Source organism: Sardina pilchardus, chromosome 2 (genome assembly GCF_963854185.1).
Source record: "Sardina pilchardus chromosome 2, fSarPil1.1, whole genome shotgun sequence".
In the NCBI taxonomy this organism is placed as follows: domain Eukaryota; kingdom Metazoa; phylum Chordata; class Actinopteri; order Clupeiformes; family Clupeidae; genus Sardina; species Sardina pilchardus.
In genome coordinates, this window is record NC_084995.1 from 23789302 (window position 1) to 23851060 (window position 61759).

A 61759-nucleotide genomic window follows, 5' to 3' on the forward strand; every position below is an offset into this window, starting at 1 on the left:
AGTAAGTGTTAACTTCCTGAAATCACATCTGCCCTACCCTTTGCATATTGTAAAATTTGGTTCAACAATATGTTTTATCGCAACTTGTTTCTGACAATCTGTCAATGTCACAAACGATCTGACTACAGACACTAGTTTCTACACAGACCTGTGGATATCAGAGCGCACTAATGTCCTTGTGTCCTCATTGTGTGCAGCCCCATCGTGTCCAAGGAATAGCCACTTCACTGACTGCATGCCTGCCTGCCAGCCCACCTGTAAGCACCTGCACGGCTCTCCGAACTGCGACACAAATGAGCCATGTGTGGGGGGCTGTGTGTGCAATGATGGCTTTGTGCTCAAGGACAGAGTGTGCGTGCCCATCCGAAAGTGTGGCTGCCAGGATAACAAAGGACAGAACCATTATGTAAGTCACAAATTAGTGATAATGATCCACAATGTGTGTTTGTGTCTGTGTGTGTGTGTGTGTATGTGTGTGTGTGTGTGTGGATAAAACACTCACAAGGGGACAATGATGAAAAATATTGTACAACACATTTTGTTCCATTAGTTGTGATTCCTTTGCCAGCTTAAAGTTTTATCAAACATTATTATTTTGATAACTAAATTGATGCTAAGGAGTCACAGTAAAGTTTGTATTCTGCTGTCATTCCAGTTCGATGAGGTCTGGTACACAGATCACTGTGAGTTGAAGTGTGAGTGTGAGGAGGATGATGGTGAAGGACACATTGAGTGTGACGATGATGAGTGTGACGGAGATGACATCTGTTATATGGATGGAGAGGGAGAGTACACGTGCAAGTCCTCAGGTAACCACTAGAGAGCAAGCACTGATAGAATTCTGATTAGAAGTTGCACACATACACTGACCCTTTGTCATCCTGTTTGGATAAACGTCTGCTGTAAACACATGTATTCAATACATTTTTGCGGACACTTGTATTTTAGTTTTTTCAGAGTACACGTTGGCTGAAGCCTGTAGAATCTTTACACACACAAATACCATGTTCTCAAAACAACTGTTTGCCATCTTTTCTGACAGACTTCAGTGAGTGCACCATTGAGGAGGACCCCGAGTACAGAACGTTTGATGACATGAAGCATGACTTTGAGGGGACCCACTCCTACGTCCTGGTCCAATCAATTGGTCTGCCAAAGAACCTCCCAGACATCTATGTCGAGGGCATCAACCGGATAAAGAATGATCAGGACTGGGACAGCAGCGAGGAAGACCACCGTGATGACCGTGACGACAGCAGTGAAGAGGATGACAGCCATGACCATGGAGACAGTGGCTTCCCAAGGGAACTAAAGATCAGAGTCTACAACCACACCGTGGAGTTTAAGAAGAACAGGAAACTCTACGTAAGTTATGCAACATTGGACTGTGCCTTTGGAATGTTCTCAGTAGAGCATTGTTTTCTCTTGACATATCTTTCACACCATCGACATGTTTTCTAGTGCAGAGCAGTTATTAGGTCACAATGTTCTTGGCAAGTAATATGATTGTTTTAATCATATTTCCATTTCAGGTCTTTGTCGGGCATGTTACAGTTCTTCCGTGTGTGTGAGATAAGAAGTGTTAGAATATGATTTTCTGTGCAATTACTGCTTATCTGGTGCATTGGCCTTCAGTCAACTCTCAGGCAGCTGTCAATAAAATATGGTACTCTGAACTTTTCTTCACCAGGTGTTACCATCTAAATATCTTGCTACAGCACACGCTCAACTAAACTTAAAAATGCCCCGCAGACACACAAATGTTACAGGGTAATTCATTAAGTACCTTTAAATAGGCATCTAGATTCTATTCCAATGGAAAAGCAAAGGAAGCATGCTGCCCTCTGCTGGTCTTTCTGTGTAAATGTCATTTTATACTGTATGTACTGTACATCACTATACACGAATGATACTAATGCTGTGTGATTAGCACATACGACTGTGATATGTGAAGTTAGACATCTCTCTCTCTCTGTCCTGTGCAGGTGGATGGTGTAAGATCTCATCCACCAGTATCACCAACCACAGGTCTCAAGGTCCTCCAGCGATCCTCTCGCATCTACCTTAAAACAGACTTCGGGTTCTCTGTCGAGTTTAATGGAATTGGCAAAACTGGTAATTAAGATCGCAACATTCATATTGTCTATCAACTAATAACGTTATGAGTAATAAAGAAACCTTTCTTTAGTTTCCAACAGTTATGCCTTCAAGGGTTAATTGCAAAACCACTAATACATTATTTTAGGTTTTCCCAAAAATGTCATCCACTGTCCTTTCTTCAGTCTTCCACAGAACAACTATTTTACGCTCTTGAGCTCATTCAGCATGGACAGAACCGATTGATTGTTTGTTTTGTGCTGTCATTGTAATGCTGCAGAGATCATCCTGCCACACACATACAAGAGGAGAGTGGGAGGACTGTGTGGAAACTTCGACGGCAGGAAGAAGAACGACATGATGAAGCCAGACGGTAGCCAGGCCAAACGAGTTAAGGAGTTTGGAGAGAGCTGGAGAGTGACGGAGGAGAGGCTGAATATAAGATGGAGGTAAACGGGGCAAACATACAGTACATACACACACACCTGCTGCACATGTGTACACACCTGTATGCACACCTGACACATTAAGGCCAGCGCCCACCGGACACGTACAGTACACTGCCCACTAGAAACGTCTGCCACGCGGCAGCCACACAGGGTTAGAAAACCTGCGCGTCAAGCCCAAACCGCTAAACGCTGCTGTGTCAGGTGGGCGCCGGCCTTTATTCAGACTTGCAACAGATGCTGAAACTTTAATTTATGCTTTCAATTCTATAATCATTAGTAGGCTAATGTACTAAAAACCTTTAAGAAATACAGATATTTTAATGCATGACTGTATTGATATCAGGTTTCATATAATGGATGTGTAAAACATCTTAACTGGTAGCATTGGAAAGCAAAATCCAATCCATCAGACTGTTAATCATTTGTTATCATATGTTAATCATTTGTTATCATATGTTAGAGTCATGCTCCTGTCATGTTCCTTCATAGCGACCTGAGGAGAGTAGAGATGTGAGGCCATTTTGTGATCCTTTTAGTCTCTGATCATATGTTTTTTTTTTTTATCCAGGCGATCAGCCAGGCGTGGTTTGTCCCGACCCTGAGAGAACATCTACACGGCAATGGCAAAGATTTTATACTTTGTTTTCCTTTTACACAAAAAAAGATATATAACTTAAGCGTGTCACATATACACTAGTGCTTTCATTTAAAGATCCAGTTTATTTTTGTTTGTAATATTTCCTTTTAGTATTTCTGTATGTTCCATAGTCTATTGTACATTAGTCATTATATACCACATTATATAGCTACATTATGTCAGATATGTTGTGTATATTATATACAGGTAATATCATCAAATAAAGTGATCACATTTCTTTTACATTTCTACTGTTTCTCAAATGTCTGCATTACTGTTATGTGGACTATTTGTTCAAGCAAAACAACCATCCTTTGTCTGCCTGTGGCAAACATTCCAGAAAGGCATTGTTTGCTGTAGAAAATCATTACACAATAAGGAACTGTGAAAACCCCACTGCAATGTGGTCCAACATATAATATTTGACAAGACAGACAAGGTTGAGGTATGCGGTATACTTACTCACACACTTAACCCCTTGTCTCCTGTTCCAAGTGCAGATAAAAGGGTGATAGCCATCTGTAGACTGCTGATAATCTGGGCTCCTCTCCACATGTTTATCTCCAACATGCTTTCCATAGGCGAAGGTCATCCAGTGATGAACACCTCAGTCAGACACAATCCAACTTTAAAACCTTAAAACTAGTTGCAGTGACTTTAACACATGTGATTTGCAATCTCTTTTTTTTCCCAATCTTATGTTGTGTGTGTTTTGGCAAGGAAAATTACCTGATCCTGATGAATGTTCTTTGATGTATTTATGTGTTTGATGTATTGATTTCACAGTGATAGTTCACAGGAGTACTTAGCTACAGGAATCTTGTCTTGCTGGTAGAGTTATGTGGCCTGGCCATGCCTAGACTTCCTATCAGGAAGATACTAGTCTGGAACATGATATTTCCAGTGTTGCCATCGGTTGGCAGACTACTTCCAAAATCAACAATGAGGGGATTATGAGATTATGGTAAACAGCTATGGTATGCAGTGGGAGGAATGCAGAAATGTATTCACAGCAAAGCTAGGCCCACTTACATTGCTGCTGTTTATTGTCAGTTTGTAAAGTTTAGACGAAGTAAAGTAACGTTAGGACTCTCTAATGTTATTGGTTTGGCTGAAACAATGATTTCAAAGTTGAACGCCCTTGCTATCTTGTATACAAATCCCAATCATAAGTGACCTCTTTTCAATCGTGAATGAGTTTGGTTTTCCAGGCTAAACATTAGGCCTATGTGAATAGCTATGGTAAAACAAGGACAGAAATTGGTGCTTGTGACGTGTGCTCTATAATATGATGTCCTTAGCATTGATAAAGGGTCTCTAAGATTTAAGTATGCCAGTCTAGACAATGCTACAGTACATACATTTCCAAATAGATTCAGTAGAGAATTTTAATGAATATCTCTCCATTGATAAAAAAAAAAAAACTTTTAGTAGGCTATATCGGTCTAAACTACAGTAATCCATGTTTGGGAAACAGATGCGTCAAGTTTTGGTCGTGCGACCACCCAAACTGCTTATGTATACATAAGTGGCACACATACATTCATGTTACATGGTTATCTCATTTATTTATTTTTTTTACTTAAACGGTTGTTCGTCGCATGGACACAAATGGCACATCAAGAAAACACTAGAATGTAATTACAGCACATGTTGCCTTTCTAACTCAAAATAACTTCTGGACAACAACTGGCCTTCCTTCCTTTTCCAATGCACGTCAAAGGCATTAACACAGTATTAATGCTGTGAGAAAACACACGATAGCTCAGGAAACAGATAGGACAGTGTGTTCAGCATTCTATTATATCTCTGCATGTTATCAAGTCTTCAGTGTGGTGCAATCTCACACTGGTCATTGATTTGAAACAAATAGCAGCGATGTTGTTCTTCTGCAGACATCTCAGAGATCTCAGGAAACAGGAGAAAGAGGTGTGATAGAAACTTAAAATGACAACAGGAAATTTGATACTAAAATGAGAAAAATTTAAAAAGTGAGTATTGAATAAACAAAGTTGGGCTACTCACGCAATCAATAAAGCTAATAACAATAAAATCACAAGTTTTGTGTTTTTATGTGAAAATATTTGCATTAACGTGTTTTGGCAAGATTGCCTCACTGTCCATAATAATGCATTTCTACAGTAAATGCTGTTTTTTGTGTTCAAAATACTGCATTTCCTGCATAATAACGGCAAATAATTCCTCCAAAACTGGTTTTGATACTCAGAGAACTTACATTTGTCATTGCCACTTAATGGGTCATTAGTTACAGTAGTAGACAATTTCTACGGCAAAGTCTGGTCTTTAGATGCCATCTACCATGCCTTATGTGATGCCAGTTTTGGGTTGGTGTTTGTGTGTGTTTGGCACAGACAGGAACAGAGACATGGACCTAATGACATTTTCTCAGTAACCAGGACTTATTCTTGATAGTCTTCAGCTCTCACCTTCTTTGGCCTATTTTCTGCTCAAAATGGGGCTTAGATGTCAAAGGTGTGGAGATTATCAGTGTCAAACAATACATGACAAAATTATAAAGATGGACCCAATTTACCTTCTGTACTTAAAAACTGGCAAAAAAAAAAAAAAAATCCAGCAAGAGAAATTTGAGACAGAGCACAAGACTATGGTGCATAGTCACTCCGGTCTTGGTTTGGGAACAAACATCGACTTTGTTATTTTTCTGCAAACATCAGGATCTCTGGAAATAGGCCAAAATAGGTGTGATAGAAACATAAGATGACAGCAGGAAATACAAATGGTGTTAAAACAATGAGACACTCTCTTTACTAACACATCTACATGATCTCACCACGGTTTCTGTGTAAGATGAAGACCTGCGCAGTGTGTGTGTCTGTTCTACTGATGCTGCTCATCCGACTAACTGCACAACAGATCACAGGTAAACACTGCACAACTGCTGTGTGACCATGGCATGTGTGCTCTCATTCAATAACCTACTCAATATTATAACTTGAAGATATTTGCTTTGATTTGCATTGAGCTCAATGAGCATCAAACAGGCTAATAGGCTAAAGGGGGGTACACACTTGTGTATTGTGATTGCATATATCTCAACCGATTTTTTTATCTGTGAGAGAACCAACACATGACGATAAAAGATATTTCTCAGCTGCCTTTCGGAATACCCCACACAATACAGGATTTCAGCCGCAAATATTGAACATGGTTAATATTTATGATTATCGGCGCTGAACGCTGTCCGCCGTGTGATAAAGGCTGTTGTCGGGATATTTTAACTCTCAACACACCACACACTACAAGAGAATCTCATCAGATAATCTTAAGAGCTAAAGATAATCGACCATTTTCTGTCTTTGGTCGGAAGGGGGAAAATCGGGGCAAAATCAGTCCGATTATCTTTATGTGTGCACCCCTCTTTACTGGAAAAAACACCATGGCAATCTCTAGCTTTGGTGAAGGGTATGTGATGATGTGGGGCTATTTTAATTCCAAAGGCCAAGGGAACTTTATCAGGATGCATAGTAACCTGGATCCATGAAATAGCTGGCCTTTAAAAATAAAAACATATAAAAACAAATCCTCCTGCTCCTATGGGAATTTAACATAAGGGTCAAATACTTATGCCCCCCTGTATTTAAGGAAGAAGATTTATTTATTTAAATAAATTTATTTATTTTAATATATTCTTCAATCACAAAGAAAATTGGCGTCCTTAAAAGTTGGATTTTCTCTTTTTTCAGATCAATTGTCAAAAGATGATTTTATAGTCCTCTTTTTTAGTCAACTTTAGCATGGGGTCAAATACTTAGTCCCCCCACTGTATGACGCCTGTATATGAAGGAAAACATGCATCTATTTGCGATACATTATTCATTCACAAAGAAAATTGGCGTCCTTAAAAGTTGGATATTTCCTCATTTTTTTAATTTAAGGTATTAAGATCAATTTCCAAAAGATAATTTTCTATCCCTCTTTATAGTCAACTTTAGCATGTGTTCCAATACTTATGGGGGGCACTGTATCTATATGTATTTAGATAGATATATTTATTTTCTGTGTGTGTGTGTGTGTGTGTGTGTATATATATATATATATATATATATATATATATATATATATATATACACACACACACAGTATGTATTGTATATATACAAGAATAAGAAGAACAATCCTTAGCCATTTCAACATCAGAGTATTCAACAGCATTGATAGGGTCATAGGCAAAATACACAAACTGTAGCAACACCGCACAGGTGGTAAAGGTGAAATCACTATTCTGCAGTTTTTCAGCTTTATTTTTCTTTCCTTTCTGTTATTTAGTGAGTTGCTCCTCTCCAACAACACTATGCTGTGTGGGATCGAATAGCTCATGTTCCCGTGGACGTGGATGCTTCTGTGATGAGGCTTGTCTTCGTCTTCGAGACTGCTGTTCAGATTACATTCAAACCTGTAGATCATCCCGTAAGAATCCACCAGACCAAATAAAAAATATAAATATATATACAGTATATTAACTGTCTAGAGAGATAACAACAACAACTCTCTTTAAGGTAGCAAAATCCCCTGTACAATCTTAGTGACACTGTCTCTGATATCTGTGTTTTGAAACGTTTATTTCACAATAATTCTTCAAATAGAGATAACATCAACCCCTGAAAAGCTAACTACTACACTCACAACAGAAGACAGCACCTCAACAACTTCTCCACTTACCAGCAGTCAGTCGACTAGGAAACCCTCGACTACTACACAGAAGCTGACAGGTAACTAGAAATAGCGAAGTTCCCTGTACTTTGCCCGGAAAATGTTAAAATTCCCACTTTCCATGTCTGGAATAGACTTCTCAAAATTCCATGATATTCCAGAAAATCCATGACCTGTGTGAACCTCGTTGAGCATTTTCACAATAATTCTTCATATAGAGATAACATCAACCCCTGAAAAGCCAACTACTGCACTCACAACTGAAGACACCACCTCACCAACTTACCCACTTAACAAAATTCAGTCACCAACATCCAACTCAAACAGTCAAACAACTCAGAAACCCTCGAATTCTACACAGAAACAGACAGGTAACTGGAATTAGTGACGTGCCTGTGCAATAATAGTGGCATTGTCTCTGAAATCTGCCTGTGTTTTTTCAATGTTTATCTTAAAATAATTCTTCATATAGAGATAACATCAACCCCTGAAGAACCAACTACTGCACTCACAACTGAAGACAGTACCTCAACAACTTCCCCACTTACCAGCAGTCAGTCACCAACATTCAGCTCAAACAGTGAAACGACTCAAGAGCCATCGACTACTACACTGAAGCAGACAGGTAACTTGAATTAGCAAAGTCCTTTGTACAAGTTTATGTCTCTGAAATCTGCCCGTGTTTTTTTCAATGTTTATCTTACAAGAATTCTTCATATAGAGATAACATCAACCCCTGAACAGCCAACTACTGCACTCACAACTGAAGTCAGTACCTCTACAACTTCCCCACTTACCAGCAGTCAGTCACCAACATTCAGCTCAAACAGTAGCCTAGAAATCTAGACGCCCCTAAATGTAATTTGGCTGGCGGGGCAGTCTAGGCACGATCCATTGAGCCAGGGAGCTGAGAACCCCCAGCACCAGCGCCCCAATCACAGCGTGTATAAAGTCGGTGGGTGGGCTTAACATAATGGTTACTGACATGCGACCAGAAGTTGCGACGGTAACGCATCCTGTTATTTGAAAACAAGAAGATGATTCGTTTAGCGTTATCCTATTGCGTGGAGAGGGAAGGTTACGTATCCTGCTACTTGAAAACAAGAAGATGATTCGTTTAGCGTTATCCTATTGCGGGGAGGGAATTTGAAAGACAACTGTTTATCCCACCACTCCGATTGAGCCCTGTCTACGGTGAGTGTCCACATCTTGATGTGGGTCTGGCTCGTCAGGCTACTCAAACAGTGAAATGACTAGGAAACCGTTGACTATAAGCAGAAGCAGAAAGGTAGCTGAAATTAGCAAAGTCCCTTGAACAATAGTGGCATTGTATCTGAAATCTGCCCGTTATGAAATGTTTATTTCACAATAATTCTTCAAATAGAGATAACATCAACCCCTGAAGAACCAACTACTGCACTCACAACTGAATACAGTACCTCAACAACTTCCCCACTTACCAGCAGACAATCACCAACATCCAGCTCAAACAGTGAAACGACTCAAGAGCCATCGACTACTACACTGAAACAGACAGGTAACTTGAATTAGCAAATTAAGTCCTTTTTACAAGTTTATGTCTCTGAAATCTACCTGTGTTTTTTTCAATGTTCATCTTACATTAATTCTTTATATAGAAATATCATCAACCCCTGAACAGTCAACTACTGCACTCACAACTGAAGACAGTACCTCAACAACTTCCCCACTTACCAGCAGACAATCACCAACATCCAGCTCAAACAGTGAAAGGACTCAAGACCAATCGACTACTACACTGAAGCAGACAGGTAACTTGAATTAGCAAAGTCCTTTGTGCAAGTTTATGTCTCTGAAATTTGCCTGTGTTTTTTCAATGTTTATCTTAAAATAATTCTTCATAGAGATAACATCAACCCCTGAAGAACCAACACTCACAACTGAAGACAGTACATCAACAACTTCCCCACTTACCAGCAGTCAGTCACCAACATTCAGCTCAAACAGTGAAACGACTCAAGAACCATCGACTACTACACTGAAGCAGACAGGTAACTTGAATTAGCACAGTCCCTTGAACAATCTGAGTGGCATTGCATCTGAAATCTGCCTGTTATTAAATGTTTATTTCACAATAATTCTTCAAATAGAGATAACATCAACCCCTGAAGAACCAACTACTGCACTCACAACTGAAGACAGTACCTCAACAACTTCCCCACTTACCAGCAGACAATCACCAACATCCAGCTCAAACAGTGAAACGACTCAAGAGCCATCGACTACTACACTGAAGCAGACAGGTAACTTGAATTAGCAAAGTCCTTTTTACAAGTTTATGTCTCTGAAATCTGCCTGTGTTTTTTCAATGTTTATCTTACAATAATTATTCATATAGAGATAACATCAACCCCTGAAGAACCAACTACTGCACTCACAACTGAAGACAGTACCTCTACAACTTCCCCACTTACCAGCAGTCAGTCACCAACATTCAGCTCAAACAGTGAAATGACTAGGAAACCCTTGACAACTACGCAGAAGCAGACAGGTAGCTGAAATTAGCAAAGTCCCTTGAACAATCTTAGTGGCATTGTATCTGAAATCTGCCCGTTATGAAATGTTTATTTCACAATAATTCTTCAAATAGAGATAACATCAACCCCTGAAGAACCAACTACTGCACTCACAACTGAAGACAGTACCTCAACAACTTCCCCACTTACCAGCAGACAATCACCAACATCCAGCTCAAACAGTGAAAGGACTCAAGAGCCATCGACTACTACACTGAAGCAGACAGGTAACTTGAATTAGCAAAGTCCTTTGTGCAAGTTTATGTCTCTGAAATTTGCCTGTGTTTTTTCAATGTTTATCTTAAAATAATTCTTCATATAGAGATAACATCAACCCCTGAAGAACCAACTACTGCACTCACAACTGAATACAGTACCTCAACAACTTCCCCACTTACCAGCAGACAATCACCAACATCCAGCTCAAACAGTGAAACGACTCAAGAGCCATCGACTACTACACTGAAACAGACAGGTAACTTGAATTAGCAAATTAAGTCCTTTTTACAAGTTTATGTCTCTGAAATCTACCTGTGTTTTTTTCAATGTTCATCTTACATTAATTCTTTATATAGAAATATCATCAACCCCTGAACAGTCAACTACTGCACTCACAACTGAAGACAGTACCTCAACAACTTCCCCACTTACCAGCAGACAATCACCAACATCCAGCTCAAACAGTGAAAGGACTCAAGACCAATCGACTACTACACTGAAGCAGACAGGTAACTTGAATTAGCAAAGTCCTTTGTGCAAGTTTATGTCTCTGAAATTTGCCTGTGTTTTTTCAATGTTTATCTTAAAATAATTCTTCATAGAGATAACATCAACCCCTGAAGAACCAACACTCACAACTGAAGACAGTACATCAACAACTTCCCCACTTACCAGCAGTCAGTCACCAACATTCAGCTCAAACAGTGAAACGACTCAAGAACCATCGACTACTACACTGAAGCAGACAGGTAACTTGAATTAGCACAGTCCCTTGAACAATCTGAGTGGCATTGCATCTGAAATCTGCCTGTTATTAAATGTTTATTTCACAATAATTCTTCAAATAGAGATAACATCAACCCCTGAAGAACCAACTACTGCACTCACAACTGAAGACAGTACCTCAACAACTTCCCCACTTACCAGCAGACAATCACCAACATCCAGCTCAAACAGTGAAACGACTCAAGAGCCATCGACTACTACACTGAAGCAGACAGGTAACTTGAATTAGCAAAGTCCTTTTTACAAGTTTATGTCTCTGAAATCTGCCTGTGTTTTTTCAATGTTTATCTTACAATAATTATTCATATAGAGATAACATCAACCCCTGAAGAACCAACTACTGCACTCACAACTGAAGACAGTACCTCTACAACTTCCCCACTTACCAGCAGTCAGTCACCAACATTCAGCTCAAACAGTGAAATGACTAGGAAACCCTTGACAACTACGCAGAAGCAGACAGGTAGCTGAAATTAGCAAAGTCCCTTGAACAATCTTAGTGGCATTGTATCTGAAATCTGCCCGTTATGAAATGTTTATTTCACAATAATTCTTCAAATAGAGATAACATCAACCCCTGAAGAACCAACTACTGCACTCACAACTGAAGACAGTACCTCAACAACTTCCCCACTTACCAGCAGACAATCACCAACATCCAGCTCAAACAGTGAAAGGACTCAAGAGCCATCGACTACTACACTGAAGCAGACAGGTAACTTGAATTAGCAAGGTCCTTTGTGCAAGTTTATGTCTCTGAAATTTGCCTGTGTTTTTTCAATGTTTATCTTAAAATAATTCTTCATATAGAGATAACATCAACCCCTGAAGAACCAACTACTGCACTCACAACTGAATACAGTACCTCAACAACTTCCCCACTTACCAGCAGACAATCACCAACATCCAGCTCAAACAGTGAAACGACTCAAGAGCCATCGACTACTACACTGAAACAGACAGGTAACTTGAATTAGCAAATTAAGTCCTTTTTACAAGTTTATGTCTCTGAAATCTACCTGTGTTTTTTTCAATGTTCATCTTACATTAATTCTTTATATAGAAATATCATCAACCCCTGAACAGTCAACTACTGCACTCACAACTGAAGACAGTACCTCAACAACTTCCCCACTTACCAGCAGACAATCACCAACATCCAGCTCAAACAGTGAAAGGACTCAAGACCAATCGACTACTACACTGAAGCAGACAGGTAACTTGAATTAGCAAAGTCCTTTGTGCAAGTTTATGTCTCTGAAATTTGCCTGTGTTTTTTCAATGTTTATCTTAAAATAATTCTTCATAGAGATAACATCAACCCCTGAAGAACCAACACTCACAACTGAAGACAGTACATCAACAACTTCCCCACTTACCAGCAGTCAGTCACCAACATTCAGCTCAAACAGTGAAACGACTCAAGAACCATCGACTACTACACTGAAGCAGACAGGTAACTTGAATTAGCACAGTCCCTTGAACAATCTGAGTGGCATTGCATCTGAAATCTGCCTGTTATTAAATGTTTATTTCACAATAATTCTTCAAATAGAGATAACATCAACCCCTGAAGAACCAACTACTGCACTCACAACTGAAGACAGTACCTCAACAACTTCCCCACTTACCAGCAGACAATCACCAACATCCAGCTCAAACAGTGAAACGACTCAAGAGCCATCGACTACTACACTGAAGCAGACAGGTAACTTGAATTAGCAAAGTCCTTTTTACAAGTTTATGTCTCTGAAATCTGCCTGTGTTTTTTCAATGTTTATCTTACAATAATTATTCATATAGAGATAACATCAACCCCTGAAGAACCAACTACTGCACTCACAACTGAAGACAGTACCTCTACAACTTCCCCACTTACCAGCAGTCAGTCACCAACATTCAGCTCAAACAGTGAAATGACTAGGAAACCCTTGACAACTACGCAGAAGCAGACAGGTAGCTGAAATTAGCAAAGTCCCTTGAACAATCTTAGTGGCATTGTATCTGAAATCTGCCCGTTATGAAATGTTTATTTCACAATAATTCTTCAAATAGAGATAACATCAACCCCTGAAGAACCAACTACTGCACTCACAACTGAAGACAGTACCTCAACAACTTCCCCACTTACCAGCAGACAATCACCAACATCCAGCTCAAACAGTGAAAGGACTCAAGAGCCATCGACTACTACACTGAAGCAGACAGGTAACTTGAATTAGCAAAGTCCTTTGTGCAAGTTTATGTCTCTGAAATTTGCCTGTGTTTTTTCAATGTTTATCTTAAAATAATTCTTCATATAGAGATAACATCAACCCCTGAAGAACCAACTACTGCACTCACAACTAAAGACAGTACCTCAACAACTTCCCCACTTACCAGCAGTCAGTCACCAACATTCAGCTCAAACAGTGAAACGACTCAAGAGCCATCGACTACTATACTGAAGCAGACAGGTAACTTGAATTAGCAAAGTCCCTTGAACAATCTTAGTGGCATTGTATCTGAAATCTGCTTGTTATGAAATGTTTACTTCACAATAATTCTTCAAATAGAGATAACATCAACCCCTGAAAAGCCAACTGTGCTCACAACTGAAGACACCACCTCACCAACTTACCCACTTACCAGCAGACAATCACCAACATCCAGCTCAAACAGTGAAACGACTCAAGAGCCATCGACTACTACACAGAAGCAGACAGGTACCTGGAATTAGCGACGTGCCCTGTACAATCATAGTGGCATTGTCTCTGAAATCTGCCTCTGTTTTTTAAATGTTCATCTTACAATAATTCTTTGTATAGAGATAACATCAACCCCTGAACAATCAACTACTGCACTCACAACTGAAGACAGTACCTCAACAACTTCCCCACTTACCAGCAGACAATCACAGACATCCAGCTCAAACAGTGAAACGACTCAAGAGCCATCGACTACTACACTGAAGCAGACAGGTAACTTGAATTAGCAAAGTCCTTTGTACAAGTTTATGTCTCTGAAATCTGCCTGTGGTTTTTCAATGTTTATCTTACAATAATTATTCATATAGAGATAACATCAACCCCTGAAGAACCAACTACTGCACTCACAACTGAAGACAATACCTCTACAACTTCCCCACTTACCAGCAGTCAGTCACCAACATTCAGCTCAAACAGTGAAATGACTTGGAAACCCTTGACAACTACGCAGAAGCAGACAGGTAGCTGAAATTAGCAAAGTCCCTTGAACAATCTTAGTGGCATTGCATCTTAAATCTGCCTGTTATGAAATGTTTATTTCACAATAATTCTTCAAATAGAGCTCCACAGTCCCGCCCCTCCTCCGAGAGAGGTGCTTGTCCGGAAGAAAATTTCTCATTCATTTCTCCCATTGACTTCTGGAAAAATCCGGATATAAAGAGTTTTAGACCATGCCTTAGGCTAACCAGCTACGATGTGACTCATAAGCATATAACTTGTAATTTCGAGTGAAAAAATGAACAGAAAATGTAAAAAAAGCGAAAGGTACGAGACTGTGTACATATCTTAAATTCCTAGTTAGAGAACTCAAATCCCATGATGCTTTGCAAACGTACACACATTTCCAATATTTGCAGCCTAACGATAGTTTAACATGGTTCCATATTAATCTGAGAAAAGAAGATGATTACTTCCTACCGTTTCCATTGAGTAAATTCAACCTTCAAGATGAGAAAACTGTTCTTTTTCGGAAGACCACACATTGGTCCCATAGACAGTAAAAGATATGGACAGAGCTATCACGTAGACGGCAGCAGAGATCGAGGAAGCAAATTTCAACGTTTTTTTAGGTCTTCTATTTCCGTCATAGGTCTCCTGCGCAGGCTCAGGTGTCGTACATGTGACGTAGGCACGTAGTCTGACCGAGTCTGACCTATGGCGACACTTAACTCTCTATGGACGCATGCGCATTCTCACGTTAGCATTGATTTCGGAAAAAGTTTATTACTCTGCCGATAAAACAGTTACGAGATTGTGACGCCAATTTCACAATGTAGTATGCACTCCGACAATAGAAAATGTTCATATAAAGGCTTAAAACGCTTCAGCTGTAACGTTATTTGATGTCAAAGTGGCGCTTACGCCCCATAGGATTCAATGGAATGGCCAGCTAGCCACGGTCTACTTTTTAGCATGGCGGCCGCCATACTGTCTACACCAGGGCTCTTCAATTAGCGGCCCGCGGGCCGGATCCGGCCCCCGAGATACTTTGTAGTGGCCCTTGAAGTGTTAGCTGATGTTATTATGAGCAAATCCTTATGATCGGTAGAGACGTAAATAGCTGGTGGAAAACACGATAATGGAGGTGCAGTGATAGGCTACACTGCGAGTAGCGCCTATAAATAATGCTCTGTGAGGTGCGTTGCCGTTGTAGGCTACTTTGTTACTGGATATTATACAAAGAGGTGCCTTGCTTCGTTTTTACGCAGCGTCACCAACATGTTGACGTGCGCCAAATCCAAGCTGTTTTCCTCAAAGCATGAAGCATTTTTTGGTGCATGAAATCTCACCGGTAGTGTGCCTCTCCAGTCCAAGCAGATCCTCGCGAAAACATTCGTCACTCGTAATGTAGCTATTGGAGCAAATAGGAGTCGGTTTAAAAGTTTAACTTTGGTGGCATCAGTTCTGTTGCATGCTCTCACTCGCTCTGAAGTCCTGCAGCCACTGCACCTCAGCCAATTGTACGTAACGTTTTGACCGAGTTGAACATAATATAAGTTCCATCTTAGCTTAGTTTCAACGTAAATTGCCACTACGTTGGAGTATTATAAGCTACTAACATTTTAACGGGTTGCACCACGCAAATAGTTTCAGCGTGAAACTAATACACATCCATCGCCTTGATGTCAAGTCCACTGTAAGTAATTGATTTGTGAACACGTTCATCCAATTTAAATGGTGGGAACGTTAAATGTATGTTGAGAAGAGTTACATATGCGACCGATTACGCACATTTAATACATTTAAATACTGTTTGAAACCTGTTTGTGCCCATTGGAAATTGTATGGACCTAGCAGTTACTGCGCAAAGCTCAGATTCCATTGCTGTTAATGTTATCACAGATTTCATATTAGCCATAGCAATGCAGATCCAGTGTCACCTTCCCAATGCCTACCACTGTGGTAGTCTGGGCCTGTGGCAGAAATATTCCCAAAACACAAATACAACAAAATAACCACAAAATAATTATGCTTTTACAAAATGCAACATATTAGCAATATAGATTCAGTGTCACCTTCCCAATGTTGCCTTGTGGTAGTCTGGGCCTGTGGCAGAAATATTCCCAAAACACAAATAACCACCAAAAAATTATATTATCAGAGAATGTCTAGTAAGGGACGGGCTCTGATATTAAGCATTTACAAAATGCAACATTTGAACACCCATATTGGTGCTGTTTCTAGTTTATTGTATCTACATTTGTACGTAATTACTCATATTTCAAGCAGTATTTCTCCGGCCCCTCAGTTGTGATACTTTTCATGAACTGGCCCCTATTACAAACTAATTGAATAGCCCTGGTCTACACTCTCAGAACGTTCGCTGCCCCCTTGATTGGTCCTGACAGCCCTGCAGCCATTTTTAGTTTTGAAGTTCCAGCAAGACGCTAGCCGGACGATAGGCGCGGGAAAAGTTGAGTACAGTTTGTTTGGGATTGCCATGGCAACGGCGATCTCTACCAATCAAAGGCTCTGCTTTCACCAGTTTTACACGGTAGGGTGTTGGGTAGTGTAGTACTCTCTCATTAAATCGTGAATAAAACATTGTTTTCTCAAAAACAAGGTTGATGCCCCGTTAACTTTTGACATCTATATGAGCCGGTATAATCGCTTAGTCACATCGTAGCTGGTTTTAAGTCTACCATGGACGGTTACGATTTTATGGCTTACTCCAGTTGTCAATGGAGAAATTGTACTGGATTTTTACTTCCGGACAAGGCTGTGGGCGGGACTGTGGAGCTCTATAGAGATAACATCAACCCCTGAAAAGCCAACTACTGTGCTCACAACTGAAGACACCACCTCACCAACTTACCCACTTACCAACATTCAGTTACCAACATCCAACTCAAACAGTGAAACAACACAGAAACCCTCGAATTCTACACAGAAACAGACAGGTAACTGGAATTAACGACGTGCCCTGTACAATAGTGGCATTGTCTCTGATATCTGCCTGTGTTTTTTAAATGTTTTATCTTACAATAATTCTTCATATAGAGATAACATCAACCTCTGCCAGAGCCCATTTAGGGAGAGTGGGTTCACTCCCTATTAACTCCATTGTAACGGCATTTTGCCTGCAATCTGTTACAGTTCAGCTAGGGGCGACCACGAGTAAGTGCAAAGCACTGGGGGTTTATGGGGCTAAACAGCTAAATTGGTCCGTTTCACCTGATTGTCATTGAAAAATGTAAAGGTATACTATGCAGGATTGGCGATTTCATCGCCGGTTTCGCTTTCATTTTCGCTCGTTCTTTTCATTTTCGCTCGTTTTATGCTTGCATATTTCTCTGCAGAGCTTCCCCTACAGCTTTAGCGTGTATATTTGACAAAACTCCTCAATCGGTCAGTCTGCCATGCCTTTTCATGAGACTTTACATGACACTTCCTGGAGTAGAGCATGGGTGCGTGCCCGGTGTCTCCTGAAGTTGCAAGTGTGGTTTTACAGACCACTAGAGCGGCCAGAAAAAACACTGTTCGACCGGTAATGACTCATTTAATCATATATAACAGTATGGAACGAATTGATTAACTGAAAAACGTTGCATAGTATACCTTTAAGATTGGATTTTAGTTTCTACAAGCTCAATATTGTAGGTTGAAAATTGAATGAACAAGTACTTATGGCCCTTTGGTTTCTTACAGGCTGGGTCGTTGTTGCCCACAACACACTACCATCCTGCTAATGAATAAGTCATTGACACGTTTGAAAGGCTTTTTAGAACAATTGAGTAGCTTAAAAAATCTAATACAGCCATGGCTAGAGGCGCCTTATAGGGTTTCTCAATAGTGAACCCAGGCTTACTTTATGTAGAGGTATTTGTGTCCTTGTGCATTTGTGTGTGTGTGCCAGTGTTTGTGTGTGGCCATTTGCGTATTTGTGTGTGCTGGTGTGAATACGTGACAAAACGCAACGCATTTTGGGAATCGGCGGCCCAAAACTAAAGTAGTTTTACTGACGTGCGGGAACAACGCAGTGCAGTTGACGAAATGCCGTTTACCTGCTGTGTTATAAAATTCAATAGAGTAACATGAAGCTTATCTTTTATCGTTTTCCAGCGTGGAAAAATAATAGTACACGCCATGTTTCAGAGGTGACAAAAAGGCGAGGAATGGCATGGATAGCAGCAGTAAGGAAGCGCAAGATTACATTCTGTTTTTCACACTATTTTTTCACGCTTAGTTTTCATTATTATCATGCCAGATCATAGACCCAGAACACTAGCAGAGACGGTTTATAAAGTGAGACAGGTCATATGAGGGTAAATTCCGGTTACCCTGTGACGTAGTGCCACTCCCATTTAGGAGGCAAACGGGAGAAATAAACCTTATCTCGGATTATGACCATTCCCTTAGCCCTACATTCAGCAATGCAAGTAACGAACCCATATTCTACAAGGCACACGTCTTTCTAACATTCCCACATTGAAATCGTATTTTCCAGCGTGATCAATACATAGCAAAGTAACTTTGTTCACGACCTGTCCCTCCTGACCTGACCTGTCTCCGCTAATTGCGCAGGCCTCCTGTTATCAACGGCACACTGCTTCTGCTGCTTCTACACTGGTATAAACCGATTACTCGTCACTGATCACGCCCAGATAGGAGGCGGAAGTGGGCACCATTTCATTCCTTTGAAAACCCCCTTTATGACTCATCTTCCTTACTATACGATCTTTGACACTAGTTTACATGGGCTGGCATCAGGCGAGCCAAACCTACCCATAATTCTTTGTGTTTTGATGACGTTGGTCCGGCCAATTCATAGTCAACGCCATATTGAACACTGGAGCTCGGATCCAGCGCCTCTCGGCTCTGACCATGCGCCAAGTTCCAATGCTGGAAATGACACATGGACCATCGATTTTTATTGGGCATTCTATATAAAGAGAATTGTCCTCCAGTCCAGAGGGTGGCGATAATGCACACACCTTGCTTGCCACGTAACAACAAGAAGAAAAGGGAAGAAAATATTAGTTTATCAAAATACCCGTCAGTGTGAACCAGGGGGTCAGGGTTTGATTGATTAGCTTCGCCGATTAGCAAGGCACTTCCTCGTCGCCATTTTCCAGAAATGCATCATGTCCGGTGCCGTCTTCCCATAGTTTTCCTCATGCTGATTGGTGGCTGTTCCACTCTCAGCTCATGCACAAGCTTAGTGTGGGCACGAGCTCTCCTTCTGTACCTTACGTCAATCAGTAACCTGGCACTTAATTGGCTAAGTAAAACGGCACCGGAAACAAGCCCCTCGAAACGCCATGTTGAAGCCTGAAAAAATCGTTCAATTTTGGCAATTTTCACTAGCCTAGCATTCCCATTGAAATGATGGGGGCAGGACTTGTTCACTTTCTCCAGTTCTTATAATACCTCCATGGTGTGAACGTAGCCTGAAAACATGGTAAGACATTTATTTGTTAACGATAAAGGCCAGCATTACGCACCGCTTAAGGCGGCCGCCAACTGAACCTCCAGTGCTGCGTCTCCCTCTGCATTTAAGATGATCGCCCTCTTTTGATTGTGTCAAGAAAGGAAAGGACTCATGATAATTGTGGTCATGTCATGTCAAAGGTCACATGGGGCAGTTGGTTTTGGCGTGATCAAAGGCTGGGGTCATGACTAAAGCAAATGATGAAATATTTCTGCCACAGTGTGTTTGCATGTGTGACTCTGTTACCCCTTCTCCACCAACTTTGAGCTGGTCCAGAAGTAAGAACCAGTTACATCAGGTTTTAAGAGCGGGATTTCATTGGTGTTTCGAAAAGTCACTGATATTAGCTAGCAGCACAAAAGCAGCGTAGCCATAACCATAACAACGGGTGCTAATCAGAGTTAATGTTGGCTAACACATGCTAGTTTTAACTCTCGACATTTGAGCTTAATTGTGCTCATAGTTAATCATAATAAGTTTCTCCACCACTACGTCTCCATTTCTAGAGCAAACGTTTCAACTATGTTAGCCATGGTGGACAAAATTAATAAGTTACTTGCTACAGTATTACCATTAAACAGTAACATTTTATGATATATGCTTGCTGGTCTTCTTAATGGTAATACCCAGTGCGCAGTGGGAAATGGGCAGCCATGTAATCTACGCTTGTATCGAATGTACCATCATGGCAGTTGTGTGGTCGATTAGGCTGTGGGTTATTTTCAGAATTTGGTTCTTCCATCCAATTTGTACTGGGGAAATCATGTTCAATTTGGCAGAAGTTACGGAGGGCACAGCTATCACGAGGGGTGCAAATTTATAATGGAAGTCACTTCTTTTTAGTAACACTCTCCATCTGGACTTCAAGATGCCAAAAGACATCTCTACACCCACTCGGACTGAACTTAGATAAACGTTGAAAGACTCCTGCTCTGGAGTTAAATTTGGTGATAATATAACCTTTCATAAGCCAATTAAAGAGGGGGTGTATGCAGGGTCCCCAACGATTTGGAGGGGAATCTCCTCTCCTTCGATGTTCTTCACTCCTGAAAGAAGAGAAACAGTGAAATTCAAGTGGATCTAGTAACCATGTTAGTGAATTGCTAAACATTTACAAACAGAATAAGAAACTAATTGAGATTGATACTCACCCTTGGTAGCAGATGAGCCCTCTGGAAAAGGTCTGACTGTCGCAAGATATTAGCATCGTGAGCACTCCCTGGCATCTTGCAACTTATGCTCCTAAAACTAAAAAAACAGTTTTTATGTTGGATGAGCAGTTTTGAGCTACAGGTTCTGTATGTAAAGGTGGACTATGAAATCTTGCATGTTTTTTTTTTTAGCATGACAAGAGTTCACTTACCAACATCTGTCGACCACAACAGCCTGGAGTACATAGGATGGTCAGCCTTTTCTGTTGACAAAATCCCTGTACCCATTTGATGGAGGGAGGACAGGGATGTGGGTGCCATCTATCAATCCCATTATTTGGGGAATGCCATGGGCTGCTTGAAAACGTCTTGACATTTCTTCAGTTTCCTCCTCGGTCGGCATTTTTATAAGCTGTTTTATTGGCCCCTTCAGCATATGCCTTTGCAGAACATGTACACAAATTTTTAGACAGAACACTTGTGTACGCCAAACTGATTTGCTACAAGTCGGTAATCCGCGCAGCTCCCAAGACGGTACAAGACTATGGCGACGCACATCTGTAGTTGTATTGCTTCTCTTACGGTGACCTCATCCGGAGCCATGAAACTCTCTGTTAATCCACATAATTTAACAAATGAGTGGCGCTATAGCCTGAAATTTACTTTCCACTTGGCGTCAGTGAATTCTTGCAGGATGTTAAGGATTATTAAGGATGTCAGCGTCTTGCTGTCGCCTTCTCCTCCGCATCGCCCCCAGCAACACTAATGCATTATTTTGTTTGTACATGAAAAGTAAAACAGACAAAACTATAATGTTTTGGATCTCCATTCTTTTTTTTACGGTTAAAAAACGGACAGAAATTCTATTCCGATTAGGAATTCTACGGCGCATGTAAACACCTATTCGGAATGGAATGTGATCCATGTAAACAGAAGACAAGAACATTTTATTCGGAATAGTTTATTCAGAATAGAAAAAAGTTAACGTATGTAAACGGGGCTATTGTCATCTAAGGGCAAGAGCAAAACTTTGTGCAGGTCAAGTCCACTGAAAGACACTGGCATTTGGTGGCATCGTTGTAGTTTCCATCTTTACAGTAGAGGTGGATGATGTCTCTAACTTCTTTAGGTGCTGGTGCAATGTGAAACACCACAGGTTCAATGCACCCATCTTCTCTGAGCCTCCATCCTCTACCAACTGGGTTTCACAGAGGAGGTTTGGCCAGGTGGCTGTGAAGCTACACTGCTGTTTGGTACAAGGCTCTCAGCACATGTTGCTGGAAGGCATCTTCTGTCGATTTGCTGCTGACAAATCTGTGGTAGATGCTAGTGGGTACCTCAGCTCATCCAGGTTGGTGCAAGGATGCCCATCCACCTTTTTCTTTTGGCTATACAGGAGGAGGACATACCTTCTTGCTCACAAAGATGGGTCTTAAGTCTTGTGAGGGCAGTGGCCTTTCCAATTCTGTACAAACTGCTTGTGGGGTGACAACCCGTGAAGGCGTGACATGCAGGTAAACACTCATAAAGCTCTGCTCCAAGCTTCTGAGCGATCAAACACATAGGGACGAATCTTTCCATGCAGAGTGCATAAACACTGCTGAGGATAAAAACATCCCTTTGCTTGAATAGTACAGAAGCAAACCTAGTACATCTGTATCATCACATTTAACAATTAGATGAGAATGTGACTGTGCAAGGTGTATTGCATGTAGTACCAGCCTCATGACAGCCTCCTCCTGGTCACTGTAAAGTCAATGCCTGACTTGAGAACCCTCCTGATCATTTTCAAAGCCACCTGCCAAAATGACAGTGTTCCCTGAAGATATTGTCGTTTACCAGTAGGCTACTGGCGATGTACAGTAGGTGCTGACAAAGTTACATAGAGCAGCTTTGTTTCCGCTGATCCCGAGGTATTTTCTGTAGTTTGGAACACTTGTTTGTCTTGTGACTATAATGGCTGGTTTGAATGGTGCCTCTTCTTTGTCTTTCAAGGACATTGAGCAAGTGTTGGTCATATCTATCAAATGCTAGCTGTCGCCTTCATACCCTCAATGTTACAATCTTTTTCCAAAAACACTCGAATGTTCGAAAGGCTGAATAATTGAGACTCTGTAGAAGAGACATGCCATCGATGATTTATGCTAATGTTTCTTCAACATTTGGAAGCTACTGTGTCTCTCCAACAACAGCCTTGAGTTTCTTGACCAGGTCAGCTTTTGTTGTCTTCCTCACGCTTCCATCGTCATAAAAAAGAGAGGGCGGGATGACAGCTGTGAGTTCGTGAGACATTACTCCATGGACCATGGAGTCTCCATGGACACCTCTCTTTGATCGGAGACAACTGATAACAGTTGGGTCATAAACCTCAATTCCATGACCATAATCTTCGAAAGAGCACATCTGAGTCCATGTGAACCTTTATGCTAACTCCAACTGATGTATTCATATCCTTGAAGGTAGCACACTGTTTTTTTCTAAGACATTGTTCAATAAAGATGGCATTCTGCTTCACACCATCTTGGAAGTTTGGGAGCTCTTTTGCAACTTTCTCAGATGCAACCTGACGACTTGCAATATTGATCGGTTCCTCTGGAATGCTATCAAGATCAAAAGGGTTCTGCCTCTGCTTCACAGCTGCCATTATCTTCTGTATGTCTTTCGTCTCTGTCCATTCTGGATGCTCCATGCTCCTTGTGTGCTGTGTCCTTTCAGGCTCTGATCATCAGTGCCACAAAGCTCTTTCATAGCATCCACACTAGTGATGCGCGGGTTAAGGATTTTTTAACCCCGCACCAACCCAACCCATCGTGACAGCCAATCCGCCCCGCCCGACCCGCGAAATTACGCTCTGATTTTTAACCCAACCCGACCCAGCCGGCGAAAATGGGAGAGAAAAGAAAACAAAGATACGATGGGTCTACGTCATGAATTTCCATAGAAAACCACATGGAAACCTAATAACGAGGAATTTGCTCACCTTGTACTGCTGTTTGATTGTCCCAAACATTTATATGATGCATAGGCTAGCCTACTTTAGGCATTCACAGAATCTCAATCATGGAACGGCAAAATGCTCCAAACATGTTTATTCTTGAAATACAGAGGATACAACAACTCAACATTTTAAACGTGTAAACTTAGGCTATATCCCCTCTTCTCCCTTGCTCACCCTCTCCACCTCACTCACTCACTCACTCACTCACTCACTCACTCACTCACTCACTCACTCACTCACTCACTCACACACACACACACACACACACACACACACACACACAGGAGTGCACGCACGCACGCATGATAAAGCCAGAGAACATCTAGACCACCATAATATAGCATAGGAAAAACTGTTAAGTTGGTTGGCTATTGAACACAAGCTACTCGCATTTTCTCCGCAATTGGGGCGTTTAAGACCGAAAAGAAACACACAATAACATGGTGCTACATAATACGTCATTTGCGAGCCTATAGCTATACAAAATGTTAGGCTACCTTCCCACTAGGATGTAGGCCTATTTCTGCCCGCACTGTGTAAAAACAAAATGGAATCAACAGTGTCGGGGTTTAAGCCATTACGACGTGCTTCCAGGACACGACCAGCCGAGCTGAAGGCGCACTCACTAGATGCGCTGGTTGCTGGACAGGACAGGAGGCGTAGCTCTAGCTCGCAGCTTGCTGCTGTATAACTTATAACTTATAACTGTATAACTGATGACAGAGAGAGCGGGGAAGAGAGGGTGACAATTCCACTTTATCATTACACAAAAGACAAGCCAATGAACGGATACACATAACTATAAAAGCTGGAATAATTGTGATTTTGCCATTTTGACCCAACCCGCCCGCTACCCGCATTTTCCATCGAAAAAACAACCCGCCCCACGGGCTAGCCCGCGGGACCCATGGGTTCTGGGCCAGCCCGCGCATCACTAATCCACACATACCGTGGTTACATTCTTGTCATCTGTCTTGTGAGAGCTCCTTTGCATAATGTGAAGCCAACAACAACACCCTGACTCCTGCCTTCTCAACTACTGCTTTTCTTCAGTGCCTGATCAGTAGCCACACAGTTGAAGCTTCGATGCTCAGACTGGAGAACAACAAACCCACTTTGATTACCTCAACGCAGGATTTAATGTGCTCCACAAGCAATTGGATTGGCATACTTTGTCCACATGTCTTGCAACAAGACTTAGGCATTCTTTGGAACTCTTCCGCATCTGGGGGAAGAGGAGACATCTCTAGCCTCTCCTGCAGCGGGACGATGTGTAGGACATGTTTTCCGTTGTTTGTGCTAGTTTTGAGCATTTTGGCTGAATAGCCACTAGAGCCTTGGGGCAAAACACAGAGGGTTTTCTGCCCACTCCCACCTACAGTTGGCATAGAAAGGATAACCGTCAGACAATTATTCTGATGACAAACAATAAAAAAATAATAATTTACACCAACGTACCAGCAGTCGATACAAACATGATTGTGTCTACTGCCTGGTGTAGAGTCAGATTTTCTACAGTATTTACTTTGCGGCATTTCTGTCGGGTCATCAGTCCAGATTTTGCTTTTTTTTTCAGGTCATAGACCACGGAAGCATTCTTAACACTCAAATGAATCTTTGTTACTAGACGCACCTGACGCTTTGTATAACATCCATCCTCCAAATAGACCCCTCATTTTGGGGTACCCTTCCAGAAGAACACTAGTTATCTGTGGAGACATTGAGATGATCTTACACTTTATATGCGGTTACATTTAAGAAAATGACACATTTTACACATATTCTATACCCTAAATATGGTTTGTTGTGACAAGCCTGAAGAAGACCCTGATTTCCCCTCATTGAAATGCTTCCGTCCTGCACCTGGCCTCAGAGAGAAGTGATGTGCATACATCTACTGTGTTCAAGATTTTGTTTTTGATGAGATTGCTTAAAAATATAATGTCCTTCACAGTGGGCATTTAAGACCTACAAAAGTGCTTTTACTGACTTTCAGTTAATTTTGAAAGGGCCACAATAAGCAATTAGTGCAACCCCAAATGAATAAAATGTGAATAAAAACAAAATGCTACAATTATCAAAACATTCAAACCATACTTAAGATGCTTAATTGTGCAAAGATAACATCAGCTGTTAAAAGAGCAAAAGTATTGTTTTGAGGGAACTGTGTCCTCATTTGAAGTTTAGAAATAACAGCCTTATAGCAATGTTGATAATGAATCCTTTAATTAAAAATAATCCTGCATCCAGGAATTAAAATGTAATGGTGTCTTCCTTGGGTCATTTCAGACCTTTCCTGAAAATTTCATGGAAATCCATCCATACATTTCTGAGTTATCTTGCTAACAAACAGACAGACAAACTAACAGACAGGACAGACAGACAAACGCCGGTCCCCGATGAAAACATAACCTCCTTGGCGGAGGTAATTATATTGACTGCTAACACGAATATACATGATAAAAATGATTTATTACAAGGACAAGTTTTTATTACAAGCTCAAAACTTTGTTACAGACACAAAAAACATGTTTTTACAAGGACAAAATTATTTTTCATGTACGCATTTTTTTTTTTTAACGAGTACAAACCATTTCTACATTTCTATAATCTACAGGCATACAAAATTATTTCATGTACCGTATTTTCCGGAGTATAAGTCGCACCAGTCAAAAAAAGCATGAAGAGGAAAATGCCATATATAAGTCGCACCTGACTATAAGTCGCATTTATTCAGAAATGTATTCACAAAATCCAAGACTAAGAACAGACAGAGGCTGTGACTAGACACAGAGGCCAAAAAGATTTATATTAATGATAAGAAGGTGTGAATGGCCGCCCATCTGTAGCTGTAGACAGTAATGTTTACTCCTCTTTCTTTTTGGATTATTCCAAAACATGTTAAATTTCATATATGAGTCGCACCTGACTATAAGTCGCAGGGCCAGCCAAACTATGAAAAAAAGTGTGACTTATAGTCTGGAAAATACGGTACAGAATGTTTTTTTACGAGTACAAAACATTTCTACGAGTACAAACTATAATCTACAGGCATACAAACGTTTTTTCAGTAATTTCAGTCCATAGAGGAGTTGCAGCTTTATTTAATTAACCGCTGCTAAAACTATACATAAGTATAGATTTGGTCGCTAGCTTTTTCACAGCTTCTACCCAGATAGCAAACTTCATTGATTTAAAGTTGAAAATTGGTCAGATTGGTTGATGTTTGGTTGAAGTTAAAAAGTCAACATCAATAGGGCTCGGGAACAAGCCTTGCATTCTAGGAATAGCCGCCATATTGGTAGCGCACCGAGCGTAATATCCATTCATTCAGATGCAGAAGACAAGAAGCAGAAATGTAGTATTAGCGATTCTTTTCCTCTTGCGATTATGGGTGGTGCTGTTACACCCCACTACACAGCAACAGACGACCAAGAAGGCAAAAACTAAGTAACAGGAACACACTAATATAGGCGGGAGTAAATCCATAGTAATCCATAGTAAACTTAGGAGTGAAGCTGCCAATATGGCTGCGCCCGCGAAGTTTTTTACGTCATGATCCCGAGCCCTATTCAATGTTTAAGTGTAATCATAATTTCAACGTTGAAAAACTGGCATTTCATCAACATTGTTTCAATGTCAATGTTCCGAAGGTATAGAGCTCCCCAGTCCCGCCCCTCCTCCGAGAGAGGTGCTAGTCCGGAAGTAAAATTCTCATTCATTTCTCCCATTGACTTCTGGAAAAATTCGGATATAAAGAGTTTTAGACCATGCCTTAGGCTAACCAGCTACGATGTGACTCATAAGCATATAACTTATAATTTCGAGTGAAAAAATGAACAGAAAATGTAAAAAAAGCGAAAGGTACAAGACTGTGTACATATCTTAAATTCCGAGATAGAGAACTCAAATCCCAGGATGCTTTGCAAACGTACACACATTTCCAACATTTGCAGCCTAAAGATAGTTTAACATGGTTCCATATTAATCTGAGAAAAGAAGATGATTACTTCCTACCGTTTCCATTGAGTAAATTCAACCTTCAAGATGAGAAAACCGTTATTTTTCGGAAGACCACACATCGGTCCTGATCAGCCCAGCAGCCATTTTAAGTTTTGAAGTTCCAGCGAGACGAAGCTGGACGATAGGCGCGGGAAAAGCTGAGTACAGTTTGTTTGGCATTGCCATGGCAACGGCGATCTCTACCAATCAAAGGCTCTGCTTTCACCAGTTTTACACGTTAGGGTGTCGGGTAGTGTAGTACTCTCTCGTTAAATCGTGAATAAAGCATTGTTTTCTCAAAACAAGGTTGATGCCCCCATTAACTTTTGACATCTATATGAGCAGGTATAATCGCTTAGTCACATCGTAGCTGGTTTTAAGTCTACCATGGACGGTTACGATGTTATGGCTTATTCTCCAATTGTCAATGGAGAAATTGTATTGGATTTTTACTTCCGGACTAGGCTGTGGGCGGGACTGGGGAGCTCTATGGGCCGAAGATTCTAGAATAGAGCTTTGGTACGCGCTTTAATCAACCATCCAATCAGCAAGCAGCAGATTTTATTTGAATTTTCTCCCGGAGGAGCTGGATCCTCTCGCTGCACTGCACACGTTAGAGAAGAAGAAATAGAGGTATCAGCACAACATTTGTAAAGGTAAGTTCGACATTTCTCATTTTTTATCGGTCACTATTGAGAAACTAAACTAGAAAAAGTTGTTAAATGGGTTATTGCAAGATGTAGTTCGACCGTGTTGGTGAAAGAACTGAATTTGTTGTTCGTTAGTGCTAACATCATTATGCTAGTGAGTTAGCAGCTAGATTAGCTATTATGTTAATATTCGTTTTTAGACTTGAATTTGGATTCACGGTTAAATTGTTATCGATACGTGGATGGTTAGTCTAGTGTTGGTTGGTTGGTTACCATTAGCAGGTAGCAGCTACATCCATTTTGAAGATTGGAGCACCAGAACTAACTGCTAACCGTTAGCTTATTAGCTTGCAGAGCTCCAGCCCTTGCCGTGACCCAGCTTTAGCTGCTAGCTGCTACCGAAGGAAGCTCTCGACACCTGGGACCGTTGATCCGCTGAGCTCGGTAGCGAGAGAGCTATGAATATTACCGACACACGTAAAAGAATGATCTGCATATGCGTTGGCGACTCTGGTCGTAGGTGTGACCCACTGTTTCACTGACTAATCAGAAAACTATCATCAAATATTGCCTTTCAAACAATTTCAAACCATTTACTCGTCAGCCAGCGCTTTTGCTGCCCAAACTTCTAAAACTTAGGCAATCATTTTTCACTGCTAGCAATGCAATCCTAGTGGGTCGTGGTGGGCTCGTCAGTCAGCTCTTCCCATATGGAAAATATAGAAAAAACTTATATGCCAGCAATGTGTTTTATATACAAAACTTGTATGATTTACTCTTGAAAGTGGCCCCTTTCTCGTTTTCCTCATACAACGTCATACAGTCCTTACAGCTTACAATGTTTTATATGTTTCAGGTTACACAGATTTAGCAAGGATCTGATAATGGTTTCACTGGCATATAAAAACCTGATAGATTAAGAGTAAATCATAAACGTTTTGTATATAAAACACATTGCTGGCATATAAGTTTTTCTATGTCTTTTCCGTATGGGTTTTGCTGCTCAAACCTAACAATTCTCATTTTGGTAGATTGTGGTCGTCTTAAATATCCATATAATGTCATGTCTCATGACAGGTCTCATTAACAGTGGTCTTCTGTCACCACTGTATCCCCAAATTATTGTTTCTATCTTTTTGTTGCATAGCTTTAGCTCACTTCATCATCCTAGGTATGCCACAGCTATCCCCCCCCCCCCTCCTCTCCATCTCTCCATCTCTCCATTTGAAACTCCAAATATATGCCTAAAGTGTCCCCTCTTCTTTCTCCTTATGCAGATGTCCTGGCTCTCAACAAAGGCACCAGGCAGGATTGTTTTTTCTCTTGCATTCCCATAAGCCTGACTTCCTGATGTCCACTACACTCTGTTCTCAATCTTCTCCAGTCTTTTGCAAACTGTGGTAAGTATCCCCAAATTCTTGTTTCTATCTTTTTGTTATATAACTTCTACATATCACCTCACTTCATCATCCTAGGTCTGCCACAGTGATATCTTTCTCCCTCTCTCTATTTGAAACTCCACATGTATGCCAAAAGTGTTCCCTCTTCTTTTTCCTTATGCAGATGTTCAGATGTCCTATAAGCCTGACTTCCTGATGTCCACTACACTCCGTTCTCAACCTTCTCCGGTATTCTGCAAACTGTGGTAAGTATCCCTTCATTTGTTGCACAACTTCATCAAACTTTATTCTTTCTAGCTCATTCCTTTTTTTTTTTTTTGAAAGACATCTCTGCCCGAGTACTTTTCCTTTTTATTTTACTTTGTTACTGCTCTTACTCCTCCCATCCGTTTGTCCATGGAAGTAATTATTTGACTTAGAAACTCTCTAAATCTCATTACTTGACACGTGTGTTTTCTGTGCTCTCTCCTTTTAATAATCAGAATGCCTCCTTGTGTTGGATTCATGATGTTCACCATACTGCACGGCCTACTTTTTTCTTCGCAAGCTATGGAAAGAAACTCTGTTCAGCTCATGAAACGGACTGTTCACATTTTTTGACATTTGTGGAGGAAGCAGGGTATCCTGGTAATTTTATTTTGCAGCTACTATGCTCTCGTCATAGATACCTTGCATCCTACCCAGTGAGTACATTATACGATTTTGATTTCCAGTATCTGATGGACATTTTGTCTCCCATGTTGAAATATGATTATTTTATCATATTTTCTCATTACAACCTACAATTTGTATATATAGGCCCAACAAAGAGAGAAATCTGAACTGACAAAGCTGCTCTATATGCATCACAGGTCGATATTGTTGACCTTCACAAATGACTTCAGTCAGTCAGTTTCAGTTGTACATTTAGATAATTCCAAACATTGATGTCAACACACTGCTGTTCTTGTACCTAATAATAACTTTGAGTTAGTCATGGCAAAATGTGTGCAAAATATGTGATGGTTGACTTCAGAGTAAACACTCATTTTTGACAAAACCCTTCACAACTTGTAGTAGAGTTGTTTGCATTAATTGAACAGGCCATCTTTGTTTTTTGTATGTGAAGGTCATTAACAAGGAATAAAATGATTGTTTTCATATTAAACACCTTTGTTATTCATTTTGCTTAGTAAGACTTGAGACAAATGTTAAGCCAACTTGAATTCATGGTTATTATGGCAATGGTATGTTTGGTGAACTGTGCTTTTTTAAATTCATTTTTACTGTTCAAAGTGCAGTTTGTTGCACTGTATTTATTACGGACATGTTATGCCAGCCGATACAACCAGATTGTATTTATCCGTATTCATAGAGTGCATGAGTGAGTGTCACGTTGTCCCGGTAACGCGATTTTCTGTTAACAAACGACCTGCATGTGGCATTTTCTATCGCCTCACCGTGTTGTTTATTTCAAAATTAAAATAAATGAATTTGAAACGGTAAAAATCACTACCATGTCGAGGCGCTTATGTATGCTTCTGGTGTACTAAAAGGAGACGTTCACGCTAGCATTAGCTAACTTAATGTAATCATAGATTAGCCCAGCTTGCCGTTACATTATACACTTTCCCCCCCATGCTAGCGTGAACATTAGCCTACACCAGAAGCATACATACACGCCGCGACATGGTAGTGACTTTTACCGCTTAAAATTCATTTTTCATTTTGAAATAAACAACACGGTGAGGAAATAGAAAATGCCACTTGCAGGTCGTTTGTTTATAACAGGAAATCGCGTTACTGGGACAACGTGACACTTTAACTTTCGCAGTGAGGTTCTGGAACCAGCTGCCGGTAAAGCATGTTTATGACACGTTTTCAATGTTGAATCAACCAAATTTCAATATTAGTACCATTGAATGAGCACTGAATCAGTGTTGAATCAACGTTTGATTATCATTGAAATTTCAATGTAATTTCAACGGCAATCACATCTGGTTGAATCAACGTTGAATCCACGTTTTAGATGATTGAAATGGTGATGTGGTTTCAACGGCAATCTCATCGAGCGCTTTCAATGTCGAAACAACTTCGGAGTTCAATGCAGATTCAACGAATCCTTTCAACGTTGATTCAATGCCATTTTGCTATCTGGGTAGCCATATATCTGCGTTTAGTGTTTACGATTAATGCACTGTCCCTTGCCACTCACTCACTCGCACCTCAATGACGTCACATTCACTTAAAGGAGCCACGCATAGGCCCAGGCCAGAGCGGTAGATAAAACAGAGTGGCGACACTCCCATAGACCTCCATAGGAAAAAATGGCAGCGCTTTTTCCAGGCTATATCCATGTTATGGGACTTTTGGAACTATTTACAGCCAATCTCTTGGTCAGTAGTTAACGAGTTAATTGATTACACCTTCCATCATCTAGAAGTACATCCCCTCCTGCAATCCAGCGCAGGTTTTTTGGAACTTTTGATCGCGTGGCGGCGACATCCAAACATGTCGCAACTCTCTCTCTCTATGGCTCTGGCCCAGGCTATAGAGATTGAGGATGTGACGTACAACGCAACGCATTTTGGGAATCGGTGGCCCAAAACTTAAGTTGTTTTACTGACGTGCGGGAACTAGGGCTGAACGATATATTGCATTTGCGATAATATCGCGATATGATGAAGTGCAATTTTCTAACCGCAAAGGCTGCGATTACCCTCTGGTCACGTGTCATGAGAGCGTAAAGTAGCAAATATTTGAAACAGTCTATCAGAGAGTGAACTCGGCAAGCTGCTCGATAGAACCATTGGACCAACATTTTTAAGAGTGCGACTGAAAAATATCTAGGTCAGTGTTTTTCAACCTTTTTTGAGCCAAGGCACACTTTTTTCATTGAAAAAATCCTGAGGCACACCACCAGCCGAAAATGTTAAATAAAATGAAATTTTATGGAAAATGGAATTAAATAAAAATCTGTAGCCCGCATTAATGATATCAAGTCATTCTTGTCAAAGTGTCTTGAATAGGAATCAAATGAACACAAAGAAAATTATTTCTATTCACTCTTTTTTAGACCACTTAGGTGAAATTGGATAATTTCCCACGGCACACCTAACAATGTGTCACGGCACACTAGTGTGCCACGGCACAGTGGTTGAAAAACACTGATCTAGGTTGCACTGGTGCACCTGCTGCTTGGGTGAAAGCATTCATGTCTTCGTCTTTCATTGTAGACTATGCGTGCAAATTCACCAAACGGTATAGATTCAAACCCCTCTCCTTGGCCGGCTTTCTCTCACACTCTCTCTCTCTCTCTCTCTCTCTCTCTCTCTCTCTCTCTCTCTCTCTCTCTCTCTCTCTCTCTCTCTCTCTCTCTCTCTCTCGACACCGCCTCGACATGCACATTCAATCCAAATAAAACATTTACAATCGTGAAAGCAATGACGCATAGAAGACGGTTAGCTAAATTATATTTAAAATCCGGTTAGCATCATTATTAGCATGCTGCAGACATTTAAAACTCTTGCATTCAAATTGACTGATCATACAATATAGGGTTGGGCGATGTCCCCTTAATTGGCATATGACGATGTGTACAGTAAAACATCGCGATGGACGATGATATCGTCGTCGGGGGGGGGGGTAAATAAATATATTATATTATAGGCTATATATGGCCTATATTAAATATTATATAGGCTATATGGCCTGGTGAAAGTGGACAGCTAAGAGACATGCTGACTGGGCTACTCTGTGGAAGATCTGCTCCAAGAAAATCCTAGTAAGAGACCGACAGACAGCCAAAAACACCTGCTTACACCAACCAGCGGTATATTACACTTGCCAGCATTCGCTGGGCCTCGCAAAAAACCTTGCGGTCACTCATCTAAAATCTTGAATAGCCCAGTCTGTACCTAACTCATATGTTACGCATCCCACGTTATTAGGCTACCGGCTTGCCGACTATGAGGGCAGCAGAAAGTGAAAGTAGGCTGCGATCGCGCAGTCAAGTCGAATTAAATAACAGTTGAAGTAGGCTAAACAACTTTTACAAATAGCCTAACGAATCCCGATTGCCACTCCGCTGCTGGGGCTTTTGCTAAAGGCAAATGCGTGAAATACAAGCATTACAGTGAAAGACGTAGGCTATAGCTTCTGATAACGATAACGAAATAAATGGTTTATTTTAACACGGTGGAGAATGACGTTGTAGCCTCGCAAGAAATTAGAGCTAGAATGTCCTAGTCGGAACAATAATAATTCATTTGCACTATTTCATTCTTAAACATTATTAGGCTACATGTTTTGCGTTCAATGTAGGCTACACTGCGAGACATGTAGCCTAAAAAAGACAATAACACATTCACGTTGCAAGGAGGACTTATTTGAACAAGACGGTCTCAGACTAATATGTTTTTTTAATTTTGCACTGTTTGGCTGACAGCCTCTTAAGCACCCTACATGTGCATCAGTTCTAGGCTCAATTTCATTTCCAAGGAAAAGTTTTTATTTTTTTTTATATTTTAGCTTAGTCTGCAGAAATAAGTGGGGGCGTGGCATCACGATGGTTGCTTTCCATCGTGATGTCTGTCAACCATCACGATGGACGATGATATCGTCTATCGGCACAACCCTAATACAATACATATGTTTTCCAACTTCAAGACTCAAAAGGGCTTATCCCAAGGAGAAAACAGTATTTATCTACCTTGAAACAGACGTGGGGAAACTGACCCGTCCAACCAGTTGACTATGATACGATAGCTAACTATGCTACTTTGTTTACAATATTTTGAGCCTTCAACCAGACAGCTGAATTAAAGACACGGAGTTGGAATAGTCAGTGCAGTGTGCTGTGCAGCCATGAATATCAGGAACTTCTGTATGCCGAACATATCACGTTCATTAAAGTGAATTATCTGAAAAAACGGTGTATAAGCCACAGATTTATTAATATTTTCATATTTTTGCAATCTGCACTTTTGTTTGTGTGACTTCTTTACACCAGGCTTCCTTGTAGGCTACTTCCAGTAGGCCTACTTTATGTTCTGATGTATAGGCCTACAAGGTTGAAAGTTCGAAATATAGGCCTACTGGGTCATTCCACGCCAAATCAACCAGAGCCCACGCACTTGCGTCTCAAAAAAATCTGAAAAAAAAAACCATGTGTGCCTATGTTACCCAGGAGACACTCTGTAAAATGTTTTTGTGCTAAGATCAACACTTTTCAAGTAACAAGGTGTTAGGGTGCTCTGAATATGAGATCCAAATTTATTTTTCAAACTTGTGAGGTCTGCTGTTCAGTCCCTGATGGATTTTCTTTTCTCTTTATTGCTTTTTCGGAGAGTGTTTCTACTTATCTCAATAAGAAAAAAAAACAAGAGTCTATGTTGAGTAAAAATGTGATTTTACTGCATACTATTCCTATTTATGCACCAGCCTGCAAAATTTGAGCCTCCTACAGATTCTAGTTCTTGAGCAATGGGCTTGTGAACTTTGACAAAAAAAAGAGGCAGAACAAATTTGACACCCCCCTCCCCCTGTAAAACTGGCTGTTACTTGAAAAGTATTGATCTTAGCACAAAAACATTTTACAGAGTGTCTCCTGGGTAACATAGGCAGTCATGGTATTTTTTTCAGATTTTTTTGAGACGCAAGTGCGTGGGCTCTGGTTGATTTGGCGTGGAATGACCCTACTATTGTGATTGAAGTAGCTAGTTAAAAAGAATGTCATTCATCAATTCATGCATCACCTGTCATCATAACAGAGGTATGACTTCCAGGAAATAACAGTTTATTTTAAATAGCTTATTGCCCATACTATATGATTTACTGCTTGTTCGCAAGACAAACACCTTAAAAATAATGGCATATCGCATCGCAATTGCAATATTGGCAAGAAAAATCGCAATTAGATTATTTTCCATAATCGTTCAGCCCTAGCGGGAACAACGAAGTGCAGTTGTCGAAATGCCGTTTACCTGCTGTGTTATAAAATTCAATAGAGTAACATGAAGCTTATCTTTTATCGTTTTCCAACGTGGAAAAATAATAGTACACACCATGTTTCAGAGGTGACAAAAAGGCGAGGAATGGCATGGATAGCATCAGTAAGGAAGCGCAAGATTATGTTCTGTTTTTCACACAATTTTTCACGCTCAGTTTTCATTATTATCATGCCAGATCATAGACCCAGAACACTAGTTTACATGGGCTGGCATCAGGTGAGCCAAACATACCCATAATTCTTTGTGTTTTGATGAAGTTGGTCACATGTCTTAGCGATCTCTATTGCTGTTGTTGACTGCTGTACCACTGAGGACTATTATGAGTTATGTCCATCATTGGTGGTATACAATTACTGCAATTAAATTATGCATTAAAGGTAACTGGAATTAGCAAAGTCCCCTGTGCAATCTTAGTGATACAGTATGTCTCTGAAATCTGCTGTGTTTTTTAAATGTTTATTTCACAATAATTCTTCAAATAGATATAACATCAACCCCTGAAGAGCCAACCACTGCATTAACAGCTGAAGACAGCACCTCAACAACTTCCCCACTAACCAGCAGTCAGTCACCAACATTCAGCTCAAACAGTGAAACGACTAGGAAACCCGCGACTACTACGCAGAAGCAGACAGGTAACTGGAAGAAAAACATTGGGGTTTCTGAGAAATGTACCTGTTTTTTTAACGTTTACTTTACAAGACAATGAAAATTCACACACTCACTCATTTCCATTATCTCCAACACCCCCCCCCCCACACACACACACACACACACACACATCTAACAGATGCCACAAGGCTGATCATGAAAGTACGCGGTGTCCTGCATGCCAACAAGAACGAGGAAGCCTTGCAGAAAGTGAGTTAAATCAAATGCCTCAGCAGCAGGATATCGACACAACACTCAGAAATACCTACCACTTATACTAAAAGTGCAGACAATATTACTATTTCACATCAGAACAGCAAGAAGCGTCCAGTTACTATCGTAACCTCGGTTCTCTGAAGGAGAATACAAGACGTCACCTAGTGAGATATCGCCTCTGGGCCTACATACCCACTGAACCCTTTTCAGACAATATTGTCTCTATTGAAAATGTCAGTGGGTCTTGATGCTCTCCATGCTTGAACATGTCAGTGGGTCTTGTGCTCTCCGCACCAAGAGGCAAAAACACGGCATTTCGAACTATTCGGTTGTTAAATTCAACGTTGTGGGCCCAACAGCTTTTTTGTCAAAATATGTTTACGAGCATTGCCAGCCGGTTTTCACATTTGTAAACCTTGTCACCATCACCTCTGTTTTAATGAGGGTAAATCTCTTTACTTTAGCAGAGCACATGCGCCCCTGAGCGGAATTGTGCCACGTACATGTAAGCTTTGATTGGCTTTTGGTGCCACCCTGACATCTGGCTGCAGTGTAGCTGCACTACAACAAGTAGATGCCACATATTGGGTACTGAAATATTCACAAGAATCCATAGAATTTGAATCTTCATGTTGTTTTATTCAATATTAGTTGAGACTTTTGTGTAATTAGTCCATATTTTGTGTAGTTACTTTATATCAGAACACCTGACATACAATCCAAAAAGTCTACAAGAAACTTCAGAGTGTTGCCTTCATGATGATGACCCAGATGATGCTTCTACACAAAGGGGTTCATGTGCAGTAAAGCATTTGATTGTCGGTAATCGGTATGCATTTTGGATTGCCAAAAGTCCTGTGGGGAGTTTACATAGGGGATTTTAAAAAATGCATGGGCATACCTTGGCAAATAATGGTCTACAGCACTCATATTTCATTTTATATTGATCTACTTTTGCACCCAACCTAACAAGACCTGGTGCTGAGGCTCAGTTTTGTTTCTAGGTTAGAATATATGACTTAGAGCAGGGGTCTCCAACCTTTTTCGCACCGGTTTGCTTCTCAATTTTTTTTCATGGACCGGGGGGGGGGGGGTTACCTTTTTGTTGATTTTTAATGAATATTATTCTAGAAGAATTCATTCTTGAACCTACATTATGTGACCTATGACCAAAATCTCTCCTGTAGTGAAACACTGTATCTCATAACAACTGTATATTGCAAAATACAGCAACTAGGATCAACAAACGCTACTTTATTGACTTTCAGTGAATATTTTCTATAAATATTCCAGTCCAGAAAAGGCTACCCCCTCACTGAGGAGTTTGCCTAATCGCCGAAGCACGCTCAAATGCGTCATTTGATGACGGTCCCTAACCCAGGCATCAGAACGAGTAGGCTTTTACAGGTTGTTCGGGTTGTTTTTTGCATCGAGATCGAAACTGACAACAAATTTATGCTTTTCTTTTGAGACATGACAAGAGTGTGAACTGTATGTCTCGCTGATCGCTAACTTTGCTTGACACTACCGTACGCAAGTGAACAAGAGAAATGAAGTGAACTGAGACGGCTGATCAATGCAACTACAGTAGCCTAAGTAACAAATGTGTTTAAGGCGGGCATGCGAAAAAAGACGTTGCCAAATCAAATGCATACATGCATGCCTGCTATCTAAAAACTGCAGGGGTCTATGGCATGTAAATGCGTGCCATTTATGCGAAGCACATTGAGTTTGCATGTTTTTTTTTTCTCTCGTCATGTCGCACGGCCCGGTTTGGAAAGTCCCGAGGCCCGGTACCGGGCCACGGCCCGGTGGTTGGGGACCGCTGACTTAGAGGGCTGATATATGGTCAGTGTAGAGATGCTTGCAATCCGCCTGGAAGAAAAAAACTATATTCTAGCCTCTGTGGCCCTGTGTGAGATAGATAGATAGATAGATAGATAGATAGATAAATACTTTATTGATCCCCAAGGGGAAATTCAAGACGTGTCAGTCAGGGGGTGTCAGTACATCACACAGTTATTCTGATGGTCTCTAATGAACTGTCTCAGCTTTCCAGAGAGGTCAAGCTTTTGATTATAGGTCAAACTAGGTGGGAACAGTGGCCTGTAAAGCAGGCGCTTTGCCATTTTAGGCAAACCATAAAAAACTATATTGTGAATTAAGTGGCTAAATGTGGAGCAGAGGGCGTTGTGACATTGGACATGAGTTGGCCATTTATCGGTATCATTTGGCTCACGGGCAAATTGGACTGGGAGGGAAGCATGTGTCTCATTTGTAACGGAAATGTAGCCATTTGTAGCTTCATTGATTGAGTGTTTAAAAGTCGCTGACTTTGTGGTGCTTATGTGACAATACTGTGGGAACCGATAATCGTGTGACGGGGTAGAACATCAACTTTGACTTTATTGGGGGGGGGGGGGGGCTGTTCGAGGAAATCCGCGAAGGGGGGTTCAGTGTGTGTGTGTGTTGGTTTGAGAGCAGAGCTTGTCAGTGTCTGCCTCGCCCTCAGTGCTGACCGAGTGAGCGAGAAGGAGATTTTTGTCTGGGCATGGGCCATCCTCTGCCCAGCTGCATGGGAGGATTGAGTTGGGGCATGATGTCCTACATCAAAGCAGGGGACTGTGCTGATGCGGTCGCAGCTGAGGCAATAAAGAGAGGATTTTTTCTCCATGCACTCCACTTTTAATACTACCTTGCACCCAGGGGTGTGGCAATTAATGACTTAAGGTGTGGTCTGGCGCATGATCCACAAATCGCTCCCTCAAAAATATGGTTACACCACTGACCAAGAAAAACCTGGTCTGTAGCAAAAGGTGCATACAGCATAAAGGAGCTGAAGATGGTTGCGGTGCGCTGTCAATCATAGGAGAGCCCGGGGGGCTGTGGGGCCACTCGGAGTCCCATGCTGTGACTTAAAAAGGTATTGGTTGAAAAGGGTTCAGTAGGTGCGCCCAGAAGTTATCTAGTAAACACATTCATGTTAATCAAAGCAGAGAACAAGGCCACACCAAATTGATTATGCCGTATTTATGAAGAATGTACTGTGAGTGTGTGTTATGATTGGCTCATGACATTTTTTTTCCATCTCTCAACAGCTGCAGCTTTTTCTAGACAACACACTGAAGGAGCATTGCAATGACTGCACAGTACGGATTCTGAGGCACAATGTTTCCACAAATGATCCTAAAAGTAGCCATTTGCAATTCTAGTCCGTTAGTCAGAGTTAACAACTTGCTTTGTACAGTTTACTTGCTGTTTGATCAGTGTGTGCAGCTCTGTAATGGGAACAAAACATAGCCGCTTGACACACTCATACTACACAACTCCAGCCAATCAAAGCATCAATTCAGGAACAAAATGGTAGGGGTACAATTTGATTTCATTGATTTGATCAAATATCAACAAACCTTCAGCATAGTCACAAGACACAACTTCAAGTGAGCCTATGCGAGTTGAGTTGTCTTCAATATGAGTATGAAGATAACTCAAATTGTGTCAGTAATTGTGAGATATATAATGTTACATTAACAACTCTATTCTTAAATAAGAATAGTCTATATCAGAAATGAGTAGTATTGTGGTGTAATATAGGTTTAGGGGGTAGAACAACTGCATTCAGGCCATACATGGCCTTCTCAGTCAAATTCTGAGCCATGCTGATCTCAATCCCAATCTCTTCCTCTCTCCCTCCTGTCCATCTTCACTGTGCGATCTGAATGAAAGCGAATTGTACAGGTATAATGTATTATACGGCATAATTTATAGTTTCATTTATTTCAAGAAAAACAAGTTGCTTTAGAACACACTCCAATTGCACATAACTATTTGCTGTTCAGACAAAGCAAATGACGCGAAATACAGTTCATTGCAAATTACTTCAATCTCAATCTCTTAAAACAGGTCTAAGCAGGTTGAAATTGCTCTGTCCATATTGTCTGTCAGTGCATCGATGCATTCTTTGCACTCAAATGCATGAAATTGAATGGTGGAACAAGTCCGTCAAGTTTTAAAACAGCCCAAGTTGATTCATTCAGTGATTATGACTTATGGTGTTGCAGTAGCCATCTCAGCTCTTCAATAAAAACACATTTTTAAACTCACAAACATCTGGATGTTCAAGTTCACTCATATTTAGCAGACACTTTTATTCACAGTGACACACTCGCAACAGCAGGAATCAAACCCGGGTAGGTCATATGTCAGTCGCGTCTGTGATATTATCACTCCTCCACCACGCCCACACTCCCAACACACTCACACACATAAGGACAAGGACAAAGAACAGGTAAGATGTCTCATTTACAGACATTTCTATAGTCTTCTTAAAAAGATATCCTCTCTCACTACACTTTTGAGAGAGATTCACTTTCATTTCTTGTGAATTTACTGTGAAATAAAAGTAAAGTTTTTTCTGACATTCAAAAATCCAAATGAAATATAATTTAAAAAATGCATGTAAATCTGTATGATGCTTGCATGATGAAAACTTCTTAAAAGAGTAACTGAAGTGTGCACCCATATAAATTGCTCTTGTATGGGACGCATTTGTCATACAACCACGCTGAGTAACACCATTGTAATAGTGCTAGCAACAGTCACGGATCAATACACAGGCTAGATATGACTGCAGCCTATAGTGGCTCCCACATGTGCCAGGGCCCCCAGATTGGTCATTAAAATATACATTTATTTGTTTAGATGTACATCAGGGGAAAGCAACTTCAATCTCATTGGTCCACAATAAATGATTGAACTACTAAGCGGCTGATTGAGTAGAAATGTCAAAGTTCATGAGGTCTCAAATGATTCATCAGGAGGTAGACTAAAACTGCAAAATGTCTGAAAGAAAATATGAATGCTGAGCGCAAAAAAAAGAAAATCAAGGAGACCAACATGAACAACATCTTCTAGCCTATAAAAGATTCCTACATTTACTGGATATTTCAAGGCTGCTGCTGAGTGAGAAACTATTTCATTGTTGTGTTCTGTGCATCTGCCAGTCATTTCTGACAACGTGTTAATGATAGTCAGTGTACCCTAGCCTCCTCTTGGTTTACACATGGCCACAGCATGAATGAGGTAAATAAAAAGGCTAAAGATGTTTGCATGTGGCTGCTATCAGATAATCTGCGTTCAATGGACAGGCTTAGCAATAAACAAAATCTTTTCTTTTTTTTCAAAAACGTATGATGGTCTAAGCTCTGTATCCAAATTAATTATTCAAATAGCTTCAGGCAATCCAACTGAAATGTCAAGTGAAACTTTAATTATTAGGCGGGGTGCAGGCCGCCGGGCAATTTCCAAAACCCAATGTGGCCTGTGAGCAAAAAAGTTTGTCCCTGCCTGGTTTACGGTATTTCAGTGAACCACAGTGACATCAATGATGGTAAATCGTTGGGTGTGTTTGAATTCCCGTCCTTGTAGCATCCCTTTCTACATTCCAGAAGTTCACCTTGTCTAAATAACAATATATTTACGGTTGCGGTTATGTTCCAGACATATGTTTATATTTCCTCATACTTGTGCACTTCCTTAAATTTCCTGCATACTTGATATTTAGACATTTTTTTCACCTACTGGAACTTCAAGATACATAACCTTACAATTCCCTTGTTCAGTTCTGCACTGGATTTGAATTAGGGACCTCAGACACAGATATTGTACAAAACACACATATTATGTTGGCCTTGATTATATGTGATTAACTGAAAGTTTTGGATAAAAGTCAGCTAAACTATATGTATTGCATGGCGGTACAAAATATGACGGCCACTCAGTTCTGCACATTCTCTTCACAAAAATAGTTGACGCTTGTCAACTTGTCTGTATCTCCTATTTGTGCAATTTATATGCATATTATCTCCTACTCTTATAGCTCATACTGTATGACTGTGTGCATGTGTGAGTTTGCTTTTGTATAGAATGTGTGTGTGTCAGTGGTGGTTCTAGGCGTTTTCTGAGACAGGGGCCACACTTTAAAACTGAGGGGCCATGAACCGGTCAACAAGCATGCACAGAAAATCCCTTGTTCAGTAATGGCCTCCTTACACCAAACAACTTTGACACGATTTGGGAAAGATTTTTGAAAGATTATAAGTCTTTTAACTGATGTACTGTATATACCATCAACATTTCACCAATCTCACCTTTTCAAATAACTGAAAAGCCAATACAATTCTTAACAATTTACACATTTAGAGGGAATACATTGATATTTCAAAACAGAAATCATAGGCATAAAACATCATATTTGCACATTTCTTTGTGAAATTGGACTCGTTTTTACTTCAACTCTTTCCCTTTCGTTGATATGAGAAACCACTTTAACTGCCAGTTTGAGTACATTTAAGCTAACGCACACAAGCAGCATGGGAGCAACAACTACCAACTACTACCTTTTTTTTTAATGGCCTGACCTAGAGTGGTCTTTGCAGTCACCATCTTTCTTAGAAAAGCCTGATTCTGATCTGAAGACGATGGGGTATAGTGAGAAAGGCGTAACAAAACACTCAAGATGAAATACTCTAACCATTTGTAGTCTTTGTACCAGGGGTCATTGAAGGGCCTCTTCTCGTGCTCCATCTTGGGGAACACCTGAGAGGTTGCACAGAGCCCTCTGCTCTAGACTGGGAAGGAGAGAAGACAATGAAACAAGTTTGAGTAACTTAATTGTGAATGCCCCTCAACTCTCATAACCCACATACAGTGAACATGGCACTTCTAAACAGTAAATGAATGACAAAATATGCTCACTGTATAGTGCCAAAAGGATCATATCAACAGGAGCAGCTATGCTTGGTGACTGATGGTGCCAGACTGTGGGTTGAGGTCACCGGCAGCACCATTACAGTCTTTAGGTGACAAAAATAAAATAAAATGCATTCATATAACTGGGCAGAAGCGAATTTTAAACAGTCCTCATGTCTAGCCTACATCAGGAAGTTAACAAAACAGGTATGTGATGAGTCGAGGTATACAGTATATATGAATATCACGTTCAAACAGTCAATCTTAACAAATCAACCAATCACAATCTGGTTTGATGTTTCTATTAGCCTATAGAACCTGAAATGGCATCAAGACCAAAGGAAGTCATCAAAGCCAAGCTGCTAGAACTTTTGCAGCTAGAGGCGCATGAAGTAATCTAATAACAACGTATAAGACTGACTGAGAGGTACACTGTAATAAATAAATAAACTGGAGACTCGTTGATCCTACAGCCCTAATTGTAACTGAGACATTTCTCTCAAAGGAAACAGGGGTCAAGATGAGGGCGGTCTTTCTCCTGGGACTCCTCCCACTTATAGGTGAGTCAGAGAAGCTCAAACTAAAAATAGATACTTAAATACTGCATTCATTTATACATTTAATTTATGTGCAACCGATGTACACATCAGAATGAAGTAAATCCAATTTTGTATTTTTTGTTTTGATACATTAATAGATTTTTTTTTTATCTGTAGGGCTTTTCAAAGAAGTTAAAACACAAACAACACAACCAAGCAACGGTGAGTGCTCTGGCTGGTAGATGAAAACTCTCTCGGCCACCTTAATGACAGTTTTTACAATTGCTTAAACGCTAACATCAAAAGCATTTCCCATTCCTTTGTAAGCAAAGTTGATGAATTAGGCTCACTGTGTTTCTCTTACATCTTCTCAAGTGCATTATCTTTGGCATCAACCTCAATACAAACAACCCCAACATCAGTTATAACTTAACAGTCTCTATCTTAGGCTCCATCTTAATACCAGACCTGCCACCAGTGTCAGCAGCACCCATCCCAACACCCGTCAAAGCACAACCTCAAACTTCCCCTTCAACATCACAATCTACAGAGCTCAATCCATCTCCATCCACAGCAAGGACAACACAGGATTCATCAACAGTCTCACTCTCCTCTACACCAGCAGCCACAACTCCAACTGGTAAGTCTATGTGAAAAACACTCTTGCTTTTTTGTTGTCTATTAATATTGACTTCACCTATTGTACTCCAAATACAAACTTTTATGTGCCAATAATTATAGAGGGTCCTATAGATGCTTAAAATGTAAACTCAACAATTATTCCTAAACACTGCAACAGGTGAGCCCTGGTCAACAACAGGAATTGAAGCCAATGTAGCACAGAGAGGAAGAGACACTGTTTTGCAAAACCTTTTTTATGAAATTGAAACCTAAATCAAAGGCAGATTATTTTCTCCAAACAACCCCAACATCAGTTATAACTAACAATCTATTTCTTAGGCTCCATCTCAACACCAGCACAGCCACCAATGTCAGCAGCACCCATCACAGCACCACCTCAAGCTTCCCCATCAACATCACAATCTACAGAGCACAATCCATCTCCATCCACAGCAACCAGGACAACACAGGAGTCATCAACAGTCTTACTCTCCGCTATGCCAGCAGCCACAATTCTACCTGGTTAGTCCAACCATGTCCATGTGGAAAACATTCTTGCTTTTTTTGTTGTCTATAAATGGTGACTTCGCCTCTTATACTCCTAATAGAAACAGAGAGGAGGAGAAGGAAGAGACGCTGTTTTGCAAAACTTTTTTTTTTTTTTAAAGACATTGAAACCTAAATCAAAGGCAGATTATTTTCTTCATCACTTATAATTTGCTATATGCTGTGTTGTCCCCTTCTGTCAATGTCTTAAAGTCATTTGAATTTAAATCAGATGGACATGACATGAGTATGTTGAACAAGCAAGTCAGTCAAATGTTCATAAGAGTACTCCTTGAATGTGTGTAGATTCTATTCTTACCAAAGAACAAATCCCAGATAAGAAAACATTGGTGAAAGCCAGAATCGTCAACAAAAGTGAGTTTTAAAGATTACCTTTCTTTGCAGCAAACGTTACAGCACCACCTAAAACTTCCCCAACATCACAATCTACAGAGCTCGATCCATCCGCATCCACAGCAAACATAACAACACGGAATTCATCAGCAGCCTCCTCTACACCAGCAGCCACAGTTCCACCTCCATTTTCAGGTATTTTGGTGACTCTAGAGCTCCCCCTATAGGCACAGAATATTGATATTTCACCTTGCCGTTTACAAGTTTGAAATGACTTCACAGCTGTTATATTTAGGTATAAAGCAATCTGGGGTGTGCATAGGCTGGGTGAACCCTGCCTGACCTGCCGGCGAATTTGGATTTCGCCCGGCAGCTCAGGCTGGAAACCTGCACATCTATCTCCCCTGCTTCCTGTCCACAACCTTTGGGTCCAATCTCAAACTAGCTTATCCAAAAGACACACCGGATCGTTGGTCTGATTGGTTGAAGCGCTATCCAAGCACACAGAATCATTTGAACAATGCCCATTGATCACGCCTCTTGTGCAGTAGAGATAATGCGCAGACTCCCCATACTATTGTTCAATCTTAAAAGATTGAGTTGGTGATAGCCAGACTAGTGTGCATGGGCATTGTGATCACTATTTCACAGGATTTTTTCTGAAGGGTTCAGTCATGGTTGGTTAAAATTCTGTCTGACAAATGTTTGCATAATACTCCTGCAGTCAAAGGTTTTCTTTTCCTCTCCTCTTTTCCTCTCCTCTCCATCATTAGGGAACTGCTCCTCCCCAACACCACTCTGCTGTCTGGGCACAAACAACTCATGCTTCCGAACCAGCTGCTATTGTGATGAGATCTGCGTCTCTATCGGAGACTGCTGTTCTGACTACAATCAGACTTGTAGTTCACTTCGTAAGAATATAATAACCACTTCAATCCATTATGGGAATTGCCATCCGTCAGAAATATTTAATCATATTAGGAACACTTTACCACTGTTTCACTATTACAAGGTATTTTATATGACTGACTAAGAACAGGTCTAGTGCAATGTAGGCCATAGGTTTCATATGATTATAGTTTAAAAAAAACAAAAAAACACACAGAACCTGACTCACACATCCATTTCAACTGACATGCCTCCCTCCCTTAGAACCCTCCAGAGTCATCATGAAAGTGAGAGGCAACCTGACCACAAACAGGGGAGAGGCGGCCTTCCGGGAAGTAAGTAACATGCCATGCTTATTCATCCAAACAGTACTACTGCAGACTGTTTTAAATACTGAATGTTAAATTAAATACTAAGTTACATACATAAAAAAATGGGTCAAAGTTGGTATCTCCTATTACAAAAAAAGTGCTGCAAAATGACGATAATATTTGTATTGATAATTGCTAATGCTCTGAGGGTTCTCATCTTGACACATTTTCTCTCCACAGCTGGACTTTCTTGTAGCGAACAGACTGAGGGAGCTCTGCAGTAACTGTGCCGTAGAGATTCTAAACAGAACAATCATGAAGGATCCTTGAGTGATAGACATTCAATGGAGTCTTAGGAGATTGAAAGATACAGCCTTTACTCTCCTGTTCCTGTTTGGCCTTCCCCTTTTCACTTATACTTTCTATTAATTCCTTGTGTTTCAGTTAATCTTATAATAAGATACGATGATAAGATGTTTGGTGGGGAGCATTGGAGACACTTGGCAGCAACTTGTCTATCCACAGTTGGCCCTTTTTCTAAAGAACACAATGACATGTCTAGGGAATGCACAGCCCTCATCTTTTACTTGTGTGAAAGACGAAGCCACAGACAATCAGCCAATCAACACTTTGGCGTCTGGAGCCCAGAAGTAATAGTTTAACTGTAAATGTTGTTGAGTTCACATGACCCTCTTTCATCAGCAGGGAGGACTGCATCTACAATTTATCTCTCAAATATTATTAATATACAGATACTGCAGCATGTAGGCCTAACCCTTTTAGACCAACAATGCATTCTGTATATTAACATCAGCATATACCCTGTATGTTTCCCAGTTTTCTATCATTCATCTGACTATAAGTGCTACAATAATTCAAGCACTAAATTACTGATTCATTATCTGTCTATTTTAATTTAAGACGAATTGAGATTTGAATTTACACCTTCTCAACACAACACACAGATGGCATTACTACTGTTTCACCACTAGAGTGCAGCACAACAAAGTTACAACACTGTTGAGGGTGAAAAAGCTGAATGAAAACCCTAAACCACCTTGCAGTAACCTATCACTATACCTTTTTGGTGACGATTATAAAGCCTTTTCTGCTGGTCAGACCATATATTACATGACTGTATTAACTTGTTTTGGCAAATAGCCGGATAATACGGGATAATGTAGAACGCCGGTGGAACTCCAAGAAAAACAACTGACTTGAGAATGCACTGAAATTTACCATAACCCTTTTCTGTTTAGGCAAAACATTTACAGTTACACAAGATGCTGATCTAGTGCAAATGACTGTAATTTCAACACTTAAAACAGGTCTAAATTGCCCTGTCATTCATTGCATCCCCCAGTGAAATTGTAATGTCAGAACAGGTCACTTACATAACAGCCCACATTGATTCTCTCCACAGAATCCATTCCTATGATTCATGTATGTCTTCCTCGAGGAACATTGAGGATGGTACTGCAGTAACAATCTCAGCTCTTCAATAAAACACACAAAACACAAATGTCGATATTTAGACATTGTGAACCAAAGCTCTCTGGGCTTTCTATTCATTTCTGTTACCTTCAGTTCCTTGTGTTTAGTTAACAGTTACTTATAAATGTAGACTATGATTCATTTGGAAATAAAAACAGTGTTGGGTGAGGAGCAGTGGAGTCATTTGGCAACAATGAGGAGTGTTTGACCATAAGATAAGAGTTGCTATAAAATCAATCTGTTAACTTGGCCGATGTGTGAGGATCATGGTCCCAAAACATATCACATGTCTTATATTAAACTTAAAAACAAAAAAAAAACATTACGACAATATCAGCCAGTAGGGGACTTGGGGAAAAAAATCCTGAAAACACCCAGTAGTGTCAATAAATCGAAGTCAATAAATGATTAACCTATCCAGGAAGTACTTTGCTTTTTCTGGTTAGCATTGCTGGAAGAGTGATTGGCTTTCCTCTGCATACAGTAGCATCTCAGGTCTCTCACCGTAAGGAATGATGATCTGCTCTGCGTACGCTGCTCCTCTCCTGCTGGCCATTCTGCAAACAGCATCAGAGAGCATCACAGGTAAACACCAGACTACAGCTGCTGCTGCTGAGCATGTTCAGTTTACTGCTCTAGCAAGAGAGGGGAAAGCACCTTACGTTGACTGAAAAAAAGAGTTCAAACACAGGCAGTTCATAGCATGGAGAAACATAGTTGGGGGGGAAAATCCCGGAAAATAGGCTAGTTACTGTTTTTTTGTTGAGATTAGTTATCATTCTGGCATTTTGTCATGGAAGCCTACATGTTGTAACTTATTTTGCAGTACTTTTCCACTCCATTGACCTGAACATGATGTATGGAAAACACGTGCACTTATATACATGCAAATATAAATGCTAATTTGATTAATGCCTCTGAAAAAAGTTTTTAAAAATCAGAATGTGTATATGTGATGTAAATCTCTACATCCCATGCAACATGATTACAGTAATGGGGACGTACAGTAGGCTATGTTATGGTGGAATCCAGGTAGTTCCCACATATTCACACAAGGCACTTGTTAAGCAATATAAAGAGGAAATTAAAGGCTACCTTAAAGGATTTCAGTATAGGCTACCTTCAAGGATCACTTGTGATGTTAATATGGAAAAAGTAATCAACAAACGGATGAATTATCCATTATACCCTGAAAAAAGGAGCACTAAATAACTGATTAATTTTCTGTCTATCTTGAGATTTGAATTTACACCAAACATAACACACAGATGCCATTACTAGAACGTAGCACACACCCCAGGGGAAGTTACTGGTGCAAAGTTACCCAGATAAGAAAAATTTGGTGAGAGCCAGAATCTTTGTGAAAAGTGGGTTTTAAGAGTATGTTTCTTTGTAAGCAGTCGATAAAGTAGCTGCAAGCGGCAATGGCGGGCCGAGCGAGCACCGGCGGTCCACGCCTCATGACATTTTGAAATCTGACATATGATGCGTTTGTCAAATGCACATATCTGATGTGTGTGCTATTTGTTTTTGCTTGTTTTCTACATTGGAAGCACTTGCTCAGGTAGATTCTGTTCTTACCTACAAATCCCAGATAGGAAAACAGTGGTGAAAGACAAAATCTTTCACAAAAGTGAGTTTTAAAGATTACCTTTCTTTGCAGCACTCATCACAGCACCACCTCAAACTTCCCCTTCAACGTCACAATCTACAGAGCTCAGTCCATCCACATCCACAGCAACCAGGACAACACAGGATTCATCAACAGTCTTACCCTCCTCTACACCACCAGTAATTCCACCTCCATTTTCAGGTATTCTCCCCTAGAGGCACAGAATATTTATATTTCACCTGGCTGTTTCCATAATGAAATGACTTCACAGCTATAATCAGTGTGCTTAAAGGAGGCGGTGACCACCATAAAATCATTCATGTTTTCTTAACAGTGAGCAATCTGGGGTGTGCATGGGCATTGTGATCACTATTTCACAGGATTTTTCTGAGGGTTCAGCCATGTGGTTAAAATGCTGTCTGACAAATGTCTGCATAATACTCCTGCAGTCAAAGGTTTTCTTTTCCTCTCCTCTTTTCCTATCCTCTCCATCATTAGGGAACTGCTCCTCCCCAACACCACTCTGCTGTCTGGGCCAAAACAACTCATGCTACAGAACCGGCTGCTTTTGTGATGAGATCTGCCTCTCTTTCGGAGACTGCTGTTCTGACTACAATCAGACTTGTAGTTCACTTCGTAAGAATATAATAACCACTTCAATCCATTATGGGAATTGCCATCCCTCAGAAATATTTAATCATATTAGGAATTCTTTACCATTGTTTTACAACCAGTACAAGCTAGTTTAGTCAATGATTGACTATGAATAGGTCTAGTGCAATGTACTGTACCATAGCTTTCACTTTGATTAGCTTCAGAAAAACACAGAACCAGACTCACACATCCATTACCACTGAAATGCCTCCCTTAGATCCCTCCAGAGTCATCATGCAAGTGAGAGGCAACCTGACCACAAACAGGGGTGAGGCGGCCTTACCGCAAGTAAGTTATATGCCATGCTTATTCATCCAAACATCCCATTAAAAATAGGGTCAAAGTCGGTATGTCCTAATGCAAAAATGTGCTGCAAAATTACGATAATATTTGTATTGCTAAATGTTTATGCACTGAGGGGTTTTCATTTGTTGTGACACTTTCTCTCTACACAGCTGAACTTTCTTTTAAAGAAGAAACTGAAGGAGCTCTGCTGCAGTAACTGTGCAGTAGAGATTCTGAACAAAGTGATCATGAAGGATCCTTGAGTGATGGATGGACATTCAATGGAGTCTTAGGAGATTGAAAGACACAGCCTTTACACTCCTGCTCCTGTGTGGCCTTTCCCTTTTCACTTTGGCTATTCTTTCTATTCATTTCTGTTATCTTCCTTTCCTTGTGTTTCAGTTAATCTTACAATAAGATTACAGTAAGTGTTTGGTGCGGAGCAGTGGAGACATTTGGCAGCAACTTGTCTACTGTCAATCAACTTGTTGTTCCTTTTTTTATAAAGAACACAAGGACATGTGGACTGCACCCCACAGGCATAGCACATGTGTGAAGGATGAAGCCACGGACAATTCTAGCCAATCAACATATTTGCGTCTAGGGCCCAGAAGGAAGAGTAATGTGATGCCATTACTACTGTTTCACCACTAGGGTGCAGCACAACAAAGTTACAACGCTGTTGAGGGTGAAAAACCCAAAACCACCTTGCAGTAACCCATCACTATACCTTTTTGGCAAAGCCTTTTCTGTTCAGACCATATAACATGAATTAACTTGTGTTTGCAAATAGCCGGATAATATGTGATAATGTAGAACACCGGTGGAACTTCAAGAAAAACAACTGACTTGAGAATGCATTAACATTTACCATTTCCCTTTTCTGTTCAGGCAAAAAACATTTACAGTTACACAAGATGTAACTGTACACAATATCTAGTGCAAATGACTGTAATTTCAACACTCTTAAAACAGGTCTAAATAGCCCTGTCTATATCAATGTGATTCTCTCCACACACAATCCACTCCTATGATTCATGTATCTCTTCCTCGAGGAACATTGAGGATGGTACTGCAGTAACAATCTCAGCTCTTCAATAAGACACACTTATGAAAGCACCAACATCAATATTTAGACATTGTGAACCAAAGCGACATGGCAGAAATCAAACCCTGGGGTTATTCATTTCTGTTATCTTCAGTTCCTTGTTTAGTTAACACAGTTACTTATGAATGTAGACTATGATTTTGAAACAAGAAACAGTGTTGGGTGAGGAGCAGTGGAGTCATTTGGCAACAATGAGGAGTGCTTGACCATAAGATAAGAATGACTGAAATAAAGAAGATAGGGTTTTTTACTATATCACTGCTGAGAACAGTGATATCACTCATCTTCACATAACATCTCACTTCTCCTGAGAACACTGCTGTGTTGATCATTGCTATTTCTGTGGAGTAGTAGCATCATTTGCTCTGTATTTCAAAACTAATGTCACTTTACCAGTGACTTTGTCTTTTGACTTGTCCAATGTGTAATGATCATGGTCCCAAAACATGATATCATACCAAACTTTAAAAAAAAAAAAAAAAAAAAAAAACATTAAAACAATATCATCCAGTAGGGGACTTGGGAAAAATATATATTTCCTGAAAACACCCAGTAATGTCAATAAATCAGATGAGAAGTTATAAATGATTAACCAGGAAGTGCATTGCTCTTTCTGGTTAGCATTGCTGGAAGAGTGATTGGCTTTGCTCTGCATACAGTAGCATCTCAGGTCTCTCACCGTAAGGAATGATGATCTGCTCTGCGTACGCTGCTCCTCTACTGCTGGCCATTCTGCAAACAGCATCAGAGAGCATCACAGGTAAACACCAGACAACAGCTGCTGCTGCTGAGCATGTTATGTTTACTATTCTAGCAAGAAGGGGAAAAGCATCTTACTTCGACTGAGAAAAGAGTTCAAACAATTCGGTTCAGCTCAGACAGTTCATAGCTGCATGGAGAAACATAGTTGAGAAAATAATTGCTGCCTCTTTTTGCAGTATTTTTCCCCTTCATTGCTCTGAACCGCAACATGTGTAGAAAACAGTGCACTTACTTGATGTACAGTATAAGTGCAAACACACTGTATGCTAATTTGATTATGGTTGTGCGTGTATGGGCATTTCCATGACAGTTTTTTCTCAGTTTTTCTACTTGCTGCACTTTTTCAACAGTTTTCTTTCCTTTCCTTGTTTTAGCGAGTTGCTCCTCCCCAACTTTGCTCTGCTATCTGGGCCTAAACAACTCATGCAACCATAATGGCTGCTTTTGTAATGAGTTTTGCCTCTCTTTCATAGACTGTTGTTTAGACTACAATCTACAATATCGACAAGAATAAAATATTCACTTCAATGCATTATGAGTATTGAAGCATTATGAGTATCCCTCAGAAATATCCAATCATATTACCTGTAGGCACTGTGGCTATATCACCACTGTTTTTACATGTCACTCAAGCAGAGTGACTTTCCTTTTTTTAGCGAGCTGCTTCTTCCCAACATTGCTCTGCTGTCCGAGCCGTGACGACTCATGCCACCGTAATGTCTGCTATTGTGACGTGTACTGCCTCACTGCCAAAGACTGCTGTTCAGACTACAATCAGACTTGTAATTCCTCCTGTAAGAATACAATATGCACTTCAATATATTGTGGGAATGTCTAGGAATCTTTTTATCATATTAACATATTATCTAATCATCACTGTTCATCATTACTAAGGTACTCAAATTCGGCAAAGTTATTTCACTCTATGACTGACTAAACATACAGTAGGTCTAGATGTAGGCTACCATAGCCTCCACTTTGATCAGTTTCAGGAAATCACAGAACCTGACTCACATTTCCATTAAAACACCTCCCTTAGATCCTACCAGAGTCATCGTGGAAGTGAGAGGCTACCTGCACACACACACAGGAGAGGAGGCCTTGCAGCAAGTGAGTTACATGTCTTGTGTATTCACCAAAAAATGCTTAAAAGTCATTACAATTCTAAAAAGTATACATAAAGACTGCATTGCTTTAAATGTTACAATAATGCTGTCAGTCTACAGCATGATAGCATTAATATTACAAGAACATTTTATTAATGGTATGTATTGTAGTAACAGTCTGTACATTTTGTATATAGTGTTATAGGTGAGATAGGGTACCACCTCTTTGTCAGAACCATTTGGGTAAAATTCATTGTTAATGCACTGAGGGGATTTCATCATGACACATTCTCTCCCCACAGCTGGACCTTCTTCTAGAGAACAAACTGAAGGAGTTCTGCAGTAACTGTACAGTACGGATTCTGAACAAATCAATCATGAAGGACCCTTGAGCGATGGACACTCAACAGAAGACTGAGCGACTTTTCCGTCACTTATTCTCTATATTACTAATTCCATTTATTCAGTAATTTCCTTGTAACACAATTGATGAACTGACATAGACCATGGTCAGCCTAATCTTAAGACAGGTTTGAATGGGAAGCAGTGGAGATGGCAACAACTTGTCTATCCAGTTGATCCTTCTTCTAAACTAAAGAACATGTGAAATGTGTAGGGACTGCACAGCCCAGACTATATGAGGGTTAGATTTCTAAACAGTCACAATAAGTGGACCTATGTAGGCCTACTGGTTTATCACTTGTGATGTCAATATGGAAAAAGCAATCAACAAACTGAAAATAGAATTTCAAATCACCCACTATAACCCCCCAAAAAATTAACACTGAATAACCGATTCATTGTCTGTCTATCTTGAGATTTGAATTTATACCATTTCTTAACAGCACATAAAGATGGCATTACTACTGTTTCACCACTAGAGAGCAGCATACACTTCAGGGGAAGTTAATTGTGCAAAGTTACAACACTGTGAAAAAGCTAAACTGAATCCTAAACCACCTATAGGCACTATGATAGTAACCTATAAATAACCTGTTTGATGATGAGTATATAGCCTACTCTGTACTTCTGGTCAGAGTCATATGAGGCCATATCTAGCATGCATGTATGTGTCTGTATGTGTGTGGAATTTTGAGCAGGTTCCTTGAGCTCTTCTGTTTGTAATATATGGTCTGCACTCTTTATTATTATGCTAAAATCACATTGATGTTGTCCAAGAGCACAAATCATTATAAACCTCTTCAAACCTGATTTACAACAAATAGCTGAAATGAGGAAATGAGGCGTGCATGACGTGATAGTATCTTATCACTCACCACCACATAGCATCTCACTTTCCCTAAGTACACTGACGGGTTCATCATCGTTCACTTTGATAAACAGTCGTTTTGGAAAAGGCACAGGAAAGAGCAGGTAAATACTGAACTTTTGTAGCAACAGAATCTAGAATATTACAAAATTTGTATTTTAGATCTACGACAAACAGAGCAGTATAACAAAAATCTATTTGATATCAGTTGGGCGAAATCCAACATTCCAACAGTTATTATAATATGTTGAGTAGTTGGCTTTGGGTTAAAAAGCATCAGCCAAATCAAATGTAATGTAAAGTGTGTTGGATCATTCTTACTCCATTGTAGTATGTGCTCTGTATTTCAAAACTATCTCACTTTAGTGACTTTGTCTGTTGACTTGGCTGATGTGTAACGATTATGGTCCTGACACACAACATCACATTATGTCCTTGTTATTATTTTAAACTGTCAACATGTTTAACCAAAGAATTGTGCCTTTTTGCACCAGTGTTACAGTGTACTTCAAAACTAATATCACTATATACTGCGTACTTGGCCGATGTGTATTAATCATGGTCCAGGAGCATGATATCCATGTCTTATTACAGTTATTGTATTAAACTGTCAAAATGTTTATTAAAGCCAAAAAATTGTTTCCTGAAAACACCCAGTATAGTGTCAACAAATCAGATGAGAAGTTAGAAACCGTTATCCAAAAATAAATCCTGGTTAGTATGACTGGAAGTGACTTCCTCATCTGTTCCTCTGCATAGCATCTCACCTCTCTCACCGCATAAGAATGATGATCTGCTCTGCGTATGCCGCTGCTCTTCTGCTGGCCATTCTGCAAACAGCATCAGAGAGCACAGGTAAACACCAGACAACAGCTGCTGCTGCTGCTGAGCATGGCATGTTACTAGTTACAACTAGTTAATAATCACCTTACGTTGACTGAGAAACACATACTGTACGTGTACAGTAGTTGCATGGAGAAACGTGGTTTGGTAAAATAATTGCTGAAATCTTGTCTAAATGTTACTTATCATTTTGTCTTCTGCCAGTAAAGCTATATGCTGTACTTTGCAGTACTTTTCCACTTCATTGTTCTGAATCATAACGTGCTGTATGTCTAGAGAGTGAGTGCACAATTTCTATGCTAAAATACTTTATATAAGTGCAATAATAATACTGTATATAGGCTATGCTAATCAAATTGTGGTTGTCTCTGAAAATAAGCTAATCATTAAGAGCCCTATTTTGACGAAAAGACGCCAAATGACACATACATGGGTCAAAAGGGTTCTTCTCAAGCAACTATCTTGCTTGGCACCACTATGGGTCAGGTGTAAGATGGGGCCCTAAAACTTCACAAGCAAAATAGTTATGCTTTACATGCGCCTTAAAGGATTTCAGTTAAGTCCTTTCACTGTGAAACCAGTCTGCTAGAATTGTTTAAGGTGGTCAGTAATGGAGGCTGAAACCACTACAAAATAATCCATCCATGTTACTGAGCAATGTGGTGTGTGTATCTGGCATTTCCACAACAGTGAAATCTCTTCTTGGTTATGATTGGTTAAGGAACTATAATTTTCAAAATAATTGATTATTTGTGATTATGCTTCCAATAATTATGAAATCTGCTATATTGAAGCTGCAATTTTCCTACAGTTTTCTTTTCTTTCCTTTTTTTAGCGAGCTGCTTCTTCCCAACATTGCTCTGCTGCCCGGGCCGTGACGACTCCTGCTACCGTAATGGCTGCTATTGTGACGTGTACTGCCTCACTGCCACAGACTGCTGTTCAGACTACAATCAGACTTGTAATTCCTCTTGTAAGAATACAATATGCACTTCAATATATTGTGGGAATGTCTGTGACAGTTCCATGAGGAATCTTTTTATCATATTAACATAGGCCTATAATCTAATCATCACTGTTCATCATTACTAAGGTACTCAAATTCTGCTAATTATTAATTGACAACTTATAAGTATAATGTGGAACCAGAAATTGTTGTTGTTTATTATATCATTCTTATTTGTATTTTGTATAATATATTATTCATGTACACAGTTTCACTTAAAAACGTTACTGTCTCTGCAGCAATAAATTCAACCACTGAACAGCCAACCACCTTTGCACTCACAACTGAAGACAGCACCTCAACAACAATTAGCAGCAGTCAGTCACCAACATCCAGTTCAAAGAGTGTAACGACTCAGGAGCCCTTGACTACTACGCAGAAGCAGACAGGTAACTGGAATTAGCAAAGTCCATTGAACTATCTTAGTGATGTTGTCTCTGAAATCCAAAGGATATTCATCCAAGCTGATGGAGTCATTGCCTGGGACTCAGGGCTGCTTACATTTCGTGGCAGGGCGCCATCGAAAAATATGTGCTTGCCATGTGACTTTTTTACATGTGGTTTCTTTAGACAAGGTTTTTCTTGGTCAGTGCCATTATTATGTTCAGTGATATTAAAATGTTTTGACGATATCCCTGACCACCTATTTTTTCACTGACACACCCAGAGGTGTGCAATCTTAGTGAGAAAACTTGTCACCACGATGTGCTGGGTCTAAGATAAGGGCCTAAGACTCCATATTTGTGTATCACTTCAACATCCCATTCATCATCATTATATAGAAATAATACAAATGCACAGTAGGTATATGATATTATGGTGGAATCCAGGTGGCTCCCACCTTTCTAAAGAAATATGAAGAGGAAAATGATGTATCTTAAAAGATTTCAGTTAATGTTCTTTCACTGTGAAACCAGTCTGCTATATATACAACTTCTGTTAATTCATAGTTTTCAGTTTTGCTCTACCATGCAACAATACTAAAAAAGCCATACAGTCAACTAAAGACAGCACCTCAACAACTTCCCCACTAACCAGCAGTCAGCCACCATCATCTAGATCAAATAGTAAAACGACTCAGAAGCCCTCGACTACTACGCAGAAGCAAAAAGGTAGCTGGAATTAGCAAAGTCCCCTGTACAATCTTTGGGACATTGTCTATAAAAATCTGCCTACGTTTTTTAAATGATTCTTTCACAATATATATTTTTAAAGAGACACCGAACACCCAATCACTGCATATCACTGGAATTAACAAAGCCCCCTGTACAATCTTAGTTTAGATTGTCTCTGATATTCATTCAAGCAGACCACTCATAGCCTGGGACTCATTGCTAAGGGCTAAGAGCTGATTACATTTCATGACGGGGCATCTTCAAAATAGCTGTGCTTTACATGCGCCTTAAAGGATTTCACTTAATGTTCTTTCCCTGTGAAACCAGTCTTCTAGAATTGTTTAAAGTGATAAGTAATGGCGGCTGAAACCACAAAATAATCCATGTTTTCTTAACACTGCAGCAATGTGGTGTGTGTAAGGTCTCTTCTCACTTTTTCTTTTTAGGGATGCAGATATGATTGGTTAAAGAACTGTATTGTACTGAATTGTACTGTATTTTTGCTACATTCAGTTTCATAACAGTGCTCCTCTTTTATCTTAAGCTGCCGTGTACATTATCTTTTTGCATGTATGTTTTTTCCTTTGGATTATATTTACCATTCGCTTAAAAAAAAAAACATTTTGAAAGTTCCAAATTCAGTGAGTAATTGTGTTTAAGAATCATGATATCAATATTGAACAAAATAATTGTGAAAATTATTTTTGCCATAATCGAGGAAAAACTGCGACAACAATCAGACTTGTAATTCCTCTCGTAAGAATACAATATATGCACTTCTACATAATTGGGAATGTCTGGGAGAGTTTCATTAGGAATCTTCAATTTGTTTAGGATATTATCTAATCATCACTATTCCTCATTACTATTTTTACTACTTTCAAAACATCATCTGAAGGCACTCAAATTCTGCAAATTATTAATCTGTTAGTGTGTGACAGTTTAGGCTTGAAGTATACCCTGGACCTAATATATGGAAACAGAAATTGTTGTAGTTTATAAAATCATTCTTTGTACAATCATTTATGCACACAGTTTCACTTAAAACTATACTTGTCCCTGCAGAGAACACTATAACCACTGAACAGCTAGCCACTCCTGCACTCACAACTAAAGACAGCACCTCAACAACGTCTCCACTTACCAGCAGTAAGTCACCATCATCCAGCTCAAACAGTGAAACGGCTGAGGAACAGAAGCAAGAAGGTAACAGAGAGAAGTACAGTGGCTTACAAATTTGACTCATTTGAGCAATGTGGTTTTGTAATTGCTGCCGTAATGTTCAAGTGTGAACTATAATATTACAAGAAAATCTCAGAACCTGATTTTACACATCCATCTCCACTGAACTCCCTCCCTTAGATCCCACCAGAGTCCTCATGAAAGTGAGAGGCTACCTGCACCCACGCTCGGAAGACGAGACCGTACAGGAGGCCTTGCAGAGAGTGAGTTACAGGCCACGCTTATCAGTGCATCCCTCCACTCAGATATGCTTCATAATACAAATGAGACTACCATACATTTTAAAATGAAATATACATTAAACTGCATATTAGATTATATAAATTAAAAAAGAGGCTCACGCCAAAGTCTCTATCTACAAGTACACAAATATGAAACATGATTAAAAAAAAAAATATGAAGACCATGCATGTATGTATTGCTTGATGTCATTAGCAGAAATAAGCAGGGTAATGAGTCCAGGCTATCTGATGTGGCCTTCTTCCTCATCCAAATAATAAAAGAAAATGAGTCAGTGACAAAGAATATTAAATGGAGAATCACTGTTAGTGTATACAGGATTAGTATCTACAGTATAGGTCACATAGAGTAAAGACTGCTATTCATATTAGAGTAATAGCTGGATGTATTTACATCATGACATTTTCTCTCTCCACAGCTGGTCCTTTCTCTGGAGAACACATTTAAAGAGCAGTGTGGGGAGTGCGCCGTACGGATTCTGAAACTCAAGGCGATCACAGATGATTCTTAAGGGATGCCTGTTATAAACATTCAGGGTCGGAAAAGACTGAAAGGCGCAGCCTTTTTTAACCAATATAAAATATATTTATATATCATAACATATCAGTGCAGCAAGCTGTTTTGTCTTATACTACTTTAATAAAGATCTACAGTATTCCACTGATGTAGACTAAACGCTATAGCCCTACAAGGCCTATTTATGTGGAATTAAATTAATACAAAGTCATGTTGCCAAAGGAATTGTGATAAGATTGCTGGACTATCACAGGCCCACATTACTCACTAGGTGGTAGCAACGAGCTTCTGCGTGACAATCTATAAAGGTAGGCTGCATAAAATGTTAAGTTAGACAGAAAGCATCATAATACGAATTGAACTGGAAAATTGAAGACAAGCGGCTGTAATACTAACATAAGAAATGAACAGCCTATAGATTTCACTATTTTCTGAACTTTATGACATAGTAGGCTGCCAAATAATTGATAGGGCCAGACCAAGGCAAGTTTACATAAACCGGAATGCAACATCAAAACCTTTTCTCGTTAGAACATCTACTGAATTAATGTAGGCTACTAGCCGAATTAGTTTTGCATGTCCAACAATTCGATTTCACATTTTTGATAGCCTACAAAGTAGGCTAAAACAAAGTGATGAATTTGAAACAGGAGCTGTACATCTCACTCACCTAACCTCGTTACAGGCGGATCCCTTGCTTTTACTTGTGATATTCGGCAGGCGAACAAAATCTCTACGCTACCAAAACAGGCTATGGATTCATTTCCATTGTAGTCTGAGATAGCACTCGCTATCGCCATAGGGCTCGCCATCACTTCAAAGACACGCGGAAGGATAGATCAAATTAGGATAGGTCGGGCTCGTGAACTCAGGATGCTCCTTTTGACCCAGGAAATTTGGTGTCCTCATGTCTGGCTGGAAACCTAGCAGTCACTTCAAGAAGCTGATCGTAACATTCCCAAATTTGACATGAGGATTTAAAACTAGAGTGACGCAAACCCTGTGCCTTCCTAGTTTTGCTTGGGCCTAGGCTGCCAACGTTCTAAAAGTGATTTTGGTCTGAATGAGATCTTGAAACTCTTTTTGGCCTTAAAGTAGGCAGTGGACACACGTCGTATCGATGAGATCTTGTAACATAGTTTTGATTAGTTAAAAATGACTCTCAATGCGTTTTGGCTCTAGTTCAAATTGCAGGGACGCACTGGCTCCAGGAGAGCCCCGCTTCCCAAGCAAACGTCAGTGGATGGATTTGCCCACAACTGATATAGGCCTACTGATGAAACGGGATAGCCCACTCCCTGCCTCATGTCAAGAGAATAGGCTAC

General features: G+C 40.1%; 3 protein-coding genes and 2 long non-coding RNA genes across 7 annotated transcripts in view; all 5 read left to right on the forward strand.

Annotated features, from left to right (window-relative positions):
• Positions 1–3431, forward strand: part of LOC134098714 (zonadhesin-like) — a 16339-nt gene extending 12908 nt beyond the window's left edge. The window contains exons 20-26 of the mRNA XM_062551666.1: position 1; positions 198–406; positions 656–809; positions 1043–1365; positions 1986–2115; positions 2378–2546; positions 3115–3431. The exon at position 1 is cut by the window's left edge and continues 1046 nt beyond it. Of these exons, the coding sequence (XP_062407650.1) occupies position 1; positions 198–406; positions 656–809; positions 1043–1365; positions 1986–2115; positions 2378–2546; positions 3115–3148 (1020 nt within the window). The 3' untranslated portion in view covers positions 3149–3431. The remainder of the gene's footprint in view (positions 2–197; positions 407–655; positions 810–1042; positions 1366–1985; positions 2116–2377; positions 2547–3114) is intronic.
• Positions 3432–28812: 25381 nt separating this feature from the next.
• On the forward strand, positions 28813–31030 carry LOC134067311 (uncharacterized). The gene is made up of 4 exons (XR_009936495.1): positions 28813–28921; positions 30193–30315; positions 30479–30560; positions 30798–31030. It is a non-coding gene; the product is annotated as an uncharacterized LOC134067311 (long non-coding RNA).
• Positions 31031–36803: 5773 nt separating this feature from the next.
• LOC134067317 (uncharacterized) lies at positions 36804–40363 on the forward strand. Its single transcript, XR_009936496.1, has 3 exons — positions 36804–36940; positions 37096–37166; positions 40271–40363. It is a non-coding gene; the product is annotated as an uncharacterized LOC134067317 (long non-coding RNA).
• A 1077-nt stretch (positions 40364–41440) lies between these two features.
• On the forward strand, positions 41441–48731 carry LOC134067286 (uncharacterized). The gene is made up of 9 exons (XM_062522463.1): positions 41441–41460; positions 44428–44482; positions 44639–44683; positions 44910–45101; positions 45422–45604; positions 46034–46177; positions 46756–46893; positions 47135–47205; positions 47422–48731. Exons 2-9 carry the CDS (start codon positions 44443–44445, stop codon positions 47509–47511), a joined length of 903 nt encoding a protein of 300 aa, XP_062378447.1. The 5' UTR covers positions 41441–41460; positions 44428–44442; the 3' UTR covers positions 47512–48731.
• Positions 48732–52953: 4222 nt separating this feature from the next.
• LOC134067300 (uncharacterized) lies at positions 52954–60519 on the forward strand. Of its 3 annotated transcripts, none has more exons than XM_062522489.1 (10): positions 52954–53094; positions 53753–53890; positions 54136–54206; positions 54505–55576; positions 56232–56327; positions 57151–57288; positions 57561–57710; positions 59502–59642; positions 59799–59881; positions 60337–60519. In XM_062522489.1, the coding sequence occupies exons 5-10, from the start codon at positions 56258–56260 to the stop codon at positions 60427–60429; spliced, it is 675 nt and encodes a 224-aa protein (XP_062378473.1). In that variant the 5' UTR covers positions 52954–53094; positions 53753–53890; positions 54136–54206; positions 54505–55576; positions 56232–56257; the 3' UTR covers positions 60430–60519. The 3 variants fall into 3 exon arrangements, with proteins under 3 accessions (XP_062378473.1, XP_062378482.1, XP_062378494.1); XM_062522510.1 differs by having other exon boundaries at positions 53081–53094; positions 53730–53890; XM_062522498.1 differs by lacking the exon at positions 53753–53890.
• The last annotated feature ends 1240 nt before the right edge of the window (positions 60520–61759 follow it).

Coding starts and splice junctions, on each gene's coding strand:
- LOC134067286 (XM_062522463.1), top strand. CDS start 44,443: ATGAGGGCGGTCTTTCTCCTGGGACTCCTCCCACTTATAG. Junction 44,684..44,909: donor AACAACACAACCAAGCAACG/GTGAGTGCTCTG, acceptor TCTCTATCTTAG/GCTCCATCTTAATACCAGAC. Junction 45,102..45,421: donor AGCAGCCACAACTCCAACTG/GTAAGTCTATGT, acceptor TCTATTTCTTAG/GCTCCATCTCAACACCAGCA.
- LOC134067300 (XM_062522489.1), top strand. CDS start 56,258: ATGATGATCTGCTCTGCGTATGCCGCTGCTCTTCTGCTGGCCATTCTG. Junction 56,328..57,150: donor AACAGCATCAGAGAGCACAG/GTAAACACCAGA, acceptor TCCTTTTTTTAG/CGAGCTGCTTCTTCCCAACA. Junction 59,643..59,798: donor TGAGGAACAGAAGCAAGAAG/GTAACAGAGAGA, acceptor TCCCTCCCTTAG/ATCCCACCAGAGTCCTCATG.